This window comes from Elaeis guineensis, chromosome 14, assembly GCF_000442705.2.
Source record: "Elaeis guineensis isolate ETL-2024a chromosome 14, EG11, whole genome shotgun sequence".
NCBI lineage: Eukaryota > Viridiplantae > Streptophyta > Magnoliopsida > Arecales > Arecaceae > Elaeis > Elaeis guineensis.
Window position 1 is genome coordinate 33,913,907 of NC_026006.2, and position 70,690 is coordinate 33,984,596.

Below are 70,690 nucleotides of genomic sequence, written 5' to 3' on the forward strand. Positions count from 1 at the left end.
TGCCATACCAGCACGTCCGACTGCTGAACAGAGAGCATCTCTGAAAAAGTGGACGGATGACAATAACAAAGCTAGGTACTACATGTTGGGTGCCATGTCTGATGACTTGCAGTGCCAGCGTGAGAATATTATGACTACCCACCAAATATTGGCTTACCTACAAGAGTTGTTTGGTGAATAAAGTTGCACAGCTAAGTATCAAGTCTACCAAAGACTTTTTAAGACTAAAATGCGTGATGGGCAGCCAGTCCAAGATCATTGTTTGTCAATGATCAAGGACCTTGAGGAGCTTAAGAAGCTCGGTGTGATCTTAGATAGGGATTTTCAGATTGATATGATCCTTCAATCCTTATCTGATGCATATGGTCAGTTCATCATGAACTTTCATATGCATAAGATGCAGTGTACCTTGGCTGAGTTAATGAACATGGTTACGGCTGAGCTTTCTTTGAAAGGTTCAAAAGGCTCAGTCCTTACTGTGGAACGGACTTCTTCCAAGAGAAAGTCTTTTGAAAAGAAGAAGAAGTTTGCGAAGAAGCAGAAGGTGGATGGGAAGAAGAAGAAGACGGAACCAAAGAAGAAGGCTGTTGAAAAGGAAAAATGTTTCCATTATGATTCAGATGGTCATTGGAAGCAAAACTATCCTTAGTACCTGGCCACCCTGAAGAACAAGAAGGATGGTCCTTCTGGAGGTATGCTCATTATAGAATCTAATCTTACAATTTCCTCTGCATCCAGTTGGGTACTTGACTCTAGTTCTAGTGCTCATTTGTGCACTTCTATGCAGGGTCTTGAGGAGAACAGAAAGGTGAGGGATGAGGATATGATCCTATGCATTGAGAATGGAGCAAGAGTTACTACTGTGGCCGTGGAAACCTACCCTCTGCGATTACTGTTAGGATTAAATTTAGTTCTTAGAGATTGTTATTATGTGCCTGCAGCAAGCAGAAATTTGATTTTTATTTCATGTTTTGCACAAGAAGGCTATGTGATTAGCTTTCATAAGAACCATTGTAACATATTTATGAAAATAATAAAGTTACAAATAATTTTCTTATTAATGATCTCTATCAGCTACATATTGATGTACCTGTATTTCATATCGAGCAAAATGTGAATGCCATGGGAATTAAAATGCCTAGAGATAGTCTAAATGATAGGTATCTATGGCACCTAAGGCTAGGTCATATAGCGGAAGACAGGGTTAACAAATTGAAAAAAAATAGGCTATTGAGTCCGTTGACTTTTGAGTCATATCCAGTTTGTGAATCATACCTTCAAGGCAAAATGACCAAGCTCCTTTTTACAAGACATGGGGAAAGGGCCACAGACCTACTTGCCCTAGTACATATAGATGTATGCGGCCCATTTGATGTGCTGGTTAGAGGCAACTATGTCTACTTCATTACCTTCACTGATGATATGTCTAGGTATGGGTATGTGTTTCTAATGAAACACAAGTCTGAAGTCTTTGAAAAATTCAAAGAATTTAGACATGAGGTAGAAAAACAAACAGGAAAGCCCATTAAGGTTCTTCGATCAGATCGAGGAGGCAAATACCTTAGTCGAAAGTTTCTAGACTATCTTAAGGATAATGGCATAGTCTCTCAATGGACTCAACTTGGAACGCCACAACTCAACGGAGTTTCAGAATGGAGGAACCGGACTCTATTAGATATGGTCCATTCTATGATGAGCTTCACGAACCTCCCTGAGTTTCTTTGGGGATATTGTCTCATAACAACAATATATGTATTGAATAGGGTTCCCTCTAAAACCATTCCTACCACACCGTATGAGATATGGCATGGTAAGAAGCCAAGTCTGAGTCATCTCAGAATTTGGGGTTGTCCGGCTCATATCAAGAGACAGCAGGCGGACAAGTTAGAGTTCAGATCTTTTAGAGCTCGGTTCATAGGATATCCTAAAGAGTCATTAGGATACTATTTCTATATTCTGAAAGATCACAATGTGATTGTGAATCGACATCCTATTTTTTTTGAAAAATAGTTTATTCAAGATGGTGGCATCGGAAGAATAATTAAGCTCAAAGAGAATGTCTCCCAAGAGCAACGAGGTAAAGAACCTGAGGAACCCAATCAATTAGAACCAGTCCTAATACAACCTCTTCCACCTCGTAGATCGACTAGGATTTCTCATCCTCCTGAAAGGTACTTAGGTACTATACAAGAGAAAGTAGAAAAAATATTCCTCATGGAAAATGGGGCTCATGGTGATGACCCCAAGACCTATGACGAGGCGATATCAGATATCGACTCCGAAAAATGGTTAGAGGCAATGAGATCAAAAATTGACTCGATGCACTCAAACCAAGTCTGGACCTTGGTAGATCCATCTGAAGGTATTGTACCTATTAGGTGTAAATGAATCTTTAAGAGAAAGATAGGTGCAGATAGGAATATGGAGACATTCAAGGTTAGGCTCGTAGCGAAAGGTTATAGTCAGCGCGAAGGCATTGACTATCAGGATACTTTTTCGCCCGTAGCCATGCTAAAATCCATCTGCACATTGCTTGCTGTTGCAGCCTATTTACATTATGAAATATGACGTGAAAATGGCATTCTTAAATGGATATCTTGAGGAAGATATCTATATGAAACAGTCTCTTGGTTTCACATCTAGTGATGATGATCACAAGATCTACAAGCTGCAAAAGTTCATTTATGGACTTAAGCAAGCATCTCAGAGCTGGAATACTCATTTCAATGATGTTATCAAAATGTTTGGTTTCATCAAGAACAAAGAGGAACCATGCATGTTCAAGAAGGTCAGTGGGAGCGTAGTTGTCTTCCTCGTACTGTATATAGATGACATCCTCTTGATTGGGAATGATATTTTCATGTTGACCTCAGTCAAAATATGGTTGTCTAAAGAGTTCTCTATGAAAGATGTAAAAGAGGCATCCTTTATACTTGGTATTAAGGTCTATAGAGATAGACCAAATAGGATGTTGGGACTCTCACAGAAGATGTACATAGAGGAGGTGCTAAAAAAGTTTAGCATGAAAAACTCTAAAAGAGGTTTAGTACCTTTTAGACCTGGCATTCATCTCTCCAAGAAGATGTGCCCTAGCACACCTGAGGAGATTGAATGCATGAGCAAGATCCCTTATGCTTCCGTAATAGGGAGCTTCATGTATGCCATGCTATGTACACGACTTGATATAGCCCATGCTGTGAGTGTCACAAGTAGATATCAGTCGAATTTAGGTGAAGAGCACTGGACTTCTATGAAATGTATCCTTAAGTACTTGAGAAGGACTAAGGATATGTTTCTAGTCTTTGGGAATGGAGAACTCCAGGTTCAGAGATTTACAGACTCAGACTTTATGTTTGATATAGATGATCGAAAGTCGATATCTGAAAGTCTGTTCATTTGTAATAGTCGTGCAGTTAGCTGGAAGAGTTTCAAGCATACGGTGATTGCTGATTCTATCATGGAGGTAGAGTATATTGCTATATTGGAAGCTGTGAAGGAGGTATTCTGGTACAAAAAGTTTTCCACAAAGCTTGGAGTGATGTCATCAGATGTCATCCCTCTTTACTGCGACAATAATGGCACCATAGCCCTAGCTAAGGAGCCAAGGTCTCACCAGAAGTCCAAGCATATCGAACGGCGATTTCATCTGATCCGTGATTATCTCAAAAAAGGTTATGTCGAGGTTAAGAGAGTCAACTCCACAGACAATGTGGCAGACCCACTGACAAAGCCATTAAGCTAGTAGAAGATCGAAGCCCACCTTGAGAAGATGGGACTTAGATATGTAGCCAATTGGCATTAGGTCAAGTGAGAGTTTGTTAGATGTGTGCTCTAGATGTCAGATTGGCTGACACATTCCTATACAAATCTAAGGGCAAATTTATAATTTTGACTATAAATCAATAAAAAAATTATTCTACTATCACATTGTGTACATTATGTCTGTGATACATCCTTTGAGTTAGTAGGAATGTTAATTCATATTTTCAAGAGTTGAAAATTTAAGGCATGAATTTACATAACTAACTCATAAACAGCTTCTGACCATAGGATCATCACGAGGATGGTGATCGATCCGAAAGGTTGGTGTATGATCGCTTCTTTAGGATAGATGTGTCTTGAGTCTACAATGTGGAGACACCAGAGTGAGAGTACAGGTATTCATTGAGAATGAGAGTACTGAGCGTGACCACCTCGAGCAGTCATAAGAAAATCTACCTTCTCATCGATGACTAGCTCGATGCTGCAGCTGTGTGTCTAGTTCTTTGACCTGAGGTCGACAATTCACCTTGAGTGTCTTATAGTTTGACTACACCATAACTCGATCTCCTAGCCATTTGAAACTCTGAGGTGTATGTTGGCTGTAGCATATTCATTGTTGGAACCAGATCGCACCAAGAAGGGATCTATCAACCTCGATAGATAAGAGGAGTAGTCCTATGAAGATCAAAAGGTTGAGTCCTTAAGCCCATGGCCATGGCAGAGTGAAATAATGGAAAAGAGTTTTTCATTAAGGTTTCACATTGGACTTGGATCAATCGATTGATTTATATGACTGATGTTGGGTTTGACGAGTTCACCTTGACCCTAATTCAGTCAGAACTCATGATAGAAGAACTCAATCACACAGGTAGCTGCACCGAGAGGTTCGTCTTCATTTTTGATGGATTACCACCATATATTGCTAGGTGTCACTGATGGATTTTGGGAGCAATTAGAATGATCTTGATGATCGATCATTCTAATTGTCTGAATCAGAAGAGTTCTGGTCTATTGAAAGGAGTTTCGATGATGTCGATGATGAGATCATGACATGTCTCATTACCATACAAAAATAAACCTAACTGGATCACACAAACAAGAGTTAGAGTTTGGAAGTCATCAATTGAGCTAGCCCAGTTTGATTGATTTGGATTAGATCCAATTAGGTTCAAGAAAATCGTGCTAGCACACGATTGAGCCTAACTTTCTCCTCGTATAATCTTTTCTATCTCGACAGAGCCAAATATGATTTGACTCACTTAGAGAACCTTGAGAAGGTTTCTCACAGCCTAACTGAAGCCAGTCCAGCTCAAAAAAATCTTATCTTAATTCATGAGATGAATTTAAGACAACACCTGCCAATTCCTGTCACCTGCCATTTTCATTTTAGGACATTGGTCAAACATTGACCCATGAACCTTAGACTGAAGGCCACTTGGCAAGAGGTCATTGGAGATTTTTTGTGGAGTGTCCACCTACTAAATTGGGCCTCAAAGTGGGTGCCATATTCAGATTGGGTGTGCACCCCAAGTGGATAAGGATAGAGTCCCATGAGATGAGGACTCTGATCCCTTGATTAACTTGGACTGTGGGGCACAAATCTCACTGTGCTTATCCAGTGTTGGTGCCAACAGTAGGAGGGTTTGTGGGGATTCTTATCTAATATGATCAGATGATATCACTCCATCAATTAGAATTTTCAAAATTAATTAAAATTTTTTGATTGGTCGAATGATGTGGCACTGCATGGCGCAGCAGGGTCTATTTAAACCCTATCTGTGCCTAGGGTTTAGAGACTTTGCTCAATAACCAGAAAAAGCTTGAATAATCTCCACTTTTCCATACCTTTTCTGCTCCTCTCCCTCCCCTCTTCATGTCCAAGAGGTTGGGCATCCATCTGGTGCTTGTCCAAGGCATGGTGGCTTCCTAATTAGAAGGCTGCAGAGATTTATCGAGAAACTGCTGCTCCAGCTTTAGAAGATCTTTTAAAGATCTTTCAGATCAGATCCAGATCTGATTTTTGGAGCAAAGATTTGCAAGGAGAAGACAATCTAGATCCTACTTGAGTGGATACCGATAGAGGCCAGATGACTGCGTGGCTATTTTAGAACCTCGGATATTGCTGTGATCATCTACAGGGTAATCTAGTTACCCTAGAGGTATTTCTCTATTCCTCATATTTTTAGATTTAATTTTAGATTTAATATCAGATAATAGGAATTAGATCTAATAGATCTTAGATCTAAAATATTGTAGGATAATTTTTTGAAATATTCCATCCCAGATCTCATTAGATCTGGAAGATCCTACAAGGAAACAGTCGGTTTTTTCTTCACATACTATGGTGAACTGCACCTAGGAAGGATGAAAGCCATGGGCCATTATCAGCCCTCCAGGTCTGGCCACTGACCATCCCCCAAATCAAACATGCCCTCAAACAATGGAGCAAGACATGCTCCGTTGACTCATCCTCCAGTTTGCAGATTGGGTAGGCAGCTGGAAGGTCCATGCCTCTGCCTCTGAGAAGTGTCTAAGTAGGTAGTTGATCCTAAGCAACCTTCTAGAGGAAAAGTCTAACCTTGGGGTGGACAGCTGCACGTCAGATCCAAGCAACCTCGTTCCTCCCCTCTGGCACTCGCCTGCTCGTCGTAGCAAAGTCCCTTGCAGGAACCTTAGGGCAGCAAGACCGGCTCCACACCCTGAAGTCATGGCTTTGATAGAAAGGAATTAGAATTGCAAGAATTCTATCCATAAGAAAGCCCCTAAAAAGATGGGTGACATCCTGAGTCCTCCAAACCCTACCATCAGTCGTAATCAAGTTGCAGACCTACATGTGGTCATCCACCTCCATGCTGACATAGGTCAGCTAGCGTGAGAGAGGAAGGCTAGAAAGCCACACATCTTGACTCACATCAATCGAAGATTTGTCACCAATCTACCATCTATCCTAGACCATCACCTCAGAAGAGTGGATACAAATCTCCCTCCAGATGAGAAGCAGCCATGATCACTTTGGATCTCAGACCCTTGGCTCCAAGCCCCATACCAAGCCCTTATCTAAAGGAAATCCATCACATGGGTTTTCGATTGCATGCAAAAATTTTAAAAACTAATTACGCAGTGGAAGAGAAATTTTAAAAATTATTTTCAACATCATTCTAGGACAACCATAGAACATAACATTTCATCATTATGCTAGGGCAACCTTATGTTAGAATGATGTTAAAATTGATTATTAATTAGATCTAATCTAATCTAGCATGCATAAAGATCATATCTCAACATAAAATCAGGTATCATCATATGTACAAGATTAAGATCTATGTAGAAATAAAAATCTAACTTTTATCTTTGTACGGATGGATCTTTACCGCAATTCGATAATCCGTGGATGTCTTCAAGATCCGTTGAAGCCGCAATGTGATGATCCATAGATGTCTTCAAGATCCATTGATGTCACATAAGTATCCGACCTCTATAGGTATCCACATGAGGCAGATTTGATCAGGAGATCCTGATCTCATCGGGGTGCTAGCTTTCTTACAGAGATCACTCCTTAGATTATCGAATCTTTTCTCCCTTTTGATTCTCTTCTTAAGGAAACCAAAGAGATCTATAAGAGGAACAAAAAATCAGATTTAATTTGATTTCTTTTTTTTGTTTCTCTTTCCAAGAGAAAAGAAGAAGATCTAGACAAGGAGGAAGATGAGAGGTCAAATCTTTCTTCTTTTCATTTCGTCCAACACTTGGACTGAATCTGAAGGAGAAAAAGATGAAGAAGGTATGCAACTCTTGGACCAAGCGGAAGAAAGGCAAGGCATCTATCTCATGGATGTAGGAAGAGAGAAAGAGAGAGGAAGGATGAGGCATCCATCTCATGGAGAGCCCCTTTTCTTTTCTTCTTAATTTGTGTGCCAACACCAAACCCATGCACGTTCTCTCTTCTTTTCTTTCTCACGCCACACTCCTTTCTCTAGGAAGCACCCTCTCTTGTCTCCTTTTAAATCATAACAACTAGGGTTTGTTAAGAGTCCAAGAGGGCTAGGACTCTAAGAGATAATGTGCCGCCCCCTCTTATTTTTCTTCGTGTGCCCTCCTTTCTCCACACCAAAACCCAAATGGTAATTCCATGAGGCGTGTGATCTGGGAAGAGTCCTTCTATAGGTTAAATTTCTATTTGGTTTGGGTTTGAATAAGTCAAGTACTTATTGATTGAGTCCAAACCCTTTTGGACTTATAAAATCCAATCTGATTAGGTTTCATAATAAATCAACAATTGATTTACTCTAAACCCTTTAGATCAATGAAACCCAATCTAATTCAAACTTAGACCAAATCCAATCAAATCAAATCCAAATTTAATTTGACTAGGACATAATCCTAATTATTTGATCAAATCAAATAATTAGCAATAATTATAAATTAGTCATTCTTTAACTCACTAACTCTTAGCAAGTCCTACATGTAGCTTTTATATATTGATCCAATCATCAATCAAATTGATAACTGAATTTTTTTTTGTGATTCAAAAATATAATTCAATAATCTGATCAATTAGGACCTCTTTTGTATGTGACCTCATAGGTTCTATTCTATCTGATAGTGAGATATATTTTGATCTCCATCAAAATATCATTAAAATTTTTTTCAATAGATTAGAATATTTTCAACTCATCAATTGAGAATTATTGACTTCAAAATAATTTTTTTTAATCTCATAATCCATCAATGACACCTAGCAGTATATAGTGGCAACCCAGCAAAATAGAAAGAATGAATCTCTAGGTGTAGTTACCATGTAATTTAGTTTTTCTATCGTGAGTTCCGACGAGATAGAGATTATGAAAGACTCGTCAAACTCCATCATCTATCATATGTAAGATTTATTCAACTTGAGTTCTCATGTGAAAATTATGAAAACACCTTTCCATCATTTACTCTACCCTGATCAAAGTCTTCTGAACTCAGTCTCATAAATCACAGAAGACTTCTCTTTATCTACCAAGATTGATAGATCCTATCTTGGTGTACACCCTACTTCTACAATGAACTTACTGCAGTCAATATATACCTTAAGATTCTATATGGCTCGAAGATCAAGTTATTATGCAATCAAACTACAGCAATCTTATTATGAAAAGTCGAGGCATCACAGGTCAAAAAATTATTCATACTACTACAGCATTGAAAAAGTCATTGACGAGTGAGTGATATCCATATGCCTTCTCATGTTGGTCATACTTGATATCTTTATTCTATAACAAACACCTATACTCTCACTTTAGTATCTTCACACTATAGACTTGTGACTCATCTACCCAAAGAGAAGTGATCCGTGCACCAATCTAATTGAATCAATTATCATTCCTATGATGATCCATCAGTCAAAAGTAATTTAGAAATTAACCATCAATGATACGTCTCAAATTCTCAACTCTTGAGAATATGTATCATCATCTTATTAATTCTCTGAATGATTCATTGACACATACACTACATAAATAAAAATTAACTATCTTAATTAATTAGGTCAAGTATGAAATTATATCCTAGAAAGAATTAATATGTTAGTCTGATTGGCTTTTAGGGTATACATCTAACAATCTTTTACTTACATTAAAGTCAATCTGCCACAGACCTAAGCCCCATCTTCTCAAGATGTGCTTTGGTGCTTTGCTGGCAAGATGGTTTAGTCTGTGGGTCTGCCATATTTCTGTGGGATCTACTCTGGTTCTTGAAGTCTTACTTCTTGAAATAGTCATGAACAATAAAAAATTATCACTCTTATGTATTAGAAATTTTGATAAGACCTAAGCTTCTTAGCTAGAGCTATGGCACCTATGTTGTCGCAGTACAGTGTTGTGCCATCTAATGATATTACATCCAGTTCTACAACAAATCCTTTTGACTAGAAGACTTCTCTAGTTAGCTCATAAGCAGTGATATACATGGCTTTTATTAAAATTTACAATGATCGATTGTTTGGAACTCTTTCAATTTACCGAATCTTTATTGCATAAGAAAATTCTTTCATAATGTAGACTCTTTATCATCAATATCAAATATAAAGTCTGATACAGTGTATCCTTCTACCCTCAATTTTGATTCTCTAAAGACCATGAACATATCTTAAATACTTCTTAAGTACTAAAAAATATTTTCACAGCTATCCAGTACTCTCAGTCTAAATTTAACCGATATTTGCTCGTGACACTCACAACAATAATTATATTAGTTTATGTACATAACATGGCATACATAAGGCTCCTTATAGCTGAAACATAAGGTATCTAACTCATGTACTATATCTCCACAAATGTGTTGGGACACACGTTTTGGAGATATCAATTTCATGCTTGGTAGAAACTCTTATTGGAGTTTTTATGTTGAACCCTTTCAGTATCTTCTCTATGTGCATCTTCTGTGAAAGGTCTAGCATCCTCTTAAATCTATCTCATAGATCTGTATAGGATACTTTCAAAGGTCTTTCATAAAGAATTTTTTTAGACAACCAAATTTTAATCTGTTGCCTAGATATGAAGCCCAAGAGGGGGGGGTGAATTAGATATTTTTAAAATTTTTGAGATTAAAGCACTCAAGTAATGTGCTAAATGTTGAGTGGAGTGAATTGAATAGCTATGAAAATGAAATCAATCACAAATGATCGGTAAGCAAGTATAAAGCATAAAAAATAAGTAAAGAGATGTAAGTATAATAAATATAAGAGATTTATAGTAGTTCGGTGCCAACCTTATACCTACATCCACTCCTCAGTCTCTACTTGAGAAATCAATCCACTAAAAAGATTTCAAGATACAAAATGTCAGACAACTCTGACCCTTGCTATCCAAGCAAGAACACTTATTTTTTGGATACAAACCAATTCTCAACACTTCAATTTTAGGTTTAGATCAACCTATCTGAGTTTTAGAACCTCCCAAAACTCAAAACCCAAAATAAATAGCAAGAAAAATAATGTATAGGAATTTCAGCACAACTGTCTCTTAAATGAGCATAATAAATGCAATAAAAATAGAATACGTAAGGGAAAGAAGTCTTTACTGAACACTCTCAATGAATTTGCATACTTGAATGCTTCTTTTCTCTCTTTTAAGGATTTTTTAAACTTTCATAGATGTGAGCTTTGGATGCTTGAAAACTTGTTGATTTTCTACCTTAAGAGAGTATTTATAACCTCCATTTAGACTTGAGAGTATCTTAGTATTGACTAATAGCCGTTGGAGAGTATTTAATGCACATTAAATGTACCAAAAATAGACTGAAAATTAGCCGTTACGCATGCTCGTCAGAATGGGACGTCCCATAGGATGCCTCACTGGCAATGGGATGTCCCATGGGATGCCTCATTTGGCCAGACAAAAAATTGATCCTCTATCTTGGTCATAGGATCTCAGGGGTCGTCCCACTACGTGCCACAAGTCAAAATAATGCATGCCAGCTATCCAATGAAAGAGAATAACCTAGATGGATCGTCCCATTTTGTTACAACCTAATTTTTTATATATTTAAGATCTAAAACTTATCAGAATAGTTTCAAATACTCTCAAATGAATTTAAATCAATTCGATACTTTTAAAGGACTTTAAAAACTTCTCTAATTTATAAAAATTTTAACTTTGGCACACTTAATGGAGCTTCTCAAACCCAATATTTTAGACTACATGAAACATCATTAAAATATTTTTCAAAGATAAGAAACTCATTAGTAGTCTCCTTAAATGGTTTATGATCATCAAAATTAATTTTTGGAGCAACAATCTCTTCCTTTTTGATGATGATAAAATATTTGAGTGTTCATAAAAGAAGATCCATAAACTCAAGAGATTGAGTTTGTGAAGCACTTGTAGGAACATGCCAAAGATTAAGCATAGAATATCATGAGATACATATTTTCAGCAAGTTGTAATGTTTTAAATCATTTTACTGAAAATTATTTGTGAAGATATCAGAGTTTTTCAAAAATTATTTCTAATCAGCAAAATCTTCCTCTTTCTTGTATGAGACAGATGAAAATAATTATTTTGACTATTTTGAAAAAGATCTCCTCCTTTCTTATATAAAAAGTGATCAAGTTGTAAAATTTTTCTTATTGGAGTAAAGAAATTTTTTCTTCTCTTTCTTGTTTTTAGTATTAGAGCAATATATGTAAAAAGAATCTTTCTTTCTCTTTTTTTATTTTGATATCAAGGCAAAGTTGAAAATATCAGAGCAGGAATCAAAAGAGAAGGTATTAGAGCATTTTGCAAAATCAAAAATAGATGTATCAGGATATTTTGGTATCAAGGCAAAAATAAAAATATCAGAGTACTCAAGAAAAATGAATGTATCAGAGTATTTTTCAAAAAGTGTCAAAATAGAAGTAAGGATAGATGTATCAGAGTAAAAGATGGGCATATTAGAGCAAAATACTGTACCGTTCAGAATAAAATTTAAAAAAATTGGCAAAAAAATTCAAGATAGACTACTTTCTCAACAAAAATTTAGATAGACTGGATTGCACTACTTTCTCCCCCTTTTTGATATCATCAAAAATGAACTAGAGAGAGTGAGATTTTTAATGGTTGTACATTAGGTATCAGAATAATAGTGCATTCATTTAAATGTAATAGTCATTCATTCATTCAAAAATAGAAGTGGGCCATACAAAGTAATAATGGATAAACTTATTTATTAATTACAACAAAAAAGAGGTTACAAGAGTCATAATATATATCCATGAGCATAAAGCTCTCATACATTCAACTACTAAAACAAAATACAACAACTAAGCAACTTAAAAGTCTAGTACAAAATGATCATATTAGTAAGAATGGGCATTGAGCTCAAGATCATGACAAGTGTAACATAATTAGCCTTGTCCTCAACCGAAGGGTCTAGTTTAAGTGGAAGATGTCGGGGGACGGAATGCAATGGGCTGAGCAAAAGCTGGCTCACTTGATGCAGAGGGCCTGGACTGAAGCTGAATCCTAATAGCATCTAATTGGGACAAGACCCTCCTCACTGAAACTCAGAGCCTATCAAGATCAGAAGAGATGAAGTCCCTGGAGTCTCTGATATCTACTTAGATCAGCTCAAGTGAAGAATTGTTGCCCAGCTATGCAACCAAAGAGGGGGGGTGAATTGGGTTTCTAAAAATTTTAAGCCCAACTGATTACTTATGAAGAACAAAACAAAGACTTTAATTCAATATTAATTACCTAAAGCAGGAATGCAAGAATATAATAAAGAAATAAAGTGAAGCGATAAAGCACACCACAAACGCAAGGATTTATAGTGGTTCGGTGCTAACCTTGCACCTACATCCACTCCCCAAGATCCTACTTGGGAATTTCAATCCACTATACTTTATATTCAACCCGAATACAAAACGTCGAAAACTCCGACACTAGCTATCCCAAGCTAGATCACTTGTTTCCTGGGTACAAGTAAACCCAAAATACTCCGATTTCAGGTTCGGATCAACCTTTCCTTGTTTTGGAAATCCTCCAAAAATAAGAACAATTACTTACAAAAGTAAGATAATTTTGAGCACAGATTAATACAATAACAGCTCCTTTAAATGAGCGAATATAACAATAAAAACTTTACTCAAATGAAGAACCCCTTTTTGGATTTTCTCAAAGTGGATGAATGCTTGAACGAATGCTTGAGAAGAGGTTGATTGTTGATTGAAGATATCTTGAAAGCTTTGGAAGATCTCTAGATCAAGGTTGAACAATAGGCTTGAAAGATCCTCTCTTTGAAAGCTCTTGAATCTCTTTCACAATCTCTCGTGTGGATTTTGGATCCTCTTTTTTTTTTCTCTCAAATTATCTCGTGGATCCTCTCAATAAATTTTATCTCTCTTTTGATCTGCCGATTGATCTTCTTTTTCGTGCAGATTTCGGATCCTCTCTCATTTTTTTTTTATTTTTGATTTCACGTTTGATCTGCTATTTAATCTGTAATTTCTTTCATCATTTTAAGCATTTTACAGCATTAGAAGCAAGAGAAAATAATTTAGGCAGATAAAGAGCTGTTAGAGCAATTTTAGGAAGCATAAAAGGCAATTAAAACGGGCAAAAAACTATCCGTTGAAGATATTTTCCATCGCAGGGGTCGACTCATGAGTCGACTTCTGTTGCATTTACCAGAGAATGCGTTTCTGGAAATTCTTGGCTCAAATCAGCAGGGATCGACTCATGAGTCGACTCATGCCTTGTGGGTCAACTCATGAGTCGACTCACAGGTCGTGCCAAGTCAAAAATCCAGTGTGCCATGGGAATTTTTTGCGTGCCAGTCAGCTCATAGTGCCATGAGTTGACTCATGAGTCGACTCATGCACTTCAAACCTTCATAACTTCAAAAATATAAGTCCAAAAATAATGAAATTTTCACCAATAATTTTCAAATCATTTGTTTTATCAAATGATACTATCAAATCAGGATTTTAGTGAAATTACGATTTTGCCCTTGAAGAGCATAAGGTCTTTTTCATTTTAAAATTATTTGTATCCCTTCAATCTACTTTGTAATCATCAAAATCAATCTAGGAGCAACAATCTCCTCCTTTTTGATGATGACAAAACATTTGAACAAAAATATTTATGTGAATCACTAATTTCAAAAGAATGCATTATAGGTGTATATGCTTGAAAAGAGTATGATTCTTTTGGCATGTAATATAAATGGTCATATACAAAAAATAATTTGTCCATTTGCTTAAGGATTTGAAGATACGCTTATTTGATTATGTGATTTTGATGTTAGAGCGGAAAACTTGTTTTTGTTATCAGATTGAGCTGTATTTTGAAAATTCCATTCTCACTTGATTTTAGTTTAAGCATCAGAGCAAAAAAAATACTTATGTGCTAAAAAAAAATTATGTGTGCCAAAGTATGTTTAAGAGTTGATTTTGAGCTTAAGTGTATTAACTCATTTTGAGCTTAAGATATATCAGAGCAAGAGAAAAGAAATAAATTTTGCAATGTATCAGAGCAAGAAAAATAATTTTTGCAATGTTATCAGAAAAGATTTTACAATGTATCAGAGTAAATGTTATAATATATCAGAAAAAATTTCACACTGTATCAGAGCAAATATCAGAGAAACTTTCACACTGTATCAGATTAAATTTTATCATGTATCAGAGCAAGTTAAAAGAAATTTTAGGGTGTATCAGAGTAAATCAAATTTCTTAAGATGTATCAAGGTAAATTTCAAAAGATATATCAGAGCAAGTTTGAATTTTAAAATATATCAGAGCATATAAAAAATTACTTATTTGCATTGTACTTATGATTTTGCTTTTGATGGATGGCTTTTTGTTTAATTTCTGTCTGATATCAAATTTCTCAAATTTTTGCTTAATTTCTCAAAATACCATTTTTGTTTAATTTCTCAAATTTTATTTAATTTCTCAAATTTTTATTTAATTTCTCCAAATATTTAATTCCTCAAATTTTTGTTTAATTTCTCCAATTTTTGTTTAATATCTCCAATTTTGTTTTGTTTAGTTTCTTCCCCTTTTTGACATCATCAAATATGGTTAACTCTTCCTTTTATTTTTTTATTATTTTTTTTTAAATATTCTTTAATTTCTCCCCTTTTAGAGTTTATCATAGAAGTTTGCTCCCCCTTAATATAGCAATTATCAACAGCAAACAACAACAAGGAGAAGACAATATTTCAACAAGAAGAATATATATAACCATAATATGATCAACATCATTACAAAAGGTAGAAATATAAGCAAAAGATGATTCCATTAAAAACATAATTGTTTCAATACATAGTTCTTTAAAAAATAAAAGTCAACCAGCTAATTGTCAATACATGGCCCCAAGGTATAGATCCTAGAACAAGACACTAACACTTAGGATCTAGAAATGATCAAGATAAGTCAATGATCGGAGTCATCAGAGATAGGGTGAGGAGATGATGGATCAGAAGTGCGTCCTCTACCCCGTCTGCCTCTGCCACGAGTAGGAGAGCGAGATGAACTGGGTGGCTGAGAACGCTGAGATGCTAAGGACTGAACGAAAAGGGTGAGTCTGATAGAATCAAGTACGTTCAGTGCTCTGAAAACAGATTGAAGTAGAGCAGTGAACTGAGTGGTAGCATGCTCACTCGATCCTCGGATCTCTTTCCTTAGTAATTCATATCCACCTTCTAGTGCTCCTCTTAGCCTGCCAGCCTCTGCAGTGAGGTCTGTGACCTCAATAGTAGACTCCTGTGGCTTGGGATGGGCCAATGCAAGGACTTGCCCCTGCAAGTCAAGAACTCTGCCAGTAAGTCTCCAGACTGTATCCTCAAGCTGCTGGATCCTGATGGACTGATCTGATATCATCTGAAACACAGTGGAGATGTGGGGAGTAATGGTCTGATCAGAAGAGGTGGCTCCAGGTGCAAAAGAAGTACTACTCCACTGGCTAAACAGTAAAGAAGCCACACGCTATGAAATATGCTCGATCTGATCGTCAGCCAGTCTGAACTCTGAATGAGGTGCTCTACTCTCTGGCTGATACACTGGTGTGGGCATCCTAGTAAACTCTGAAGGGCCAGCCTCAGTATCAGGAATGAACTGGATATGTGGTGATGCTGCCCTGAGGTCATGGACAGGAGAAGATGGACCTTCTTCTTCTACTCTGCCTTCAGTTCTGTCCTCAGCTCTTATTTCAGTTCTATCCTCAGCTCTTTCTTCGGAGCCCTTGATCCAACCACCATCAGTCTTTGTAATTCCCATTCGGTGCAGGCTGTGTTGGTTGAAAGTATCCACATGTGAGAGCTTGGTAGGTGCCTCCCCCTCACAGCTAACTCCAAACCTCCTAAATACTCTAGTAAGGGCCATACCATAAGGCAAGTGTGCCTTGGATCTGTTCAAAGTTTCTCTCATGGCCTCTATCATAAGTGCAGGGAGGTTCAGGGGGGTCTGAGTGATGACATGAAACATGACACATACATCTCTGCTGGAGAGTAAGTCATGTCTACCACTCCTAGGAAAGAAGAGCTTTGTTACCATCTGATGCAGGACCCTCATCTCAATGGACAAAATCTTTGCTTCCAATTTGTTTAAACTTCCTGAATAGGTTTCTCCTAAAATAATTCTGATCCCCTCTTCTTTAATTGGGAGTTCCATATATGAGTATCCTTCACTAGGCAACTGAAGTATTTCTCCTAATATTCTAGAATCCAAGCAGATATCAATTCCCTTGACTGTTGAAGTCACTGACCCATTTCCATAATGTAGATTCTGGTAGAATTCTCTAACTAGGTCAACATAGGTGACTTCTTTAAGGGAGCAGTAGAGTTCCCATCCTTGATTTTTAATTTTACTTGCAAAAGTAAAACCCTTCTTTCTCAAAGAATCGAAAATCTATATTTTTCTCAGTTTCTACTTTTCTATCAGAAAGAGGATTTACACTGGGGCTTATGGAGGATTGAGAGGGACCTTGAGCAGGTACTGAAACTAGAGTGGGAGCAGTTGAAGACTGAGCATGCCTTTTCTTTCGGACAATTTCTTCAGGCTCACGGATTGATTTTCTTCTTTGAGGAAGCTTCATCTTTGGAGCCATATCCACTATAGTAGCAGGCAAGGAGACTTGAATTCAGTGGAGGAGGGATCACAAGAGAATAAAGAGGGATTTTGGTGGAGAAAAGAAGCGGATTTTGGAAGATTGGTGAAGTGCTAGGGCACGTTCCAACCGCGCCAAGCAATGCGAGAAAGCCTGAAAAGTTCCTTTCTAAGGTGACGATTTTTGGTGGAGAGGAGGAGGGAGAATTGTCTCAAAATTAATCCTTGGATTTGGAGCAAAAAGAGTTGGAGAAGACGGCTTTTGGAAGAAGGATGATGGGAAGATGAGTCGTCTCACAAACAGTAACCCTTATAAAAACAATGAACCCGTTGAAAGTTGGTGGGATTTACAAGTTTGCCATTGAGTCGACTCATGGGGGTCGACTCATGTAGTTCAGAAATTCAGAAAAAATGCAAATAAATTCCAAAAAAATTCAAAATTTTGGGTGAAGGAATTTTGCTTAATGATAAGTTTTTAGAATGATAAATTTGAGCTTTTGGGACCAGGATAGATGTTGGAAATTGGGCTCTAAGAATATTTGATATCAATTAAGAGAAGTTTAGGCATATGGATCTAGAATTCTTAGATTTCTCCTAATTTCACAGAATCTATCCTCACTAAGGGCCTTTGTAAAGATATCAGCTAATTGATTTTCAGTGCAAACATATTCAAGAATTATATTTTTATTTTGAACATGTTCTCTTATGAAATGATGTCTTATTTCAATATGTTTGGATCTTGAGTGTTGTATTGGATTTTTAGATAGATTTATGGCACTTGTATTATCACATCTTATTGGTGTTTTATTAAGTTTGATTCCAAAATCTTCGAGTTGTTGCTTAATCCACAAGATTTGAGCACAACAACTACCGGCTGCAATGTATTCGGCCTCAGCCATAGACAGTGCCACCGAATTTTGTTTCTTGCTAAACCATGAGATTAAGTTAACTCCAAGAAATTGGCAAGTTCCACTTGTGCTTTTTCTATCTAATTTACATCCAGCAAAATCAGCATCTGAATATCCTAATAAATTAATTTGTGAGTCCTTAGAGTACCATAACCCTAGAGTTTGAGTACCATTTAAGTATCTAAAGATTCTTTTAACAGCATTCAAATGAGATTCCTTAGGATTAGATTGATATCTAGCACATAAACAAACACTAAACATGATATCAGGCCTACTTGCAGTTAAATATAGTAATGAACCAATTATACCTCTATAGTATTTTAAGTCTACGCTTTTACCTTCATCATCCTTGTCAAGCTTACATGAGGGACTCATTGGTGTGCCAATTGGTTTGCAGTTCTCCATTCCAAATCTTTTGAGTAGTTCCTTGGTGTACTTGCTTTGGGTGATGGAGATTCTCTCTTTTGATTGTTTGATTTGGAGTCCGAGGAAGAAGATGAGTTCTCCCATCATGCTCATCTTGAACTCCCCCTGCATAAGCTTAGCAAAGTCTTGACAAAGGGATTCATTAGTAGACCCAAAAATTATGTCATCAATATAAATTTGTATAATTAGCATATCATTTTGATTTCTTTTAATAAATAGGGTTGTATCTACATTACCTCTTGAAAAACCATTATTCATTAGAAATTTGCTTAGCCTTTCATACCATGCTCTAGGTGCTTGTTTTAATCCATATAAAGCTTTATTTAATCTAAAGACATGATTAGGAAAAGCATGATTTTCAAATCCGGGTGGTTGTTCTACATATACTTCTTCAGAGATATATCCATTTAAAAATACACTTTTAACATCCATTTGAAATAATTTGAATTTCATAAAGCAAGCATATGCAAGTAGAAGTCTAATAGCTTCTAATCTAGCAATAGGTGCAAAGGTTTCATCAAAATCAATTCTTTCTTCTTGATTATATCCCTTAGCAACCAGTCTTGCTTTATTTCTAATTACATTTTCATGCTCATCTAATTTGTTTCTAAAGACCCATTTTGTGCCAATTATTGAATAATCTTTAGGTCTTGATACTAAGGTCCAAACATTATTTCTTTCAAATTGATTAAGTTCTTCTTGCATAGCATTAATCCAATTATGATCATTTTCAGCTTCTTCAAAAGTTTTAGGTTCAAGATGAGATACAAAAGCACAATGATTAACTGCATCTCTTAGTGAAGAACGGGTTTTTACCCCATGCATAGGGTCACCAATAATTAACTCCTTAGGGTGGTTGTGAACATACCTCCATTCCTTGGGTAGGTCATTTGTACCTTGAGGTTGTTCTTGAATTTCTTCACCTCTTTCATTTTGTTCGTCTTCTTGATCCTTGTCTTTTGGAGTTGCTGAATCTTTCAGAGTGATCTCCTTCATACCTTCTATTAGTAGATCTGCATCATCAACACCCTCATTCTTCCTTGAAGGAAGATCGTTAGATTCATCAAAAATAACATGTATGGACTCCTCAACTACTAAAGTTCTTTTGTTGAAAACTCTAAATGCTTTACTAGTAGAGGAGTAACCTAGAAAGATTGCTTCATCTGATTTTGCATCAAATTTACCAAGTTTTTCTTTGTCATTATTTAATACAAAATATCGGCAACCAAAAATATGAAAATATGTAATATTTGGTTTTCTTCCTTTCCAAAGTTCATAGGGGGTTTTCTTTAAAAATTATCTAATTAAAGCACGATTTAAAATGTAACATGCTGTGTTAATTGCTTCCACCCAAAAATATCTTGGAAGGTTGCTTTCACACAACATGGTACGGGCCATTTCTTCTAAGGTTCTGTTTTTCCTTTCAACTACCCCATTTTGTTGGGGTGTCCTAGGAGCAGAGAAGTTATGGCCAATTCCATTTTCATCACAAAAATTTTCAAAATCTTGATTTTCAAATTCAGTTCCATGATCACTTCTAATATTTTGAATTGAAAAACTTTTTTCATTAGAAACTTTTCGATGAAATTTAGTGAAAATATGAAAAGTTTCATTTTTGTGAGCCAAAAAGAAAACCCAAGTAAAACGAGAGTAATCATCTATAATTACAAAGCCATATCATTTTCCTCCTAGACTGGTGATTCTTGTTGGTCCAAATAAGTCCATATGTAAGAGCTCTAATGGTCTAGAAGTTGAAATAGTGTTTTTGGATTTAAATGATACTCTAGTTTGTTTACCTAATTGGCATGCATCACAAATTCTATCCTTTTCAAAATTCAGTTTTGGCAAACCGAGAACTAAATCTTTCTTAATTAATTTTGAAAGAGAATGCATGCTGATATGTGCAAGTCTACGATGCCACAGCCAACTAGTCTCATTGATTTTAGCATTCAAGGATACTAGGCATTGCATGTCTAATTTGGCTAAGTCATTCAAATCTACCATATAAATATTGCCATGCCTATGTCCTATAAATTTAATGCCATCGTTAATAGGACTAGTCACAATGCAAACAGATGATTCAAAAACTACTTTATACCCTTTATCACAGAATTGACTAATGCTAAGTAAGTTATGCTTTAAACCTTTAACTAATAAAACATTCTTAATGTATTTGGAGGGAGTGATACCAATGTTACCTATCCCGATGATCTTTCCTTTGCCATTATCTCCAAAGGTGACCATCCCTCCATCCTTAGCATCAAGCGTGATGAATTGTGATTCATCACCAGTCATGTGTCTCGAGCATCCACTGTCAAGATACCATTTCCTGTTTCCTTCTTGGGATGCTAGACACACCTGCAAGCAAAGATCAAGTTTCTGTCTTAGGTACCCAAGCTTTCTTGGGTCCTTTCAGGTTAGTCAGAATGGTTCCTTTTGGAACCCATATTTTCTTTGTGTTTGCATATTTGTTAATAAGACATGTGTATGATTTATGTCCTATCCTATCACAGTTGAAACAAGTAATATTTATAGACTTGTTACTTGAATAGTTTACATAAATATCCTTCAGAAATTTTTGTTTCTTCAGGGGTTTATAGCCAAGTCCAGCCTTATCATATATAGCTTTCTGATTATCAAGAATCATATTTAGTTTGTTTGAACTTAAGGTGAACTTATCTACTATAGATTTCAGCTTGTTAATTTCATCCTTTAAGTTTTGATTTTCTTGAATCAAGGTGAATTTTTCAATTGACAGATTTTCAGCTTGTTTTACTAAGGACTGATTTTCCAATTTCAGTTCTTTGTTTTTCTTCCCTAGTTTCTTTAATTCATCAATTGAATCATAGAATGCTTCATGCAATTCTTCAAATATAAATTCACTAGTGGATTCAGAAGTTATCTCATTTTTGTGTGCCATCAGGCACAGGTTGGCTTGTTCTGTTGAGGTTTCCTCGTCGGAGCTTGAATCATCACTCGCACTCCAAGTCGCCATCATTGCCTTCTTTTTGAACTTTTTGGGACCTTTCTTCAGTTGTGGACATTCGGATCTGAAATATCCCGGCTTCTTGCACTCGTAGCATATAAGGGGTTGATCTTTCTCTTTCTCTTTGCTTTGTTCCCCTTTTGTGAATGACTTCTTTCTCATCCCCTGTTTCCTTTTTCTTAGAAACTTCTTGAATCTCCGGGTGATGAGTGCCATCTCTTCATCCAGTTCTTCATCTTCAGTGTCATCCGTTTCATAATCAGACGAAGTTGTGGATTTGAGGGCAATGGTTCTTTTATTTTTGACTTCATCCTCTTGATGTTGCTTCATGCTAAGTTCATGAGTCATCAAGGATCCAAGAAGTTCTTCTAGAGGTAGAGTGTTCAAGTCCTTTGCTTCTTGGATGGCAGTCACCTTGGCTTCCCAAGTTCTTGGCAGTGACCTGAGAATCTTCCTTACAAGTTCACTGTTAGTATAAGATTTGCCAAGACTCTTCAAACCATTAATTATATCAGTAAAACGAGTAAACATAGAAGTTATGGACTCATCATGCTCCATCTTAAACAATTCATATTTATGTACAAGCATGTTTATTTTAGACTCTTTTACTTGATTTGTTCCCTCATGGGTTACTTTTAACCTATCCCATATTTCTTTAGCAGATGCACAAGTAGAAATGCGATTGAATTCACTTGCATCTAGTGCACAATAAAGAACATTCATGGCTTTGGCATTTAATTGTGCCAATTTCTTGTCAACCTCATCCCATTCTTTCTCGGGTTTGGTTGACTCCTCACCATCTATAATCTTGGTGGGTGTGTGAGGACCGTTCACTATGATACTCCACATATCATAATCGAGTGCTTGTATGAAAATCTTCATCCGAGCTTTCCAATAGGTGTAATTAGATCCATTGAAAAGTGGAGGTCGGTTTGTTGATTGCCCCTCGGCTAGAGAAGTACCAACATGGGTTGCCATAGATCTTTGGCTCTTTGATTGTTAGATCAAAGAAGGGCTAGAGCACCGGCTCTGATACCACTTGTTGCCCAGCTATGCAACCCAAGAGGGAGGGTGAATTGGGTTTCTAAAAATTTTAAGCCCAACTGATTACTTATGAAGAACAAAACAAAGACTTTAATTCAATATTAATTATCTAAAGCAGGAATGCAAGAATATAATAAAGAAATAAAGTGAAGCGATAAAGCACACCACAAATGCAAGGATTTATAGTGGTTCGGTGCTAACTTTGCACCTACATCCACTCCCCAAGATCCTACTTGGGAATTTCAATCCACTATACTTTGTATTCAACCCGAATACAAAATGTCGGAAACTCCGACACTAGCTATCCCAAGCTAGATCACTTATTTTCCGGGTACAAGTAAATCCAAAACACTCCGATTTCAGGTTCGGATCAACCTTTCCTTGTTTTGGAAATCCTCCAAAAATAGGAACAATTACTTACAAAAGTAAGATAATTTTGAGCACAGATTAATACAATAACAGCTCCTTTAAATGAGCGAATATAACAATAAAAACTTTACTCAAATGAAGAACCCCTTTTCGAATTTTCTCAAAGTGGATGAACACTTGAACGAATGCTTGAGAAGAGGTTGATTGTTGATTGAAGATCTCTTGAAAGCTTTGGAAGATCTCTAGATCAAGGTTGAACAATAGGCTTGAAAGATCCTCTCTTTGAAAGCTCTTGAATCTCTTTCACAATCTCTTGTGTGGATTTTGGATCCTCTTTTCTTTTTCTCTCAAATTATCTCGTAGATCCTCTCAATGAATTTTATCTCTCTTTTGATCTGCCGATTGATCTTCTTTTTCGTGCAGATTTCGGATCCTCTCTCATTTTTTTTTTTATTTTTGATTTCACGTTTGATCTGCTATTTAATCTGCAATTTCTTTCACCATTTTAAGCATTTTATAGCATTAGAAGCAAGAAAAAATAATTTAGGCAGATAAAGAGCCGTTAGAGCAATTTTAGGAAGCATAAAAGGCAATTAAAATGGGCAAAAAACTATCCGTTGAAGACATTTTCCGTCGCAGGGGTCGACTCATGAGTCGACTCATGCATCAGGAGTCGACTCATGAGTCGACTTCTGTTGCATTTACCAGAGAATGCATTTCTGAAAATTCTTGGCTCAAATCAGCAGGGGTCGACTCATGAGTCGACTCATGCCTTGTGGGTCGACTCATGAGTCGACTCACAGGTCGTGCCAAGTCAAAAATCCAGCGTGCCATGGGAATTTTTTGCGTGCCAGTCAGCTCATAGTGCCATGAGTTGACTCATGAGTCGACTCATGCACTTCAAACCTTCATAACTTCAAAAATATAAGTCCAAAAATAATAAAATTTTTACCAATAGTTTTCAAATCATTTGTTTTATCAAATGATACTATCAAATCAGGATTTTAGTAAAATTATGATTTTGCCCTTGAAGAGCATAAGGTCTTTTTCATTTTAAAATTATTTGTATCCCTTCAATCTGCTTTGTAATCATCAAAATCAATCTAGAAGCAACAAGAATGAAGTTGGCTGTGTGGAGTCTATCTCTTGAGTCAAGTCAGCCAACTGAGGTGAAGAGGTGGTTGATGTGCTTGCTCATGCTGACAGAAAATCTAAAATCAGTCTGATCTCCTTCTCAATATCAAAAATCCTGCCACTAAACTTGAGTAGGGAACTCCACACTCTTCAGTCTAGAACTTAGATCAGATAAAAGCTCCATCAATGAGGATATGTGTGGCACAACTGAAAAGTCTGAGAAAGAGTCAGAAAAAGAACTCGATAGAGGCTGACGATACTGCTGCTGCTGCTGCACCTACTGGAGGATCTGCTCCTGATACTGCTAAAACTGGTGGAGCTGCTGAAAAATCTAATTCTGAAATCGCTGCTGTTGAATAGATAGAATGTCTACTACTCTCTCAGCCAACAGTCCCATCTCATCCTCCCCCAAACTAAAAGATGGCACGGTACGACTCTACAATGGGGGTACACTAACTGAGGGTCCTGCCTCAGGCTTTGATATAGAGTGATCATCAGGGCTCTGCTTGGGCACAGGTGGTGAAGAGCGGCCCTCCCCCTCAGCACGCTCCTCCTCATCCTCCTCTTCCTCGACTGTAGCCCCTCGGTCTTTAGTCCAACGACCATCCACTCTGATAAAACTCATGCATCAAAGGGAGTGGTCGTTGTAGGTATCAGTGTTCAATAACCTACAAACAACCTCCCCTTCAAAGCACACTCCAGACTCCCTAAATATCACAGTAAGAGCCATACCATATGGCAAGAGATCCTTGGATCTGTTCAAGGCCTCCCTCATGACATCGATCATCAAGAAAGGCAGATTTAGGGGAGACTCAGAGACCACATGGTGCATCAAGCAAATATCTCGATCAGTCATCAAATCATATCTTTCCTCTCTGGGGAAGAAAATCCTAGACACCATGTGCTGGAGCAATCTCATCTCCACGCTCAACTCCTTGGCCTCAATTTTCATAGACCCCTCCACATCCTCTCTTCCTAAGATGGTCCTAAGCCCGATTTCTTTTCTTGGAAGCTCATTTAGGCAACTCCCTTCACAAGGCATCTGAAGAAGTCCACCCAGCCTAGGAGCATTAAGTATAATTTGAACACCCTTGATAATTGATTTTAGAACTCCATCAGTGAAAACTAAATTTGAATAAAACTCCTTGACAAGATCAATGTAAATGGGCTCAGACAAATTACAAAAAAAATCTCCATCCTTGCTTAATCAGTTTTTCACCAAGAGAAAATCCATCATTTCTCAAGAAATAAAAATCAACATTCATTCCCATAGCTACTTTCCTTGTAGATAAGGGGATCTTACTTGGGATGATTGGTGGAGAGGCTTGAGCTGGTACTTAAGCAGTCTTCTTCCTTCATTCCTCAGCCTCTAAGGACCTCACTGACTTTCTTTTCTATGGTAATCTCATTTTGGGGGCCACTGTCCCAAAGAGAGTAGTAGAATTGGTCAAGGAGACGGAGAAGGATGAAGGATGGATGGAAATGAAGAGAAGAAGAGGATTTCAGGGTGATTGTCTTAAATTTTGAAAATTAGGGCTTGAGATTTTGATGGAGAGTGAAAGTGAGATGATTTTGATTAAGGATATGCCGAGAGAATGTGTTTACCATAGAATTTGAGGTAGAAAACCAAGATTTTTGGGTGGTTAAGGGGATGGATTTGTGAGACTATGGCGGTGGAGAGCTTGGAGAAGGGTTTAGGTATGGGATGAGAAGAGGAGGAAGAAGCACAGTAATTGAGTGGCCCCACTTAGATTTTAAGAGAGGAATTTAAACAGATCGGCTTACACATAATCCATTCACCCGATCAATTAGGACGTCCCATCCAAGAAAACATCAGGTGATGCAAAAATAATTCAAAAAAGAGGGAAAATCAAGAGAAAAAAATTTGAAAAGGCTTATATCGACTTGAGATGATCATAAAGAGTCTAGATAAATTTTGGTATGATTTTTGATGGAGTATTTTAATGAGAAAAAATTAAAGATTATATCTGAATAACACTGATAATTTTTTAATTGATTTGAAATAATCCCAAAAAAAAAAATAGATGCCTCCCAAAACTAAGATGATAATGTCAAGAGATTTTGGAAAGATTTTGGAAGTGGAATTATAATTGGAGATCAAGCAGAAGAATCTAAGATGCCTAATTTTTTTCAAATTTCATAAAATTTATTTTTATGTAATGCTTTGATGAAAATGTCAGTTAATTGCTTTTCAGTATTTATGTATTCAAGTGCTACATCCTTATTTTGAATATGTTCTCTTATAAAATATTTTCTAATTTTAATATGTTTTGATCTAGAGTGTTGAATTAGATTTTTGATCAAATTAATGGCATTAGTGTTATCACATCTTATAAAAATATTTTTAAGTTTAATTTCAAAATCTATGAGCTATTGCTTAATCCACAGAATTTGAGCACAGCAACTTCTGACTGTAATATACTCGACCTCGACTGTAGACAATGCTATCGAATTTTACTTCTTACTAAATTAAGAGATTAAGTTCACTCCTAACAATTGACAAGTTTCACTAGTACTTTTTTTATCTAGTGTACATCCAGCAAAGTCTGCATCTGAGTAACCTATTAAGTCCATAAAAAATTGCTTTGAGAATCAAAATCTTAGGTTTTGAGTTCTTTTTAAGTATTTGAAAATTTTTTTAACAGTATTTAAATGAGATTTCTTAGGGTTTGACTGATATCTAGTATACATACATATACTAAATATTATATCAGGTCTACTAGCAGTGAGATATAGCAAAGAGCCTATCATGCCTTTATAAAGCTTTGAATCAACATTCTTACCATGTTCATCTTTATCTAATTTATAGGAAGGGGTCATAAGTGTACTTACAATTTTTGAGCTCTCCATTCTAAATTTTTTTAATAATTTTTTTGTATACTTACTTTGGATGATGGAGATCCCTTCCTTCATTTACTTGATCTGGAGTCTAAAGAAGAAAGTGAGTTCTCCCATCATGCTCATCTCGAACTCTCCCTATATGAGCTTGGCAAATTTTTGGCACAAAGCTTCATTAGTAGACCCAAATATAATATCATCAACATATATTTGTATAACTAAAATTTTTTCATCTTTTATTTTGATAAAAAGAGTTGTATCTACTTTTCCTCTGGTAAAATTATTTTCTAGTAAGAACTTACTTAATCTTTCATACCAAGCTCTAGGAGCTTGTTTTTAAGTATACAATATTTTGTTTAACTTAAATACATGATCTAAAAATTTATGATTTTCAAAACCTATGGGTTGCTCTACATATACTTTTTCAGTAATATAACCATTTAGAAAAGTACTTTTAATATCTATTTAAAATAATTTAAAGTTCATGAAATAAGTAAAAGCAAGCAGCATTCTTATGGCTTTTAGTCTAGCAACAGGTGTAAATATTTCATCAAAATTAATTCTTTCTTATTGATTATATCCTTTAGCAACTAATCTTATTTTTTTTCTGATTACATTTCCATCTTCATCTAATTTATTCTTATATACCCATTTTGTTCCTATTATTGGATGATTTTTAAGTCTAGCAACAAGAGTCCATACATTATTTTTTTCAAATTGATTTAGCTCTTCTTACATGGCAATTATCTAGTTATGATCTTTTTTAGATTCATCTATTATTTTAGATTTTAGGTGTGAAACAAAAGCTACATAGTTACATACATCTCTAAGAGAGGATCTAGTTCTTACCCCTTGTGCTGGATCACCAATAATTAATTCTTTGGGGTGATTGTGGACATACCTCCATTCCTTTGGCAGATTATCTATATCTTGAGGTTGTTCTTGAGTGTTCAGATCATTGATGCTTTCATCCTCATATTTTTCTTCTAATTATTTCTTGTTTCTCTTATTTGAGTCATTGATAGTGAGCTTTTTCATTCTATCTTCTCTAATACCTGCATCATCAGCATCCTCTCTCTTCCTTGATGGAAGATCATTAGCTTCATCAAAAACTATATGAATTGACTCTTCCACTACTAGTGTTTCTTTATTAAAAATTCTAAAAGTTTTGCTAGAAGTGGAATAGCCAAGAAAAATAGTTTCATCAAATTTAGCATCTAATTTACCTAAGCTATCTTTGCCATTATTTAAAATAAAACAATGGCAACCAAAAATATGAAAATATTCTATGTTAGGTTTTCTATCTTTTCATAATTCATAAAGTTTTTTCTTTAAAATTGATCTTATTAAATCATGGTTTAAGATGTAACATGCTGTGTTGGTTGCTTCTGCCCAAAAGTACTTTGGGAGCTTGCTTTCACATAGCATGGTATGGGTCATTTCTTCAAGAATCTTATTTTTTGTTTCTACTACATTATTTTATTGTGATGTTCTAGATGCCAAAAAATTATAATCTATACCTTTTTTATCACAAAATTTTTTTATATTTTTATTTTTAAATTCAGTGCCATGGTCACTACGAATTGAAATAATTGATAAATCTTTTTCATTTGAAATCTTTCGACAAAACTTAGAAAATACTAAAAAAACTTCATCTTTAGATATTAAAAATAAAACCCAAGTGAAATACAAAAAATTATCAATAATTATAAAATCATACCTTTTACCTTCTAAACTAGTTGTCCTTGTAGGACCAAATAAATTTATATGTAAAAGTTTTAAAGGTGTAGAAGTTGAAACTATGTTTTTAAATTTAAAGAAAACTCTTATTTATTTACTTAATTGACATGCATCACAAATTTTATCTTTGTCAAAACTTATTTTGGCAAATCAAAAATCAAATCTTTTTTAATGATTTTAGAAAGTGTGTGCATATTAATATGTGCAAGCCTACGGTACCAAAGTTAACTAGTCTCATTGATTTTAGCATTCATGGCCACAAGACATTGCATATTTTGCATGGAAAGATTATCCAAATCAACCATGTACATATTGCCATGCCTATGCCCAATGAATCTAGTGCTATCATCAAAAAGACTAGTTACAATGCACATAGATGATTCAAAAACTACTTTATAATATTTATCACATAATTAACTAATACTTAACAGATTATGCTTGAGACCATCTACAAGTAACATATTTTTAATACAAGTGGAGGGAGTGATACCAATGTTACTGATGTCGATAATTTTTTATTTGCCATTATTTTCAAAGGTGACCATCCCTCTATTTTTTGCTTCCAATGTGATGAATTGAGATTCATCACCGGTCATGTGTCTTGAGCATCCACTATCAAGATGCCACTTTCATTTTGTTGCTTGGGATGCAAGACACACCTGCATACATAAAGTCAAGTTTTAACCTTAGGTACCCAAGCTAACTTAGGTCCTTTGGAGTTAGTCACAATGATTCTTTTTAGAACCCATATTTTCTTAATATTTTTATCAATAAATTTATTTGATAAACATGTATAAGCTTTATGTCCTACCTTTTTATATTTAAAATAAGTAATATTTGGCAATTTGCTCATGGATGCTGTTGGTGCAAAAATCCGCCTGCGTCGGAGAAGCTGGAGTCGAGGGAGTCACGGTCACCGTCGGGACCTGCAAAAGAAGTCTAAACCGGAGGTGGGGTTGCTCCGGCAAGACCCTCTGACGCTCAAGTCAGTTCTCTGCCTCAACAAGAATGGGATGCTCGAACGAAAATTTTAGCAGAGTTTCTAGGTAAGAAATGAGAGCTTAGAGAATAACGTATCTGGGGTCCCCCTTTTATAGGCAGAGGGAGCAACAGACTGATAGCGATGTTTGTAACCATCTGGCAGTGGGCTGCCCATGGTCAGGAGGAGTTTGTTGCGAAGAGTAGTGGAGTGGAATCGTGGCTATCACCGGGACATGCCACGTGGAGTCTGTCGCGGGGAGTGGAGCGGCGTCCGTTGTCGCGACTTGCTAGAGGATGGAGGAATCGCACGGTATCCATCGCAGGAAGTGGAGCAGGATCGTGGCCATTACTGTGGTCTGCCAGGGAGTGATGAAGCCGCATGGAATCCATTGCAGGAAGTGGAGCAGAGTTGTGGCCGTTACTGCAGCCCGCCAGGGAGTGATGGAGCCGTGCGGAACCCATCGCAGGAAGTGGAGCAGAGTCGTGGCCGTTGCTGTGGCCTGCTAGAGGGTCCAGGCCTGTCGGTTGAAGTCTGGCTGGAGTGTCTAGTGGAGAGAGGTGGCTAGTTACCCGTCTGAGAGGAGCTCGGAGTTCGGCTCTCGTAGGAGTCCGGACGAAGTCTTCCTTCAGTCGAAGTCGGGGATGAGGTCCGACTCCCGTGGGAGTCCGGATGGAGTCTTTCCGCAGCTGGAGTCGGAGATGAGATCTTTCTCCTGTAGGAGCCCAGGTGAAGTCTAACTGCAATCAAAGTCAGGGGCGAAGTCTGGCTCCCTTAGGAGTCCGGACGAAGTCTACCTGTAATTGGAGTCGTGGGCGGAGTCCGGCTCCCATAGGAGTTCGGACGTAGTCTGCCTGCAATTGGAGGCATGGATGGAGTCCGGACGAAGTCTGCCTGCAGCCGGAGCCGGGGATGAGGTCCGGCTCCTGTAGGAGTCCGGGCAGAGTCTTCCTGCAGTCGGAGTCGAGGATGAGGTCTGGCTCCCGTAGGAGTCCGGGCAGAGTCTTCCAGCAGCCGGAGTTGGGGATGAGGTCCGGCTCCCGTAGGAGTCCGGGCAGAGTCTTCCCGCAGCCGGAGTTGGGGACGAGGTCCGGCTCCCGTAGGAGTCCGGACGGAGTCTACCTGCAATTGGAGTTAGGGGTGAAGTCCGGCTCCCGTAGGAGTCCAGACGAAGTCTACTAGCAATTGGAGTCGTGGGCGGAGTCCGGCTCCCGTAGGAGTCTGGATGAAGTTTGCTTGCAATTGGAGTCGTGGGTGGAGTCTGGCTCCCGTAGGAGTCCGGACGAAGTCTGCCTGCAGCCAGAGTAGAGGACGAGGTTCGGCTTCCGTAGGAGTCTGGGCAGAGTCTTCCTACAGCCGGAGTTGGAGATGAGGTCCGACTCTCGTAGGAGTCCGGACAGAGTGTACCTGCAATTGGAGTTAGGGGCGAAGTCTGACTCCCGTAGGAGTCCGGGCGGAGTCTACCTGCAATTGGAGTTAGGGGCGAGGTCCGACTCCCGTAGGAGTTCGGATGAAGTCTACCTGCAATTGGAGTCGTGGGCGGAGTCTGGCTCCCGTAGGAGTCCAGACGAAGTCTGCCTGCAATTGGAGTCGTGGGAGGAGTCCGGCTCCAATAGGAGTCCGGACGAAGTCTGCCTGCAGCTGGAGTCGGGGATGAGGTCCGGCTCCCGTAGGAGTCCGGGCAGAGTCTACCTGCATTTGGAGTCGTGGGCGGAGTCCGACTCCCGTAGGAGTCCGGACGAAGTCTGCTTGCAATTGGAGTCGTGGGCAGAGTCTAGCTCCCGTAGGAGTCCGGACGAAGTCTGCCTGCAATTGGAGTCGTGGGCGGAGTCCGGCTCCCGTAGGAGTTCGGGCAGAGTCTTCCTGCAGCCGGAGTTGGGGACGAGGTCCGGCTCCCGTAGGAGTCCGGGCAGAGTCTACCTGCAATTGGAGTTAGGGGCGAAGTCTGGCTTTCATAGGAGTCCGGGCGAAGTCTACCTGCAATTGGAGTTAGGGGCGAGGTCTGGCTTTTGTAGGAGTCCAGACGAAGTCTACCGGCAATTGGAGTCATGGGCGGAGTCTGGCTCCCGTAGGAGTTCAGACGAAGTCTGCCTGCAGCCAGAGTCGGGGATGAGGTCCAGCTCCCATAGGATTCCGAGCAGAGTCTACCTGTAATTGGAGTTGGCGACGAGGTTCAGCTCCCGTAGGAGTCCGGGCAGAGTCTTTCTGTAGTCGGAGTTGGGGATGAGGTCCGGCTCCCGTAGAAGTCCAGACGGAGTCTACCAGCAATTGGAGTTAGGGGCAAAGTCTGGCTCCCGTAGGAGTCCGGGCGAAGTCTACCTGCAATTGGAGTCGTGGGCGGAGTCCGACTCCCGTAGGAGTCCGGACGAAGTCTGCCTGCAATAGGAGTCGTGGGCAGAGTCCGGCTCCCGTAGGAGTCCGGATGAAGTCTGCCTGCAGCCGGAGTCGGGGACGAGGTCCGGCTACCGTAGGAGTTCGGACAGAGTCTTCCTACAGCCAGAGTCGGGGATGAGGTCCGGCTCCCATAAGAGTCCGGGCAGAGTCTTCTCGCAGTCGGAGTTGGGGACGAGGTCCGGCTCCTGTAGGAGTCCGGGCAGAGTCTTCATGCAGCCGGAGTTGGGGACGAGGTCTGGCACCCGTAGGAGTCCGGACGGAGTCTACCTGCAATTGGAGTTAGGGGCGAAGTCCGGCTCCCGTAGGAGTCCGGACGGAGTCTACATGCAATTGGAGTCGTGGGCGAAGTCCGGCTCCCGTAGGAGTCTGGACGAAGTCTGCCTGCAATTGGAGTCATGGGTGGAGTCCGGCTCCCGTAGGAGTCCGGACGAAGTCTGCCTGCAGTCGGAGTTGGGGATGAGGTCAGGCTCCCATAGGAGTTCGGGCAGAGTCTACCTGCAATTGGAGTTAGGGGCGAAGTCCGGCATCCGTAGGAGTCCGGGCGGAGTCTACCTGCAATTGGAGTTAGGGGCGAGGTCCGACTCCCGTAGGAGTCCGGACGAAGTCTACCTACAATTGTAGTCGTGGGCAGAGTCCGACTCCCGTAGGAGTCCGGACGAAGTCTGCCTGCAATTGGAGTCGTGGGCGGAGTCCGGCTCCCGTAGGTGTCCGGATGAAGTCTGCTTGCAGTCGAAGTCGGGGATGATGTCTGGCTTCCGTAGGAGTCCGGACAGAGTCTACTTACAATTAGAGTTGTGGGCGGAGTCCAGCTCCCGTATGTGTCCGGACAAAGTCTGCCTGCAATTGGGGTCGTGGGCGGAGTCCGGCTCCCATAGGAGTCTAGACGAAATCTGCCTGTAGCCAGAGTCGGGGATGAGGTCCAGCTCCCGTAGGAGTCCGGCAGAGTCTTCCTGCAGTCGGAGTTGGGGACGAGGTCCGGCTCTCGTAGGAGTCCGGTCAGACTCTACTTGTAATTTGAGTTAGGGGCGAAGTCCGGCTCTCGTAGGAGTCCGGGCGGAGTCTACCTTCAATTGGAGTTAGGGGCGAGGTCCGGCTTTCGTAGGAGTCCGGACGAAGTCTACCTGCAATTGGAGTCGTGGGTGGAGTCCGGCTCCCGTAGGAGTCTGGACAAAGTCTGCCTGCAATTGGAGTTGTGGGCGGAGTCCGGCTCCCGTAGGAGTCCGGATGAAGTCTGTCTACTGCCGGAGTCGAGAACGAGGTCTGACTCCAGTAGGAGTCCGGGCAGAGTCTACCTGCAATTGGAGTCGTGGGTGGAGTCTGGCTCCCGTAGGAGTCTGGATGAAGTCTACCTGCAATTGGAGTCGTGGGCGAAGTCCAGCTCCCGTAGGAGTCCGGACGATGTCTGCCAGCAGCCGGAGTCGGGGACGAGGTCCAGCTTCCATAGGAGTTCGGGCAGAGTCTTCCTGCAGCCAGAGTTGGGGATGAGGTCCGGCTCCCATAGGAGTCCGGGCAGAGTCTACCTGCAATTGGAGTTAGGGATGAAGTCCGGCTCTCGTAGTAGTCCGGGCAGAGTCTACCTGCAATTGGAGTTAGGGGCGAAGTCCAGCTCCCGTAGGAGTCCGGACGAAGTCTACTTGCAATTGGAGTCGTGGGCGGAGTCCGGCTCCCCTATGAGTCTGGACGAAGTCAGCCTGCAGCTGGAGTCAGGGTCGAGGTCCGGCTTCCGTAGGAGTCCGAGCAGAGTCTACCTGCAATTGGAGTTGGGGACGAGATCCGGCTCCCGTAGGAGTCCGGGCAGAGTCTTCCTGCAGTCGGAGTTGGAGACGAGGTTTGGCTCCCGTAGGAGTCCGGACGGAGTCTACCTGCAATTGGAGTTAGGGGCGAAGTCCAGCACCCATAGGAGTCCGGACGAAGTCTACCTGCAATTGGTGTCGTGGGCGGAGTCCGGCTCCCATAGGAGTTCAGACGAAGTCTGCCTGCAATTGGAGTTGTGGGCGGAGTCTGGCTCCCGTAGGAGTCCGGACGAAGTCTACCTGCAGCCGGAGTCGGGGACGAGGTCCGGCTCCCATAGGAGTCCGGGCAGAGTCTTCCTGCAGCTGAAGTCGAAAACGAGGTCTGGCTCCCACTGGAGTCCGGGCAGAGTCTTCCCGTGGCCAGAGTTGGGGATGAGGTCCGGCTCTCGTAGGAGTCTAGGCAGAGTCTTCCTGCAGCCAGAGTTGGTGACGAGGTCCGGCTCCCGTAGGAGTCCGGGTGGAGTCTACCTGCAATTGGAGTTAGGGGCGAAGTTCGGCTCCTGTAAGAGTCCGGACGAAGTCTACCTTCAGTTGGAGTCGTGGGTGGAGTCCGACTCCCGTAGGAGTCCGGACGAAGTCTACCTGCAATTGGAGTCGTGGGCGGAGTCCGGCTCCCGTAGGAGTCCGGACGAAGTCTGCCTGCAATTGGAGTCGTGGGCGGAGTCTGGCTCTCGTAGGAGTCCGTACGAAGTCTGCCTGCAGCCGGAGTCGGGAATGAGGATCGGCTCCCGAAGGAGTCCGGGCAGAGTCTACCGGCAATTAGAGTGATGGGCGGAGTCTGGCTCCCGAAGGAGTCCGGATGAAGTCTGCCAGCAATTGGGGTCGTGGGCAAAGTCTGACTCCCGTAGGAGTCCGGACGAAGTCTGCCTGCAGCCGGAGTCGGGGATGAGGTCTGACTCCCGTAGGAGTCCGGGCAGAGTCTTCCTGCAGCCAGAGTTGGGGACGAGGTCCGGCTCCCGTAGGAGTCCGGGCAGGGTCTACCTGCAATTAGAGTTAGAGGTGAAGTCCAGCTCCTGTAGGAGTCCGGGTGGAGTCTACCTGCAATTGGAGTTAGGGGAGAGGTCCAGCTCCCGTAGGAGTCCGGATGAAGTCTACCTGCAATTGAAGTCGTGAGCGGAGTCTGGCTCCCGTAGGAGTCCGGACGAAGTCTGGAGTCTGCCTGCAATTGGAGTCGTGGGTGGAGTCCGGCTCCTGTAGGAGTCCGGACGAAGTCTGCTTGCAGCCGGAGTCGGGGACGAGGACCGACTCCCGTAGGAGTCCGGGCAGAGTCTACCTGCAATTGGAGTCGTGGGTGGAGTCCGGCTCCCGTAGGAGTCCGGACGAAGTCTGCCTGCAATTGGAGTCATAGGCGGATCCAGCTCCCGTAGGAGTACGGACGAAGTCTGCTTGCAATTGGAGTCGTGGACGGAGTCTGGCTCCCGTAGGAGTCCGGACGAAGTCTGCCTGCAGCCGGAATCAGGGATGATGTCCAGATCCCGTAGGAGTCTGGGCAGAGTCTTCCTGCAGCCGGAGATGGGGATGAGGTCCGGCTCCCGTAGGAGTCCGGATGGAGTCTACCTGTAATTGGAGTTAGGGGCGAAGTCCGGCTCCCGTAGGAGTCCGGACGAAGTCTACATGATATTGGAGTCGTGGATGGAGTCCAGAAGAAGTCTGCCTGCAATTGGAGTCATGGGCGGAGTCCGACTCCCGTAGGAGTCCGGATGAAGTCTGCCTGCAGTCAGAGTTGGGGACGAGGTCTGGCTCCCATAGGAGTCCGGGCAGAGTCTACCTGCAATTGGAGTTAGGGGCGAAGTCCGGCTCCCGTAGGAGTCCGGGCGGAGTCTACCTGCAATTGGAGTTAGGGGCGAGGTCCGGCTCCCGTAGGAGTTCGGACGAAGTCTACCTGCAATTGTAGTCGTGGGCGAAGTCCGGCTCCCGTAGGAGTCCGGACGAAGTCTGCCTCCAATTGGAGTCGTGGGCGGAGTCCGGCTCCCGTAGGAGTCAGGATGAAGTCTGCCTGCAGCCGGAGTCGGGGATGAGGTCTGGCTTCCGTAGGAGTCCGGGCAGAGTCTACCTGCAATTAGAGTTGTGGGCGGAGTCCGGCTCCCGTATGAGTCTGGACAAAGTCTGCCTGCAATAGGGGTCGTGGGCGGAGTTCGGCTCCCGTAGGAGTCTAGACGAAGTCTACCTACAGCCGGAGTCGGGGACGAGGTCCTGCTCCCGTAGGAGTCCGAGCAGAGTCTTCCTACAGCCGGAGTTGGGGACGAGGTCCGGCTCCCATAGGAGTCCGATCAGAGTCTACCTGCAATTTGAGTTAGCGGCGAAGTCCGGCTCTCGTAGGAGTCCGGGCGGAGTCTTCCTTCAATTGGATTTAGGGGCAAGGTCCGGCTCCCGTAGGAGTCCGGATGAAGTCTACCTGCAATTGGAGTCGTGGGTGGAGTCCGACTCCTGTAGGAGTCCGGACGAAGTCTGCCTGCAATTGGACTCATGGGCAGAGTTCGGCTCCCGTAGGAGTCTGGACGAAGTCTGCCTGCAGCCGGAGTCGGGGATGAGGTACGACTCCCGTAGGAGTCCGGGCAGAGTCTACCTGCAATTGGAGTCGTGGGCGGAGTCCGGCTCCCGTAGGAGTCCGGATGAAGTCTGGCTGCAATTGGAGTCGTGGGCGGAGTCCAGCTCCCGTAGGAGTCTGGATGAAGTCTGCCAGCAGCCAGAGTCGGGGACGAGGTCCGGCTCCCATAGCAGTCCGGGCAGAGTCTTCCTGCAGCCAGAGTTGGGGATGAGGTCTGGCTCCCATAGGAGTCCGGGCAGAGTCTACCTGCAATTGGAGTTAGGGACGAAGTCCGGCTCCTGTAGGAGTCCGGGCAGAGTCTACCTGCAATTGGAGTTAGGGGCGAGGTCCGGCTCCCGTAGGAGTCCGGACGAAGTCTACCTGCAATTGGAGTCGTGGGCGGAGTCCGGCTCCCGTAGGAGTCTGGACGAAGTCAGCCTGCAGCCGGAGTCAGGGACGAGGTCCGGCTCCCGTAGGAGTCCGAACAGAGTCTACCTGCAATTGGAGTTGGGGACGAGGTCCGGCTCCCGTAGGAGTCCGGGCAGTGTCTTCCTGCAGTCAGAGTTGGGGATGAGGTTCGGCTCCCGTAGGAGTCCGGACGGAGTCTACCTGCAACTGGAGTTAGAGGCGAAGTCCGGCTCCCATAGGAGTCCGGACGAAGTCTACCTGCAATTGGAGTCGTGGGCGGATTCCGGCTCGCGTAGGAGTCCGGATGAAGTCTGCCTGCAGCCGGAGTCGGGGATGAGGTCTGGCTTCCGTAGGAGTCCGGGCAGAGTCTACCTGCAATTAGAGTTGTGGGCGGAGTCCGGCTCCCGTATGAGTCCGGACAAAGTCTGCCTGCAATTGGGGTCGTGGGCGGAGTCCGACTCCCGTAGGAGTCTAGACGAAGTCTGCCTACAGTCAGAGTCGGGGACGAGGTCCGGCTCCCGTAGGAGTCCGGGTAGAGTCTTCCTGCAGTCGAAGTTGGGAACAAGGTCCGGCTCCCGTAGGAGTCCGATCAGAGTCTACCCGCAATTTGAGTTAGGGGCGAAGTCCGGCTCCCGTAGGAGTCCGGGCGGAGTCTCCCTTCAATTGGAGTTAGGGGTGAGGTCCGGCTCTCGTAGGAGTCCGGACGGAGTCTACCTGCAATTGGAGTCGTGGGTGGAGTCCGGCTCCTGTAGGAGTCCGGACGAAGTCTGCCTGCAATTGGAGTCGTGGGCGGAGTTCGGCTCCCGTAGGAGTCCGGACGAAGTCTGCCTGCAGTCGGAGTCGGGGATGAGGTCCGGCTCCCGTAGGAGTCCGGGCAGAGTCTACCTGTAATTGGAGTCATGGGTGGAGTCCGGCTCCCGTAGGAGTTCGGATGAAGTCTGCCTGCAATTGGAGTCGTGGGCAGAGTCCAGCTCCCGTAGGAGTCCGGACGAAGTCTGCCAGCAGCCAGAGTCGGGGACGAGGTCCAGCTCCCATAGGAGTCCGGGCAGAGTCTTCCTGCAGCCAGAGTTTTGGATGAGGTCCGGCTCCTGTAGGAGTCCGGGCAGAGTCTACCTGCAATTGGAGTTAGGGACGAAGTCTGGCTCTCGTAGGAGTCCGGGCAGAGTCTACCTGCAATTGGAGTTAGGGGCGAGGTCTGGCTCCCGTAGGAGTCCGGACGAAGTCTACCTGCAATTGGAGTCATGGGCGGAGTCCGGCTCCCGTAGGAGTCTGAACGAAGTCAGTCTGCAGCCAGAGTCGGGGATGAGGTCCGGCTCCCATAGGAGTCCGAGCAGAGTCTACCTGCAATTGGAGTTGGGCACGAGGTCAGGCTCCCGTTGGAGTCCGGGCAGAGTCTTCCTGCAGTCGGAGTTGGGGATGAGGTTCGGCTCCTGTAGGAGTTCGGATGGAGTCTACCTGCAATTGGAGTTAGGGGCGAAGTCCGGCACCCATAGGAGTCCGGACGAAGTCTACCTGCAATTGGCGTCGTAGGCGGAGTCCGGCTCCCGTAGGAGTCCGGACGAAGTCTGCCTGCAATTGGAGTCGTGGGTGGAGTCTGGCTCCCGTAGGAGTCCGGACGAAGTCTACCTGCAGCCAGAGTTGGGGACGAGGTCCGGCTCCTGTAGGAGTCCGGGCAGAGTCTTCCTGCAGCCGGAGTTGGGGATGAGGTCTGGCTCCCATTGGAGTCCGGGCGGAGTCCTTCCGTAGCCAGAGTTGGGGACGAGGTCCAGCTCCCGTGGGAGTCCAGGCAGAGTCTTCCTGCAGCCGGAGTTGGGGACGAGGTCCGGCTCCCGTAGGAGTCCGGGCGGAGTCTACCAGCAATTGGAGTTAGGGGCGAAGTTCGGCTCCCGTAAGAGTCCGGATGAAGTCTACCTGCAGTTGGAGTCGTGGGTGGAATCCGACTCCCGTAGGAGTCCGGACGAAGTCTGCCTGCAATTGGAGTCGTGGGCGGAGTTTGGCTCCCGTAGGAGTCCGGACGAAGTCTGCCTGCAATTGGAGTCGTGGGTGGAGTCCGGCTCCCGTAGGAGTCCGTACGAAGTCTGCCTGCAGCCAGAGTCGGGGATGAGGATCGGCTCCCGAAGGAGTCCGGGCAGAGTCTACCTGCAATTGGAGTCACGGGCAGAGTCCGGCTCCCATAGGAGTCCGGACGAAGTCTGCCAGTAATTGGGGTCGTAGGCGTAGTCTGACTCCCGTAGGAGTCCGAACGAAGTCTGCCTGCAGCCGGAGTCGGGGACAAGGTCTGACTCCCGTAGGAGTCCGGGCAGAGTCTTCCTGCAGCCAGAGTTGGGGACGAGGTCTGGCTCCCATAGAAGTCCGGGCAGAGTCTACCTGCAATTAGAGTTAGGGGCAAAGTCCGGCTCCTGTAGGAGTCCAGACGGAGTCTACCTGCAATTGGAATTAGGGGAGAGGTCCGGCTCCTGTAAAAGTCCGGACGAAGTCTACCTGCAATTGGAGTCATGGGCGGAGTCCGGCTCCCGTAGGAGTCCGGACAAAGTCCGGAGTCTGCCTGCAATTGGAGTCGTGGGCGGAGTCCGGCTCCCGTAGGAGTCCGGACGAAGTCTGCCTGCAGCTGGAGTCGGGGACGAGGTCCGGCTCCCATAGGAGTCCGGGAAGAGCCTACCTGCAATTGGAGTCGTGGGCGGAGTCCGGCTCCCGTAGGAGTCCAGACGAAGTCTGCCTGCAATTGGAGTCATTGGCAGAGTCCGGCTCCCGTAGGTGTCCGGATGAAGTCTACCTGCAATTGGAGTCGTGGGAGGAGTCCGTCTACCGTTGGAGTCCGGACGAAGTTTGCCTGCAATTGGAGTCGTGGGCGGAGTTCGGCTCCCGTAGGAATCCGGACGAAGTCTGCCTGCAGTTGGAGTCGGGGACGAGGTCCGGCTCCCGTAGGAGTTCGGGCAGAGTCTACCTGCAATTGGAGTTGTGGGCGGAGTCCGGCTCCCGTAGGAGTCCAGATGAAGTCTGCCTGCAATTGGAGTCGTGGGCGGAGTCCAGCTCCCGTAGGAGTCCGGACGAAGTCTGCCAGCAGCCGGAGTCGGGGATGAGGTCCAGCTCCCATAGGAGTCCGGGCAGAGTCGTCCTGCAGCCAGAGTTGGGGATGAGGTCCGGCTCCCATAGGAGTCCGGGCAGAGTCTACCTGCAATTGGAGTTAGGGACGAAGTCCAGCTCTCGTAGGAGTCCGGGCAGAGTCTACCTGCAATTGGAGTTAGGGGCGAGGTCCGGCTTCCGTAGGAGTCCGAACGAAGTCTACCTGTAATTGGAGTCGTGGGCGGAGTTCGGCTCCCGTAGGAGTCTGAACGAAGTCAGCCTGCAGCCGGAGTCAGGGATGAGGTCCGGCTCCCATAGGAGTCCGAGCAGAGTCTACCTGCAATTGGAGTTGGGCACGAGGTCAGGCTCCTGTTGGAGTCCGGGCAGAGTCTTCCTGCAGTCGGAGTTGGGGATGAGGTTCGGCTCCCGTAGGAGTTCGGATGGAGTCTACCTGCAATTGGAGTTAGGGGCGAAGTCCGGTACCCATAGGAGTCCGGACGAAGTCTACCTGCAATTGGCGTCGTGGGCGGAGTCCGGCTCCCGTAGGAGTCCGGACGAAGTCTGCCTGCAATTGGAGTCGTGGGTGGAGTCGGGCTCCCGTAGGATTCCGGACGAAGTCTACCTGCAGCCGGAGTTGGGGACGAGGTTCGGCTCCCGTAGGAGTCCGGGCAGAGTCTTCCTGCAGTCAGAGTCGGGGACGAGGTCTGGCTCCCATTGGAGTCCGGGCAGAGACTTCCCGTAGCCAGAGTTGGGGATGAGGTCCGACTCCCGTAGGAGTCCAGGCAGAGTCTTCCTGCAGTCGGAGTTAGGGACGAGGTCCGGCTCCCGTAGGAGTCCGGGTGGAGTCTACCAGCAATTGGAGTTAGGGGCAAAGTTCGGCTCCTGTAAGAGTCCGGACGAAGTCCACCTGCAGTTGGAGTCGTGGGTGGAATCCGACTCCCGTAGGAGTCCGGACGAAGTCTGCCTGCAATTGGAGTCGTGGGCGGAGTCCGGCTCCCGTAGGATTCCAGACGAAGTCTGCCTGCAATTGGAGTCGTGGGTGGAGTCCGGCTCCCGTAGGAGATACGTACGAAGTCTGCCTGCAGCCGGAGTCGGGGACGAGGATCGGCTCCCGAAGGAGTCCGGGCAGAGTCTACCTGCAATTGGAGTCATGGGCGGAGTCCGGCTCCCGTAGGAGTCCGGACGTTGTCTGCCAGCAATTGGGGTCGTAGGCGTAGTCTGACTCCCGTAGGAGTCCGGACGAAGTCTGCCTGCAGCCGGAGTCGGGGATGAGGTCTGACTCCCGTAGGAGTCCGGGCAGAGTCTTCCTGCAACCAGAGTTGGGGACGAGGTCCGGCTCCCATAGGAGTCCGGGCAGAGTCTACCTACAATTGGAGTTAGGGGCAAAGTCCGGCTCCTGTAGGAGTCCGGACGGAGTCTACCTGCAATTGGAGTTAGGGGAGTGGTCCGGCTCCCGTAAAAGTCCGGACGAAGTCTACCTGCAATTGGAGTCGTGGGCGGAGTCCGGCTCCCGTAGGAGTCCGGACAAAGTCCGGAGTCTGCCTGCAATTGGAGTCATGGGCGGAGTCCGGCTTCCGTAGGGGTCCGGACGAAGTCTGCCTGCAGCCGGAGTCGGGGACGAGGTCCGACTCCCGTTGGAGTCCGGGCAGAGCCTACCTGCAATTGGAGTCGTGGGCGGAGTCCGGCTCCCGTAGGAGTCTGGACGAAGTCTGCCTGCAATTGGAGTCATTGGCAGAGTCCGGCTCCCGTAGGAGTCCGGACGAAGTCTGCCTGCACTTGGAGTCGTGGGCGGAGTTCGGCTCTCATAGGAGTCCGGATGAAGTCTGCCTGCAGCCGGAGTCGGGGACGAGGTCTGGATCCCGTAGGAGTCCGAGCAGAGTCTTCCTCCAGCCAGAGTAGGGGACGAGGTCCGGCTCCCGTAGGAGTCCGGACGGAGTCTACCTGCAATTGGAGTTAGGGGCGAAGTCCGGCTCCCGTAGGAGTCCGGACGAAGTCTACATGCAATTGGAGTCATGGGTAGAGTCCAGCTCCCGCAGGAGTCTGGAAGAAGTCTGCCTACAATTGGAGTCATGGGCGGAGTCCGGCTCCCGTAGGAGTCTGGACGAAGTCTGCTTGCAGTCGGAGTCGGGGACCAGGTCCGACTCCCGTAGGAGTCCGGGCAGAGTCTACCTGCAATTGGAGTTGGGGATGAGGTCCAGCTCGCGTAGGAGTCCGGGCAGAGTCTTCCTGCAGCCAGAGTTGGGGACGAGGTCCGGCTCCCGTAGGAGTCCGGACAGAGTCTACCTGCAATTGGAGTCAGGGGCGAAGTCCGGCTCCCGTAGGAGTCCGGACGAAGTCTACCTGCAATTAGAGTCGTGGGAGGAGTCCGGCTCAAGTAGGAGTCCGGACGAAGTCTGCCTGCAATTGGAGTCCTAGGCGGAGTCCGGCTCCCGTAGGAGTCCGGACGAAGTCTGCCTGCAGCCGGAGTCGGGGATGAGGTCCGGCTCCCGTAGGAGTCTGGGCAGAGTCTTCCTGCAGCCAGAGTCGGGGATGCGGTCTGGCTCCCGTAGGAGTCTGGGCAGAGCCTTCCCGCAGCCGGAGTTGGGGATGAGGTCCGACTCCCGTAGGAGTCCGGGCAGAGTCTTCCTGCAGCCGAAGTTGGGGACGTGGTGCGGCTCCCATAGGAGTCCGGACGGAGTCTACCTACGATTGGAGTTAGGGGCGAAGTCCGACTCCCATAGGAGTTCGGGCGGAGTCTACCTGCAATTGGAGTTAGGGGCGAGGTCCGGCTCCCGTCGGAGTCCGGACGAAGTCTACCTGCAATTGGAGTCATGGGCGGAGTCCGGCTCCCGTAGGAGTCCGGACGAAGTCTGCCTGCAGCCGAAGTCGGGGACCAGGTCCGGCTCCTGTAGGAGTCCGGGCGGAGTCTACCAGCAATTGGAGTTGGGGACAAGGTCCGACTCCCGTAGGAGTTCTGGTAGAGTCTACCTGCAGCCAGAGTCGGGGACGAGGTCCGGCTTTCGTAGGAGTCTGGGCACAGTCTTCCCACAGCTGGAGTTGGGGATGAGGTCCGGCTCCCGTAGGAGTCCGGGCAGAGTCTTCCTGTAGCCGGAGTTGGGGCCTAAGTCCGGCTCCCATAGGAGTCCGGACGGAGTCTACCTGCAATTGGAGTTAGGGGCGAAGTTCGGCTCCCGTAGGAGTCCAGACGAAGTCTACCTGCAATTAGAGTCGTGGGCAGAGTCTGGCTCCCGTAGGAGTCCGGACGAAGTCTGCCTGCAGCCGGAGTCAGGGACGAGGTCCGGCTCCCGTAGGAGTCCGGGCAGAGCCTACCCACAATTGGAGTCGTGGACGGAGTCCGGACGAAGTCTACCTGCAATTGGAGTCATTGGCAGAGTCCGACTCCCGTAGGAGTCCGGACGAAGTCTGCCTGCAATTGGAGTCATGGGCGGAGTCCGGCTCCCATAGGAGTCCGGACGAAGTCTGCCTGCAGTCAGAGTCGGGGATGAGGTCCGGATCCCGTAGGACTCTGGGCAGAGTCTTCCTGCAGCTGGAGTGGGGGACGAGGTCCGGCTCCCGTAGGAGTCCGGACGGAGTCTACCTGCAATTGGAGTTAGGGGCGAAGTCCGGCTCCCGTAGGAGTCCGGACGAAGTCTACATGCAATTGGAGTCGTGGGTGGAGTCCAGCTCCCGTAAGAGTCTGGAAGAAGTCTGCCTACAATTGGAGTCATGGGCAGAGTCCGGCTCCCGTAGGAGTCCGGACGAAGTCTGCTTGCAGCCGGAGTCGGGGACCAGGTCTGGCTCCCGTAGGAGTCCGGGCAGAGTCTACCTTCAAATGGAGTTGGGGATGAGGTCCGGCTCCCGTAGGAGTCCGGACAGAGTCTTCCTGCAGCCGGAGTTGGGGACGAGGTCCGGCTCCCGTAGGAGTCCGGACAGAGTCTACCTGCAATTGGAGTTAGGGGCGAAGTCTGGCTCCCATAGGAGTCCGGATGAAGTCTACCTGCAATTAGAGTCATGGGCGGAGTCCGGCTCCCGTAGGAGTCCGGACGAAGTCTGCCTGCAATTGGAGTCCTGGGCGGAGTCCGGCTCCCGTAGGAGTCCGGACGAAGTCCGCCTGCAGCCAGAGTCGGGGACGAGGTCCGGCTCCCGTAGGAGTCTGGGCAGAGTCTTCCTGCAGCCAGAGTCGGGGATGAGGTCCGGCTCCCGTAGGAGTCTGGGCAGAGCCTTCCCGCAGTCGGAGTTGGGGATGAGGTCTGACTCTCGCAGGAGTCCGGGCAGAGTCTTCCTGCAGCCGAAGTTGGGGACGAGGTCCGGCTCCCATAGGAGTCCGGACGGAGTCTACCTACGATTGGAGTTAGGGGCGAAGTCCGGCTCCGATAGGAGTCCGGGCGGAGTCTACCTGCAATTGGAGTTAGGGGCGAGGTCCGGCTCCCGTAGGAGTCCGGATGAAGTCTACCTGCAGTTGGAGTCATGGGCGGAGTCCGGCTCCCGTAGGAGTCCGGACGAAGTCTGCCTGCAGCCAGAGTCGGGGACCAGGTCCGGCTCCCGTAGGAGTCCGGGCAGAGTCTACCTGCAATTGGAGTTGGGGACGAGGTCTGGCTCCCGTAGGAGTCCGGGCAGAGTCTACCTGCAGCCAGAGTCGGGGACGAGGTCCGGCTCCCGTAGGAGTCTGGGCAGAGTCTTCCCACAGCCAGAGTTGGGGATGAGGTCCGGCTCCCGTAGGAGTCCGGGCAGAGTCTTCCTGCAGCCGGTGTTGGAGACTAGGTCCGGCTCCCATAGGAGTCCGGACGGAGTCTACCTGCAATTGGAGTTAGGGGCGAAGTTCGGCTCCCGTAGGAGTCCGGACGAAGTCTACCTGCAATTGGAGTCGTGGGCAGAGTCCGGCTCCCGTAGGAGTCTGGACGAAGTCTGCCTACAATTATAGTCGTGGGTGGAGTCTTGCTCCCGTAGGAGTCCGAACGAAGTCTGCATGCAGCTGGAGTCAGAAATGAGGTTTGGCTCCCATAGGTGTCCAGGCAGAGTCTTCCTGCAGTCGGAGTTGGGGACGAGGTCTGGCTCCCATAGGAGTCCGGGCAGAGTCTACCTGCAATTGGAGTTAGGGGCGAAGTCCGGCTCCCGTTGGAGTCTGGGCGGAGTCTATCTGCAATTGAAGTTAGGGGTGAGGTCCGGCTCCTGTAGGAGTCCGGACGATGTCAACCTGCAATTGGAGTCGTGGGCGGAGTCTGAGTCCCGTAAAAGTCTGGATGAAGTTTTCCTGCAATTGGAGTTGTGGGCGGAGTTCGGCTCCCGTAGGAGTCCGGATGAAGTCTGCCTGCAGCCAGAGTCGGGGACGAGGTCCGGCTCCCGTAGGAGTTCGGGCAGAGTCTACCTGCAATTGGAGTCATGGGTGGAGTCTGGCTCCCGTAGGAGTTCAGACAAAGTCTGCCTGCAATTGGGGTCGTGGGCGGAGTCCAGCTCCTGTAGGAGACAGGATGAAGTCTGCCTGCAGCCAGAGTCGGGGATGAGGTCCGGCTCCCGTAGGAGTCCGGGTAGAGACTTCCTGCAGCCGGAGTTGGGGACGAGGTCCAGCTCCCGTAGGAGTCCGGGCAGAGTCTGCATGCAATTGGAGTTAGGGGCGAAGTCCGGCTCCCGTAGGAGTCCGGGTGGAGTCCACCTGCAATTGGAGTTAGAGGCGAGGTCTAGCTCCCGTAGGAGTCCGGACAAAGTCTACCTGCAATTGGGGTCATGGGAGGAGTTCGGCTCTCGTAGGAGTCCAGACGAAGTCTGCCTGCAGTCAGAGTCGGGGATGAGGTCTGGCTCCCGTAGGAGTACGGGCAGAGTCTTCCTGCAGTTGGAGTTGGGGACGAGGTCTGGCTCCCGTAGGATTCTGGGCAGAGTCTTCCCGCAGCTGGAAATGGGGACGAGGCCCGGCTACCGTAGGAGTCCGGGCAGAGTCTTCCTGCAGTCGGAGTTGTGGACGAGGTCCGGCTCCCGTAGGAGTCCGGACGGAGTCTACCTGCAATTGGTGTTAGGGGCGAAGTCCGGCTCCCGTAGGAGTCCGGACGAAGTCTACCTGCAATTGGAGTCGTGGGCGGAGTCCAGCTCCCATAGGAGTCCGGATGAAGTCTGCCTGCAATTGGAGTCCTGGGCGGAGTCCGGCTCCCGTAGGTGTCCGGATGAAGTCTGCCTGCAGCTGGAGTCGGGGGCGAGGTCCGGCTCTCGTAAGAGTCCGGGCAGAGTCTTCCTACAGTCGGAGTTGGGGACGAGGTCCGGCTCCCGTAGGAGTCTGGGCAGAGTCTACCAGCAATTGAAGTTAGGGGAGAAGTCTGGCTCCCGTAGGAGTCCGGGCGGAGTCTACCTGCAATTGGAGTTAGGGGCGAGGTCCGGCTCCCGTCGGAGTCTGGACGAAGTCTACCTGCAATTGGAGTCGTGGGCGGAGTCCGGCTCCCGTAGGAGTCCGGACGAAGTCTGCCGGCAATTGGAGTCGTGGATGGAGTCCGGCTCCCGTAGGAGTCCGGATGAAGTCTGCCTGCAGTCAGAGTCGGGGATAAGGTCCGGCTTCCGTAGGAGTCCGGGCAGAGTCTACCTGCAATTGGAGTCATGGGCGGAGTCCGGCTCCCGTATGAGTCTGGACATAGTCTGCCTATAATTAGGGTCATGGGCGGAGTCCGGCTCCCATAGGAGTTCAGACGATGTCTGCCTGCAGCCGGAGTCGGGGACGTGGTCCGGCTCCCGTAGGAGTCCGGGCAGAGACTTCCTGCAACAGGAGTTGGGGACGAGGTCCGGCTCCCGTAGTAGCCCAAGCAGAGTCTACCTGCAATTGAAGTTAGGGGTGAAGTCTGGCTCCCATAGGAGTCCGGACGAAGTCTACCTGCAATTGAAGTTAGGGGCGAGGTCCGGCTCCCGTAGGAGTCCAGACGAAGTCTACCTGCAATTGGAGTCATGGGTGGAGTCCGGCTCCCGTCGGAGTCCGGACGAAGTTTGCCGGCAATTGGAGTCATGGGCGGAGTCCGGCTCCCATAGGAGTCTGGACGAAGTCTGCCTGCAGTCGGAGTCAGGGACGAGGTCCGGCTCCCATAGGAGTCTGGGCAGAGTCTACCTGCAATTGGAGTCATGGGCGGAGTCCGGCTCCCGTAGGAGTCCGGACGAAGTCTGCCTGCAATTGGAGTCGTGGGCGGAGTCCAGCTTCTGTAGGAGTCCGGACGAAGTCTGCCTGCAGCCGGAGTCGGGGACGAGGTCCGGCTCCCATAGGAGTCCGGGCCGAGTCTTCCTGCAGTCGGAGTTGGGGATGAGGTCCGGCTCCCATAGGAGTCCGGGCAGAGTCTACCTGCAATTGTAGTTTGGGGCGAAGTCCGACCCCCATAGGAGTCCGGGCGGAGTCTACCTGCAATTAGAGTTCGGGGTGAGGTTTGGCTCCCGTAGGAGTCCGGACGAAGTCTACCTTCAATTGGAGTCGTGGACGGAGTCGGGCTCCCGTAGGAGTCCGGAAGAGGTCAGCCTGCAGCCGGAGTCGGGGACGAGGTCCGACTCCCGTAGGAGTTTGGGCAGAGTCTACCTTCAATTAGAGTTGGGGACGAGGTCCATCTCCCGTTGGAGTTCGGGCAGAGTCTTCCTGCTACCAGAGTTGGGGACGAGGTCCGGCTCCCGTAGGAGTCCGGGCGGAGTCTACCTGCAATTGGAGTTAGGGGCGAAGTCCGGCTCCCGTAGGAGTCCGGACGATGTCTACCAGCAATTGGAGTCATGGGCGGAGTGCGGCTCCCGTAGGAGTTCGGATGAAGTCTGCTTGCAATAGGAGTCGTGGGCGGAGTCTGGCTCCCGTAGGAGTCCGGACGAAGTCTGCCTGCAGCCGATGTCAGGGACGAGGTCCGGCACTCGTAGGAGTCTGGGCAGAGTCTTCCTGCAGCCGGAGTCGGGGACGTGGTCCGACTCCCATAGCAGTTCGGGCAGAGTCTTTTCGCAGCCAGAGTTGGGGACGAGGTCCGGCTCCCGTAGGAGTCAAGGCAGAGTCTTCCTACAGCCAGAAATGGGGATGAGGTCCGGCTCCCATAGGAGTCTGGGTGGAGTCTACCTGCAATTGGAGTTAGGGGCGAAGTTCGGCTCCCGTAGGAGTCCGGACGAAGTCTACCTGCAATTGGAGTCGTGGGCGTTGTCTGACTCCCGTAGGAGTCTGGACGAAGTTTGCTTGCAATTGGAGTTGTGGGCGGAGTTCAGCTCCTGTAGGAGTTCGGACGAAGTCTACCTACAGCCGGAGTCGGGGATGAGGTCCGACTCCCATAGGAGTCCGGGCAGAGTCTTCCTGCAGCCGGAGTTGGGGATGAGGTCCGGCTCCCGTAGGAGTCCGACCAGAGTCTACCTGCAATTGGAGTTAGGGGCGAAGTCCGGCTCTCGTAGGAGTCCGGGCGGAGTCTACCTACAATTGGAGTTAGGGGCGAGGTTCGGTTCCCGTAGGAGTCCGGACAAAGTCTACCTGCAATTGGAGTCATGGGCGGAGTCCGTCTCCCGTACGAGTCCGGACGAAGTCTGCCTGCAATTGGAGTCATGGGCGTAGTCCGGCTCTCGTAGGAGTCTGTACGAAGTCTGCCTGCAGCCGGAGTCGGGGATGAGGTCCGGCTCTCGAAGGAGTCTGGGCAGAGTCTACCTGCAATTGGAGTCGTGGGAGGAGTCCGGCTCTCGTAGGAGTCCAAACGAAGTCTGCCTGCAATTGGTGTCGTGGGTAGAGTCCGACTCCCGTAGTAGTCTGGACGAAGTCAGCCTGCAGCCGGAGTCAGGGATGAGGTCCGACTCCCATAGGAGTTTGGGCAGAGTCTTCCTGTAGCCAGAGTTGGGGACGAGGTCCGGCTCCCATAGGAGTCCGGGCAGAGTCTACCTGCAATTGGAGTTAGGGGTGAAGTCCGGCTCCTGCAGGAGTCCGGGCGGAGTCTACCTGCAATTGAAGTTAGGGGAGAGGTCCGGCTCCCGTAGGAGTCCGGACGAAGTCTACCTGCAATTGGATTCATAGGCTGAGTCCGGCTCCCGTAGGAGTCCGGACGAAGTCTGCCTGCAATTGGAGTCGTGGGCGGAGTCCGGCTCCCGTAGGAGTCCGAACAAAGTCGGTCTGTAGCCGGAGTCGAGGACGAGGTCTGGCTCCCGTAGGAGTCCGAACAGAGTCTACCTGCAATTGGAGTCGTGGGCGGAGTTCGGCTCCCATAGGAGTCCGGACGAAGTCGGCCTGCAATTGGAGTCGTGGGCGGAGTCCGGCTCCCGTAGGAGTCTGGATGAAGTCTGCCTGCAATTGGTGTCATGGGAGGAGTCCGGCTCCCGTAGGAGTCCGGACGAAGTCTGCCTGCAGCCAGAGTCGGGGATGAGGTCCGGATCCCGTAGGAGTCCGGGCAGAGTCTTCCTGCAGCCAGAGTTGGGGATGAGGTCTGGCTCCTGTAGGAGTCCGGGCAAAGTCTACCTGCCATTGGATTTAGGGGCGAAGTCTGGCTCCCGTAGGAGTCCGGGCAGAGTCTACCTGCATTTGGAGTCAGGGGTGAGGTCCGGCTCCCGTAGGAGTCCGGACGAAGTCTACCTGCAATTGGAGTCGTGGGCAGAGTCCGGTTCCCATAGGAGTCTGGACGAAGTCTGCCTGCAGCCGGAGTCGGGGATGAGGCCCAGCTCCCATAGGATTTTGGGCAGAGTCTACCTGCAATTGGAGTTGGGGATGAGGTCCAGCTCCCGTAGGAGTCCGGGCAGAGTCTTCCTGCAGCCGGAGTTGGGGATGAGGTCCGGCTCCCGTAGGAGTCCGGACGGAGTCTACCTGCACTTGGAGTTAGGGGCGAAGTCTGGCTCCCATAGGAGTCTGGACGAAGTCTACCTACAATTGGAGTCGTGGGCGGAGTCCGGCTCTAGTAGGAGTCTGGATGAAGTCTGCCTGCAATTGGAGTCATGGGCGGAGTCCGACTCTCGTAGGGGTCCGGACGAAGTCTGCCTGCAGCCAGAGTCGGGGATGAGGTCCGGCTCTCGTAGGAGTCCAGGCAGAGTCTTCCTGCAGCCAGAGTCAGGGACGAGGTCCGGCTCCCATAGGAGTCCAGGCAGAGTCTTCCTGCAGCCAGAGTTGGGGATGAGGTCTGACTCCCATAGGAGTCCGAGCAGAGTCTTCCTGCAGCCAGAGTTGGGGACGAGGTCGGCTCCCGTAGGTGTCCGGATGGAGTCTACCTGCAATTGGAGTTAGGTGTGAAGTTTGGCTCCTGCAGGAGTCCGGATGAAGTCTACCTGCAATTGGAGTCGTGGGTGGAGTCTGACTCCCGTAGGAGTCCGGATGAAGTCTGCCTGCAATTGGAGTCGTGGGTGGAGTCCGGCTCCCGTAGGAGTCCGGACGAAGTCTGCCTGCAGCCAGAGTCGGAGAGGAGGTCCGGCTCCCGTAGGAGTCAGGGCAGAGTCTTCCTGCAGTCGGAGTTGGGGATGAGGTCCGGCTCCTGTAGGAGTCCGGGCAGAGTCTACCTGCAATTAGAGTTATGGGCGAAGTATGGCTCCCGTAGGAGTCCGGGCGGAGTCTACTTGCAATTAGAGTTAGGGGCGAGGTCCGGCTTTCGTAGGAGTCCGGACGAAGTCTACCAGCAATTGGAGTCGTGGGCGGAGTCCGGCTCCCGTAGGAGTCCGGATGAAGTCTGCCTGCAATTGGAGTCGTGGGCGGAGTCCGGCTCCCGTAGTAGTCCGGATGAAGTCTGCCTGCAGCCGGAGTCGGGGACGAGGTCCGGCTCCCGTAGGAATCCGGGTCGAGTCTACCTGCAATTGGAGTCGTGGGCGGAGTCCAGCTCCCGTAGGAGTCCGGATGAAGTCTGCCTGCAATTGGGGTCATGGGCGGTGTCCGGCTCCTGTAGGAGTCCGGACGATGTCTGCCGGCAGTCGGAGTCGGGGACGAGGTCCGGCTCCCGTAGGAGTCTGGGCAGAGTCTTCCTGCAGCCGGAGTTGGGGATGAGGTCCGGCTCCCGTAGGAGTCCGGGCAAAGTCTACTTGCAATTGGAGTTAGGGGCGAAGTCCGGCTCCCGTAGGAGTCCGGGCGGAGTCCACCTGCAATTGGAGTTAGGGGCGAGGTCCGGCTCCAGTAGGAGACCGGACGAAGTCTACCTGCAATTGGAGTCGTGGGCGGAGTCCGGCTCCCGTAGGAGTCCGGATGAAGTTTGCCTGCAATTGGAGTCGTGTGCGGAGTCCGGCTCCCGTAGGAGTCCGGACGAAGTCTTCCTGCAGTCGGAGTCGGGGATGCGGTCCAGCTCCCGTAGGAGTCCGGGCAGAGTCTAACTGCAATTGGAGTCGTGGGCGGAGTCCGGCTCCCGTAGGAGTCCGGACGAAGTCAGCCTGCAGTCGGAGTCGGGGATGAGGTCCAGCTCCCGTAGGAGTCCGGCAGAGTCTTCCTGCAGCCAGAGTCGAGGACGAGTCCGGCTCCCGTAGGAGTCTGGGCAGAGTCTTCCCACAGTCGGAGTTGGGGATGAGGTCCGGCTCCCGTAGGAGTCCGGGCAGAGTCTTCCTGCAGCCGGAGTTGGGGATGAGGTCCGGCTCCTATAGGAGTCCGGACGGAGTCTTCCTGCAATTGGAGTTAGGGGCGAATTCCGGCTCCCGTAGGAGATCGGACGAAGTCTACCTGCAATTGGAGTCGTGGGCAGAGTCCGACTCCCGTAGGAGTCCAGACGAAGTCTGCCTGCAATTGGAGTCATGGGCGGAGTCTGGCTCCCGTAGGGGTCCGAACGAAGTCTGCCTGCAGCTGGAGTCGGGGTGAGGTCCGGCTCCCGTAGGAGTCCGGGCAGAGTCTTCCTGTAGTCGGAGTTGGGGACGAGGTCTGGCTCCCATAGAAGTCCGGGCAGAGTCTACCTGCAATTGGAGTTAGGGGCAAAGTCCGGCTCCTGTAGGAGTCCGGACGGAGTCTACCTGCAATTGGAATTAGGGGAGAGGTCCGGCTCCCGTAAAAGTCCGAACGAAGTCTTCCTGCAATTGGAGTCGTGGGCGGAGTCTGGCTCCCGTAGGAGTCCGGACAAAGTCTGGAGTCTGCCTGCAATTGGAGTCGTGGGTGGAGTCTGGCTCCCGTAGGAGTCCGGACGAAGTCTGCCAGCAGCTGGAGTCGGGGACGAGGTCCGGCTCCCGTAGGAGTGCGGGAAGAGCCTACCTGCAATTGGAGTCGTGGGTGGAGTCCGGCTCCCGTAGGAGTCCGGACGAAGTCTGCCTGCAATTGGAGTCATTGGCAGAGTCCGGCTCCCGTAGGAGTCCGAACGAAGTCTGCCTGCAATTGGAGTCGTGGGCGGAGTCTGGCTCCCGTAGGAGTCCGGACGAAGTCTGCTTGCAATTGGAGTCGTGGGCGGAGTTCGGCTCCCATAGGAATCCGGACGAAGTCTGCCTGCAGTTGGAGTCGGGGACGAGGTCCGACTCCCGTAGGAGTTCGGGCAGAGTCTACCTGCAATTGGAGTCCTGGGCGGAGTCCGGCTCCCGTAGGAGTCCAGATGAAGTCTGCCTGCAATTGGAGTCATGGGCGGAGTCCAGCTCCCGTAGGAGTCCGGACGAAGTCTGCCAGCAGCCGGAGTCGGGGACGAGATCCAGCTCCCATAGGAGTCCGGGCAGAGTGGTCCTGCAGCCAGAGTTGGGGATGAGGTCCGGCTCCCGTAGGAGTCCGGGCAGAGTCTACCTGCAATTGGAGTTAGGGACGAAGTCCAGCTCTCGTAGGAGTCCGGGCAGAGTCTACCTGCAATTGGAGTTAGGGGCGAGGTCCGTCTCCCGTAGGAGTCCAGACGAAGTCTACCTGCAATTGGAGTCGTGGGCGGAGTTCGGCTCCCGTAGGAGTCTGAACGAAGTCAGCCTGCAGCCAGAGTCAGGGATGAGGTCCGGCTCCCATAGGAGTCCGAGCAGAGTCTACCTGCAATTGGAGTTGGGCACGAGGTCAGGCTCCTGTTGGAGTCCTGGCAGAGTCTTCCTGCAGTCAGAGTTGGGGATGAGGTTCGGCTCCCGTAGGAGTTCGGATGGAGTCTACCTGCAATTGGAGTTAGGGGCGAAGTCCGGCACCCATAGGAGTCCGGACGAAGTCTACCTGCAATTAGCGTCGTGGGCGGAGTCCGGCTCCTGTAGGAGTCCGGACGAAGTCTGCCTGCAATTGGAGTCGTGGGTGGAGTCTGGCTCCCGTAGGAGTCCGGACAAAGTCTACCTGCAGCTGGAGTTGGGGACGAGGTTCGGCTCCCGTAGGAGTCCGGGCAGAGTCTTCCTACAGTCAGAGTCGGGGACGAGGTCTGGCTCCCATTGGAGTCCGGGCAGAGTCTTCCCGTAGCCAGAGTTGGGAATGAGGTCCGACTCCCGTAGGAGTCCAGGCAGAGTCTTCCTGCAGCCGGAGTTGGGGACGAGGTCCGGCTCCCGTAGGAGTCCGGGTGGAGTCTACCAGCAATTGGAGTTAGGGGCGAAGTTCGGCTCCCGTAAGAGTCCGGACGAAGTCTACCTGCAGTTGGAGTCGTGGGTGGAATCCGACTCCCGTAGGAGTCCGGACGAAGTCTGCCTGCAATTGGAGTCGCGGGCGGAGTCCGGCTCCCGTAGGATTCCAGACGAAGTATGCCTGCAATTGGAGTCGTGGGTGGAGTCTGGCTCCCGTAGGAGTCCGTACGAAGTCTGCCTGCAGTCAGAGTCGGGGACGAGGATCGGCTCCCGAAGGAGTCCGGGCAGAGTCTACCTGCAATTGGAGTCATGGGCGGAGTCCGGCTCCCGTAGGAGTCCGGACGTTGTCTGCCAGCAATTGGGGTCGTAGGCGTAGTCTGACTCCCGTAGGAGTCCGGACGAAGTCTGCCTGCAGCCGGAGTCGGGGATGAGATCTGACTCCCGTAGGAGTTCGGGCAGAGTCTTCCTGCAACCAGAGTTGGGGACGAGGTCCGGCTCCCATAGGAGTCTGGGCAGAGTCTACCTACAATTGGAGTTAGGGGCAAAGTTCGGCTCCTGTAGGAGTCCGGACGGAGTCTACCTGCAATTGGAGTTAGGGGAGTGGTCTGGCTCCCGTAAAAGTCCGGACGAAGTCTACCTGCAATTGGAGTCGTGGGCGGAGTCTGGCTCCTATAGGAGTCCGGACAAAGTCCGGAGTCTGCCTGCAATTGGAGTCATGGGTGGAGTCCGGCTTCCGTAGGGGTCCGGACGAAGTCTGCCTGCAGTCGGAGTCGGGGACGAAGTCCGGCTCCCGTAGTAGTCCGGGCAGAGCCTACCTGCAATTGGAGTTGTGGGCGAAGTCCGGCTCCCGTAGGAGTCTGGACGAAGTCTGCCTGCAATTGGAGTCATTGGCAGAGTCCGGCTCCCGTAGGAGTCCGGACGAAGTCTGCCTGCAATTGGAGTCGTGGGCGGAGTCCGGCTCTCGTAGGAGTCCGGATGAAGTCTGCCTGCAGCCGGAGTCGGGGTCGAGGTCTGGATCCCGTAGGAGTCCGGGCAGAGTCTTCCTCCCGCCAGAGTTGGGGACGAAGTCCGGCTCCCGTAGGAGTCCGGACGGAGTCTACCTGCAATTGGAGTTAGGGGCGAAGTCCGGCTCCCGTAGGAGTCCGGACGAAGTCTACATGCAATTGGAGTCGTGGGTGGAGTCCAGCTCCCGCAGGAGTCCGGAAGAAGTCTGCCTACAATTGGAGTCATGGGCGGAGTCCGGTTCCCGTAGGAGTCTGGACGAAGTCTGCTTGCAGCCGGAGTCGGGGACCAGGTCCGACTCTCGTAGGAGTCCGGGCAGAGTCTACCTGCAATTGGAGTTGGGGATGAGGTCCAGCTCCCATAGGAGTCTGGGCAGAGTCTTCCTGCAGCCGGAGTTGGGGACGAGGTCCGGCTCCCGTAGGAGTCCGGACAGAGTCTACCTGCAATTGGAGTCAGGGGCGAAGTCCGGCTCCCGTAGGAGTCCGAACGAAGTCTACCTGCAATTAGAGTCGTGGGAGGAGTCCGGCTCAAGTAGGAGTCCGGACGAAGTCTGCCTGCAATTGGAGTCCTAGGCGGAGTCCGGCTCCCGTACGAGTCCGGACGAAGTCTGCCTGCAGCCGGAGTCGGGGATGAGGTCCGGCTCCCGTAGGAGTCTAGGCAGAGTCTTCCTGCAGCCAGAGTCGGGGATGCGGTCTGGCTCCCGTAGGAGTCTGGGCAGAGCCTTCCCGCAGCCGGAGTTGGGGATGAGGTCCGACTCCCGTAGGAGTCCGGGCAGAGTCTTCCTGCAGCCGAAGTTAGGGACGTGGTCCGGCTCCCATAGGAGTCCAGACGGAGTCTACCTACGATTGGAGTTAGGGGCGAAGTCCGACTCCCATAGGAGTCCGGGCGGAGTCTACCTGCAATTGGAGTTAGGGGTGAGGTCCGGCTCCCGTCGGAGTCCGGACGAAGTCTACCTGCAATTGGAGTCATGGGCGGAGTTCTGCTCCCGTAGGAGTCCGGACGAAGTCTGCCTGCAGCCGGAGTCGGGGACCAGGTCCGGCTCCCGTAGGAGTCCGGGCGGAGTCTACCAGCAATTGGAGTTGGGGACGAGGTCCGACTCCCGTAGGAGTTCTGGCAGAGTCTACCTGCAGCTAGAGTCGGGGACGAGGTCTGGCTCCCGTAGGAGTCTGGGCAGAGTCTTCCCGCAGCCGGAGTTGGGGATGAGGTCCGGCTCCCGTAGGAGTTCAGGCAGAGTCTTCCTGCAGCCGGAGTTGGGGACTAAGTCCGGCTCCCATAGGAGTCTGGACGGAGTCTACCTGCAATTGGAGTTAGGGGCGAAGTTCGGCTCCCGTAGGAGTCCGGACGAAGTCAACCTGCAATTGGAGTCGTGAGCAGAGTCTGGCTCCCGTAGGAGTCCGGATGAAGTCTGCCTGCAGCCGGAGTCGGGGACGAGGTCTGGCTCCCGTAGGAGTCTGGGCAGAGCCTACCTGCAATTGGAGTCATGGACAGAGTCCGGACGAAGTCTGCCTGCAATTGGAGTTATTGGCAGAGTCCGACTCCCGTAGGAGTCCGGACGAAGTCTGCCTGCAATTGGAGTCATGGGCGGAGTCCGGCTCCCATAGGAGTCCGGACGAAGTCTGCCTGCAGTCAGAGTCGGGGATGAGGTCCGGATCCTGTAGGACTCCGGGCAGAGTTTTCCTGCAGCCGGAGTGGGGGACGAGGTCCGGCTCCCGTAGGAGTCCGGACGGAGTCTACCTGCAATTGGAGTTAGGGGCGAAGTCCGGCTCCCGTAGGAGTCCGGACGAAGTCTGCATGCAATTGGAGTCGTGGGTGGAGTCCAGCTCCCGTAAGAGTCTGGAAGAAGTCTGCCTACAATTGGAGTCATGGGCGGAGTCCGGCTCCCGTAGGAGTCCGGACGAAGTCTGCTTGCAGTCGGAGTCGGGGACCAGGTCTGGCTAACGTAGGAGTCCGGGCAGAGTCTACCTTCAATTGGAGTTGGGGATGAGGTCCGGCTCCCGTAGGAGTCCGGACAGAGTCTTCCTGCAGCCGGAGTTGGGGACGAGGTCCGGCTCCCGTAGGAGTCCGGACAGAGTCTACCTGCAATTGGAGTTAGGGGCGAAGTCTGGCTCCCGTAGGAGTCCGGATGAAGTCTACCTGCAATTAGAGTCATGGGCGGAGTCCGGCTCCCGTAGGAGTCTGGACAAAGTCTGCCTGCAATTGGAGTCTTGGGCGGAGTCCGGCTCCCTTAGGAGTCCGGACGAAGTCCGCCTGCAGCCGGAGTCGGGGACGAGGTCCGGCTCCCGTAGGAGTCTGGGCAGAGTCTTCCTGCAGCCAGAGTCGGGGATGAGGTCCGGCTCCCGTAGGAGTCTGGGCAGAGCCTTCCCGCAGTCGGAGTTGGGGATGAGGTCCGACTCTCGCAGGAGTCCGGGCAGAGTCTTCCTGCAGCCGAAATTGGGGACGAGGTCCGGCTCCCATAGGAGTCCGGATGGAGTCTACCTACGATTGGAGTTAGGGGCGAAGTCTGGCTCCGATAGGAGTCTGGGCGGAGTCTACCTGCAATTGGAGTTAGGGGCGAGGTCCGGCTCCCGTAGGAGTCCGGATGAAGTCTACCTGCAATTGGAGTCATGGGCGGAGTCCGGCTCTCGTAGGAGTTCGGACGAAGTCTGCCTGCAGCCGGAGTCGGGGACCAGGTCTGGCTCCCGTAGGAGTCCGGGCAGACTCTACCCGCAATTGGAGTTTGGGACGAGGTCTGGCTCCCGTAGGAGTCCGGGCAGAGTCTACCTGCAGCCACAGTCGGGGACGAGGTCCGGCTCCCATAGGAGTCTGGGCAGAGTCTTCCCGCAGCCGGAGTTGGGGATGAGGTCCGGCTCCCGTAGGAGTCCGGGCAGAGTCTTCCTGCAATTGGAGTCGTGGGCAGAGTCCGGCTCCCGTAGGAGTCTGGACGAAGTCTGCCTGCAATTGTAGTCGTGGGTGGAGTCTTGCTCCCGTTGGAGTCCGAACGAAGTCTGCATGCAGCTGGAGTCAGAAACGAGGTCTGGCTCCCATAGGTGTCCAGGCAGAGTCTTCCTGCAGTCGGAGTTGGGGACGAGGTCTTGCTCCCATAGGAGTCCGGGCAGAGTCTACCTGCAATTGGAGTTAGGGGCGAAGTCCGGCTCCCGTTGGAGTCTGGGTGGAGTCTATCTGCAATTGGAGTTAGGGGTGAGGTCCGACTCCTGTAGGAGTCCGGACGATGTCAACCTGCAATTGGAGTCGTGGGCGGAGTCTGACTCCCGTAGGAGTCTGGATGAAGTTTTCCTGCAATTGGAGTTGTGGGCGGAGTTCGGCTCCCGTAGGAGTCCGGACGAAGTCTGCCTGCAGCCGGAGTCGGGGACGAGGTCCGGCTCCCGTAGGAGTTCGGGCAGAGTCTACCTGCAATTGGAGTCATGGGTGGAGTCTGGCTCCCGTAGGAGTTCAGACAAAGTCTGCCTGCAATTGGGGTCGTGGGTGGAGTCCAGCTCCTGTAGGAGACTGGACGAAGTCTGCCTGCAGCCAGAGTCGGGGATGAGGTCCGGCTCCCGTTGGAGTCCGGGTAGAGACTTCCTACAGCCGGAGTTGGGGATGAGGTCCGGCTCCCGTAGGAGTCCGGGCAGAGTCTGCATGCAATTGGAGTTAGGGGCGAAGTCCGGCTCCCGTAGGAGTCCGGGTGGAGTCCACCTGCAATTGGAGTTAGAGGCGAGGTCCGGCTCCCGTAGGAGTCCGGACGAAGTCTACCTGCAATTGGGGTCATGGGAGGAGTCCGGCTCTCGTAGGAGTCCAGACGAAGTCTGCCTGCAGTCAGAGTCGGGGATGAGGTCTGGCTCCCGTAGGAGTACGGGCAGAGTCTTCCTGCAGTTGGAGTTGGGGACGAGGTCTGGCTCCCGTAGGATTCTGGGCAGAGTCTTCCCGCAGCTGGAAATGGGGACGAGGCCCGGCTACCGTAGGAGTCCGGGCAGAGTCTTCCTGCAGTCGAAGTTGTGGTCGAGGTCCGGCTCCCGTAGGAGTCCGGACGGAGTCTACCTGCAATTGGTGTTAGGGGCGAAGTCCGGCTCCCGTAGGAGTCCGGACGAAATCTACCTGCAATTGGAGTCGTGGGCGGAGTCCAGCTCCCATAGGAGTCCGGATGAAGTCTGCCTGCAATTGGAGTCCTGGGCGGAGTCCGGCTCCCGTAGGTGTCCGGATGAAGTCTGCCTGCAGCTGGAGTCGGGGGCGAGGTCCGGCTCTCGTAGGAGTCCGGGCAGAGTCTTCCTACAGTCGGTGTTGGGGATGAGGTCCGGCTCCCGTAGGAGTCCGGGCAGAGTCTACCAGCAATTGAAGTTAGGGGAGAAGTCTGGCTCCCGTAGGAGTCCGGGCGGAGTCTACCTGCAATTGGAGTTAGGGGCGAGGTCCTGCTCCCGTCGGAGTCTGGACGAAGTCTACCTGCAATTGGAGTCGTGGGCGGAGTCTGGCTCCCGTAGGAGTCCGGACGAAGTCTGCCGGCAATTGGAGTCGTGGATGGAGTCCGACTCCCGTAGGAGTCCGGATGAAGTCTGCCTGCAGTCGGAGTCGGGGATAAGGTCCGGCTTCCGTAGGAATCCGAGCAGAGTCTACCTGCAATTGGAGTCATGGGCGGAGTCCGGCTCCCGTATGAGTCTGGACATAGTCTGCCTGCAATTAGGGTCACGGGCGGAGTCCGGCTCCCATAGGAGTCCAGACGATGTCTACCTGCAGCCGGAGTCGGGGATGAGGTCCGGCTCCCGTAGGAGTCCGGGCAGAGACTTCCTGCAACAGGAGTTGGGGACGAGGTCCGGCTCCCGTAGTAGCCCGGACAGAGTCTACCTGCAATTGAAGTTAGGGGTGAAGTCTGGCTCCCGTAGGAGTCCGGACGAAGTCTACCTGCAATTGGAGTTAGGGGCGAGGTTCGGCTCCCGTAGGAGTCCGGACGAAGTCTACCTGCAATTGGAGTCATGGGTGGAGTCCGGCTCCCGTCGGAGTCCGGACGAAGTCTGCAGGCAATTGGAGTCATGGGCGGAGTCCGGCTCCTGTAGGAGTCTGGACGAAGTCTGCCTGCAGTCGGAGTCAGGGACGAGGTCCGGCTCCCATAGGAGTCCGGGCAGAGTCTACCTGCAATTGGAGTCATGAGCGGAGTCCGACTCCCGTAGGAGTCCGGACGAAGTCTGCCTGCAATTGGAGTCGTGGGCGGAGTCCAGCTCCTGTAGGAGTCCGGATGAAGTCTGCCTGCAGCCGGAGTCGGGGACGAGGTCCGGCTCCCATAGGAGTCCGGGCCGAGTCTTCCTGCAGTCGGAGTTGGGGATGAGGTCCGGCTCCCGTAGGAGTCCGGGCAGAGTCTACCTGCAATTGTAGTTAGGGGCGAAGTCCGACCCCCATAGGAGTCCGGGCGGAGTCTACCTGCAATTAGAGTTAGGGGCGAGGTCTGGCTCCCGTAGGAGTCCGGACGAAGTCTACCTGCAATTGGAGTCGTGGACGGAGTCTGGCTCCCGTAGGAGTCCGGAAGAGGTCAGCCTGCAGCCGGAGTCGGGGATGAGGTCCGGCTCCCGTAGGAGTTTGGGCGGAGTCTACCTTCAATTAGAGTTGGGGACGAGGTCCGTCTCCCGTAGGAGTTCGGGCAGAGTCTTCCTGCTACCAGAGTTGGGGACGAGGTCCGGCTCCCGTAGGAGTCCGGGCGGAGTCTACCTGCAATTGGAGTTAGGGGCGAAGTCCGGCTCCCGTAGGAGTCCGGACGATGTCCACCAGCAATTGGAGTCGTGGGCGGAGTGCGGCTCCCGTAGGAGTCCGGATGAAGTCTGCTTGCAATTGGAGTCGTGGGCGGAGTCTGGCTCCGATAGGAGTCCGGACGAAGTCTGCCTGCAGCCGGTGTCAGGGACGAGGTCCGGCTCCCGTAGGAGTCTGGGCAGAGTCTTCCTGCAACCGGAGTCGGGGATGTGGTCCGACTCCCATAGCAGTTCGGGTAGAGTCTTTTCGCAGCCAGAGTTGGGGACGAGGTCCGGCTCCCGTAGGAGTCAAGGCAGAGTCTTCCTACAGCCAGAAATGGGGATGAGGTCCGGCTCCCATAGGAGTCTGGGTGGAGTCTACCTGCAATTGGAGTTAGGGGCGAAGTTCGGCTCCCGTAGGAGTCCGGATGAAGTCTACCTGCAATTGGAGTCGTGGGCGGTGTCTGACTCCCGTAGGAGTCTGGACGAAGTTTGCTTGCAATTGGAGTCGTGGGCGGAGTCCGGCTCCTGTAGGAGTTCGGACGAAGTCTACCTACAGCCGGTGTCGGGGATGAGGTCCGACTCCCATAGGAGTCCGGGCAGAGTCTTCCTGCAGCCGGAGTTGGGGATGAGGTCCGGCTCCCGTAGGAGTCCGGCCAGAGTCTACCTGCAATTGGAGTTAGGGGCGAAGTCCGGCTCTCGTAGGAGTCCGGGCGGAGTCTACCTACAATTGGAGTTAGGGGCGAGGTTCGGTTCCCGTAGGAGTCCGGACGAAGTCTACCTGCAATTGGAGTCATGGGCGGAGTCCGGCTCCCGTAGGAGTCCGGACGAAGTCTGCCTGCAATTGGAGTCGTGGGCGGAGTCCGGCTCTCGTAGGAGTCTGTACGAAGTCTGCCTGCAGCCGGAGTCGGGGATGAGGTCCGGCTCCCGAAGGAGTCTGGGCAGAGTCTACCTGTAATTGGTGTCGTGGGTGGAGTCCGGCTCTCGTAAGAGTCCAAACGAAGTCTACCTGCAATTGGTGTCGTGGGTAGAGTCCGACTCCCGTAGTAGTCTGGACGAAGTCTGCCTGCAGCCGGAGTCAGGGACGAGGTCCGACTCCCATAGGAGTTCGGGCAGAGTCTTCCTGTAGCCAGAGTTGGGGATGAGGTCTGGCTCCCATAGGAGTCCGGGCAGAGTCTACCTGCAATTGGAGTTAGGGGCGAAGTCCGGCTCCTGCAGGAGTCCGGGCGGAGTCTACCTGCAATTGAAGTTAGGGGAGAGGTCCGGCTCCCGTAGGAGTCCGGACGAAGTCTACCTGCAATTGGATTCATGGGCTGAGTCCGGCTCCCGTAGGAGTCCGGACGAAGTTTGCCTGCAATTGGAGTCGTGGGCGGAGTCCGGCTCCCGTAGGAGTCCGAACGAAGTCGGTCTGTAGCCGGAGTCAAGGATGAGGTCTGGCTCCCGTAGGAGTCCGAACAGAGTCTACCTGCAATTGGAGTCGTGGGCGGAGCTCGGCTCCCATAGGAGTCCGGACGAAGTCTGCCTGCAATTGGAGTCGTGGGCGGAGTCCGGCTCCCGTAGGAGTCTGGATGAAGTCTGCCTGCAATTGGTGTCATGGGAGGAGTCCGGCTCCCGTAGGAGTCCGGACGAAGTCTGCCTGCAGCCAGAGTCGGGGACGAGGTCCGGATCCCGTAGGAGTTCGGGCAGAGTCTTCCTGCAGCCAGAGTTGGGGATGAGGTCTGGCTCCTGTAGGAGTCCGGGCAAAGTCTACCTGCAATTGGATTTAGGGGCGAAGTCTGGCTCCCGTAGGAGTCCGGGCAGAGTCTACCTGCATTTGGAGTCAGGGGTGAGGTCCGGCTCCCGTAGGAGTCCGGACGAAGTCTACCTGCAATTGGAGTCATGGGCAGAGTCCGGTTCCCATAGGAGTCCGGACGAAGTCTGCCTACAGCCGAAGTCGGGGATGAGGCCCAGCTCCCATAGGATTTCGGGCAGAGTCTACCTGCAATTGGAGTTGGGGATGAGGTCCGGCTCCCGTAGGAGTCCGGGCAGAGTCTTCCTGCAGCCGGAGTTGGGGATGAGGTCCGGCTCCCGTAGGAGTCCGGACGGTGTCTACCTGCACTTGGAGTTAGGGGCGAAGTCTGGCTCCCATAGGAGTCCGGATGAAGTCTACCTACAATTGGAGTCATGGGCGGAGTCTGGCTCTAGTAGGAGTCTGGATGAAGTCTGCCTGCAATTGGAGTCATGGGCAGAGTCCGACTCTCGTAGGGGTCCGGATGAAGTCTGCCTGCAGCCGTAGTCGGGGATGAGGTCCGGCTCTCGTAGGAGTCCAGGCAGAGTCTTCCTGCAGCCAGAGTCAGGGGCGAGGTCCGGCTCCCGTAGGAGTCCAGGCAGAGTCTTCCCGCAGCCAGAGTTGGGGATGAGGTCTGACTCCCATAGGAGTCCGAGCAGAGTCTTCCTGCAGCCAGAGTTGGGGACGAGGTCGGCTCCCGTAGGTGTCCGGATGGAGTCTACCTGCAATTGGAGTTAGGTGCGAAGTCCGGCTCCTGCAGGAGTCCGGATGAAGTCTACCTGCAATTGGAGTCGTGGGTGGAGTCTGACTCCCGTAGGAGTCCGGATGAAGTCTGCCTGCAATTGGAGTCGTGGGCGGAGTCCGGCTCCCGTAGGAGTCCGGACGAAGTCTGCCTGCAGCCAGAGTCGGAGAGGAGGTCCGGCTCCCGTAGGAGTCAGGGCAGAGTCTTCCTGCAGTCGGAGTTGGGGATGAGGTCCGGCTCCTGTAGGAGTCCGGGCAGAGTCTACCTGCAATTAGAGTTATGGGCAAAGTCTGGCTCCCGTAGGAGTCCGGGCGGAGTCTACTTGCAATTGGAGTTAGGGGCGAGGTCCGGCTTTCGTAGGAGTCCGGACGAAGTCTACCAGCAATTGGAGTCGTGGGCGGAGTCCGGCTCCCGTAGGAGTCCGGATGAAGTCTGCCTGCAATTGGAGTCGTGGGCGGAGTCCGGCTCCCGTAGTAGTTCAGATGAAGTCTGTCTGCAGCCGGAGTCGGGGATGAGGTCTGGCTCCCGTAGGAATCCGGGTCGAGTCTACCTGCAATTGGAGTCGTGGGCGGAGTCCAGCTCCCGTAGGAGTCCGGATGAAGTCTGCCTGCAATTGGGGTCATGGGCGGTGTTCGGCTCCCGTAGGAGTCCGGACGATGTCTGCCGGCAGTCAGAGTCGGGGACGAGGTCCGGCTCCCGTAGGAGTCTGGGCAGAGTTTTCCTGCAGCCGGAGTTGGGGATGAGGTCCGGCTCCTGTAGGAGTCCGGGCAAAGTCTACCTGCAATTGGAGTTAGGGGTGAAGTCCGGCTCCCGTAGGAGTCCGGGTGGAGTCCACCTGCAATTGGAGTTAGGGGCGAGGTCTGGCTGCAGTAGGAGACCGGACGAAGTCTACCTGCAATTGGAGTCGTGGGTGGAGTCCGGCTCCCGTAGGAGTTCGAATGAAGTTTGCCTGCAATTGGAGTCGTGTGCGGAGTCCGGCTCCCGTAGGAGTCCGGACGAAGTCTACCTGCAGTCGGAGTCGGGGATGCGGTCCAGCTCCCGTAGGAGTCCGGGCAGAGTCTAACTGCAATTAGAGTCGTGGGCGGAGTCCGGCTCCCGTAGGAGTCCGGACGAAGTCAGCCTGCAGTCGGAGTCGGGGATGAGGTCCAGCTCCCGTAGGAGTCCGGCAGAGTCTTCCTGCAGCCAGAGTCGGGGACGAGGTCCGGCTCCCGTAGGAGTCTGGGCAGAGTCTTCCCGCAGCCGGAGTTGGGGATGAGGTCCGGCTCCCGTAGGAGTCCGGGCAGAGTCTTCCTGCAGCCGGAGTTGGGGATGAGGTCCGGCTCCCATAGGAGTCCGGACGGAGTCTACCTGCAATTGGAGTTAGGGGCGAAGTCCGGCCTCCTAGTTGGGGATGAGGTCCGGCTCCCATCGGAGTCCGGACGGAGTCTACCTGCAATTGGAGTTAGGGGCGAAGTCCGGCTCCCGTAGGAGGCCGGACGAAGTCTACCTGCAATTGGAGTCGTGGGCAGAGTCCGACTCCCGTAGGAGTCCGGACGAAGTCTGCCTGCAATTGGAGTCATGGGCGGAGTCTGGCTCCCGTAGGGGTCCGAATGAAGTCTGCCTGCAGCTGGAGTCGGGGTGAGGTCTGGCTCCCGTAGGAGTCCGGGCAGAGTCTTCCTGCAGTCGGAGTTGGGGATGAGGTCCGGCTCCCGTAGGAGTCCGGGCAGAGTCTACCTGCAATTGGAGTTAGGGGTGAAGTTCGGCTCCCGTTGGAGTCCGGGCGGAGTCTATCTGCAATTGGAGTTAGGGGCGAGGTCCGGCTCTCGTATGAGTCTGGATGAAGTCAACCTGCAATTGGAGTCGTGGGCGGAGTCCGACTCCCGTAGGAGTCCGAACGAAGTCTGCCTGCAATTGAAGTTGTGGGTGGAGTCCGGCTCCCGTAGGAGTCCGGACGAAGTCTGCCTGCAGCCGGAGTCGGGGATGAGGTCCGGCTTCCGTAGTAGTTCGAGCAGAGTCTACCTGCAATTGGAGTCATGGGTGGAGTCTAGCTCCCGTAGGAGTCCGGACAAAGTCTGCCTGCAATTGGGGTCGTGGGTGGAGTCCAGCTCCCATAGGAGTCCGGACGAAGTCTGCCTGCAGCCAGAGTCGGAGACGAGGTCCGGCTCCCGTAGGAGTCCGGGCAGAGACTTCCTGCAGTCGGAGTTGGGGATGAGGTCCGGCTCCCGTAGGAGTCCGGGCAGAGTCTGCCTGCAATTGAAGTTAGGGGCAAAGTCCAGCTCCCGTAGGAGTCCGGGCGGAGTCCACCTGCAATTGGAGTTAGGGGCGAGGTCCGGCTCTCGTAGGAGTCCGGACGAAGTCTACCTGCAATTGGGGTCGTGGGAGGAATCCGGCTCCCGCAGGAGTCCGGAAGAAGTCTGCCTGCAGCCAGAGTCGGGGACAAGGTCCGGCTCCCGTAGGAGTACGGGCAGAGTCTTCTTGCAGTCGGAGTCGGGGATGAGGTCTGGCTCCCGTAGGATTCTGGGCAGAGTCTTACCGCAGCTGGACATGGGGACGAGGTCCGGCTCCCGTTGGAGTCCGGGCAGAGTCTTCCTGCAGCTGGAGTTGGGGACGAGGTCTGGCTTCCGTAGGAGTCCGGACGGAGTCTACATACAATTGGAGTTAGGGGCGAAGTCCGGCTCCCATAGGAGTCCGGACGAAGTCTACCTGCAATTAGAGTCGTGGGTGGAGTCCAGCTCCCGTAGGAGTCCGGACGAAGTCTGCCTGCAATTGGAGTCCTGGGCGGAGTCCGGACGAAGTCTGCCTGCAGCCGGAGTCGGGGGTGAGGTCCAACTCTCGTAGGAGTCCAGGCAGAGTCTTCCTGCAGTCAGAGATGGGGATGAGGTCTGGCTCCCGTAGGAGTTCGGTCAGAGTCTACCTGCAGTTGAAGTTGGGGGAGAAGTCTGGCTCCCGTAGGAGTTCGGGCGGAGTCTACCTGCAATAGGAGTTAGGGGCGAGGTCCGGTTCCCGTAGGAGTCCGGACGAAGTCTACCTGCAATTGGAGTCGTGGGCGGAGTCCGGCTCTCGTAGGAGTCCGGACGAAGTCTGCCTGCAATTGGAGTCGTGGGCGGAGTCCGGCTATCGTAGGAGTCCGGACGAAGTCTGCCTGCAGCCGGAGTCGGGGATGAGGTCTGGCTTCCGTAGGAGTCCGGGCAGAGTCTTCCTGCAATTAGAGTCGTGGGCTGAGTCCGGCTCCCGTATGAGTCTGGACAAAGTCTGCCTGCAATTGGGGTCGTGGGCGGAGTTCGGCTCCCATAGGAGTCCAGACGATGTCTGCCCGCAGCAGGAGTCGGGGATGAGGTTCGGCTCCCATAGGAGTCCGGGCAGAGTCTTCCTGCAGCCGGAGTTGGGGATGAGGTCTGGCTCCCATAGGAGTCCGGGCAGAGTCTACCTGCAATTGGAGTTAGGGGCAATGTCCGGCTCCCGTTGGAGTCTGGGCAGAGTCTACCTGCAATTGGAGTTAGGGGCGAGGTCCGGCTCCCGTAGGTGTCCGGACGAAGTCTACCTGCAATTGGAGTCGTGGGTGGAGTCTGGCTCCTGTAGGAGTCCGGACGAAGTCTTCCGGCAATTGGAGTCATTGGCGGAGTCCGGCTCCCGTAGGAGTCCGGACAAAGTCTGCCTGCAGTCGGAGTCGGGGATGAGGTCCGGCTCCCATAGGAGTCCGGGCAGAGTCAACCTGCAATTGGAGTCGTGGGCGGAGTCCGGCTCCCGTAGGAGTCCGGGCGAAGTCTGCCTGCAATTGGAGTCGTGGGCAGAGTCCAGCTCCCGTAGGAGTCCGGACGAATTCTACCTGCAGCCGGAGTCGGGGACGAGGTCCGGCTCCCGTAGGAGTCTGGGCCGAGTCTTCCTGCAGCCGGAGTGGGGATGAGGTCCGGCTCCCGTAGGAGTTCGGACAGTGTCTACCTGCAATTGGAGTTAGGGGCGAAGTCCGGCTCCCGTAGGAGTCCGGGCGGAGTCTACCTGCAATTAGAATTAGGGGCAAGGTCCGGCTCCCGTAGGAGTCCGGACGAAGTCTACCTGCAATTGGAGTCGTGGGCGGAGTCTGGCTCCCGTAGGAGTCCGGAAGAGGTCAGCCTGCAGCCGGAGTCGGGGACGAGGTCTGGCTCCCGTAGGAGTCTGGGCTGAGTCTACCTTCAATTGGAGTTGGGGAAGAGGTCCGTCTCCCGTAGGAGTCCGGGCAGAGTATTCCTGCAACCGGAGTTGGGGACGAGGTCCAGCTCCCGTAGGAGTCCGGGTGGAGTCTACCTGCAATTGGAGTTAGGGGCGAAGTCCGGCTCCCGTAGGAGTCCGGACGAAGTCTACCAGCAATTGGAGTCGTGGGCGGAGTGCGGCACCCGTTGGAGTCCGGACGAAGTCTGCTTGCAATTGGAGTCGTGGGCGGAGTCCGGCTCCCGTAGGAGTCCAGACGAAGTCTGCCTGCACCCGGAGTCAGGGACGAGGTGCGGCTCCCGTAGAAGTCCGGGCTGAGTCTTCCTGTAGTCGGAGTCGGAGACGTGGTCCGGCTCCCATAGGAGTCCGGGCAGAGTCCTCCCGCAGCCAGAGTTGGGGACGAGGTCCGGCTCCCGTAGGAGTCCAGGCAGAGTCTTCCTGCAGCCAGAGTTGGGGACGAGGTCCGGCTCCCGTAGGAGTCCGGGCGGTGTCTACCTGCAATTGGAGTTAGGGGCGAAGTCCGGCTCTTGTAGGAGTCCGGACGAAGTCTACCTGCAATTGGAGTCATGGGCGGAGTTCGACTCCCGTAGGAGTCCGGACGAAGTCTGCTTGCAATTGGAGTCGTGGGTGGAGTCCGGCTCTCATAGGAGTTCGGACGAAGTCTGCCTGCAGCCGGAGTCGGGGACGAGGTCCGACTCCCATAGGAGTCCGGGCAGAGTCTTCCTGCAGTCGGATTTGGGGATGAGGTCCGGCTCCCGTAGGAGTTCGGGTAGAGTCTACCAGCAATTGGAGTTAGGGGCGAAGTCCGGCTCTCGTAGGAGTCCGGACAGAGTCTACCTGCAATTGGAGTCATGGGCGGAGTCCGGCTCCCGTAGGAGTCCGGACAAAGTCTACCTGCAATTGGAGTCGTGGGTGGAGTCTGGCTCCCGTAGGAGTCCGGACGAAGTCTGCCTGCAATTGGAGTCGTGGGCGGAGTCCGGCTCCCATAGGAGTCCGTACGAAGTCTGCCTGCAGCCAAAGTCGGGGATGAGGTCCGGCTCCCGAAGGAGTTTGGGCAGAGTCTACCTGCAATTGTAGTCGTGGGCGGAGTCCGACTCCCGTAGGAGTCTGGACGAAGTCTGCCTGCAATTGGGGTCGTGGGCGGTGTCCGAGTCCCGTAGTAGTTTGGACGAAGTCTGCCTGCAGCCAGAGTCGGGGATGAAGTCCGACTCCCATAGGAGTCCGGGAAGAGTCTTCCTGTAGCCAGAGTTGGGGACGAGGTTCGACTCCCGTAGGAGTCCGGGCAGAGTCTACCTACAATTGGAGTTAGGGGCGAAGTCTAGCTCCTATAGGAGTCCGGGCGGAGTCTACCTGCAATTGGAGTTAGGGGAGAGGTCCGGCTCCCGTAGGAGTCCGGATGAAGTCTACCTGCAATTGGAGTCGTGGGTGGAGTCCGGCTCCCGTAGGAGTCCAGATGAAGTCTGCCTGCAATTGGAGTCGTGGGCGAAGTCCGGCTCCCGTAGGAGTCCGAACGAAGTCTGTCTGCAGCCGGAGTCGAGGATGAGGTCCGACTCCCGTAGGAGTCCAGACAGAGTCTACCTGCAATTGGAGTCATGGGCGGAGTCCGGCTCCCATAGGAGTTCGGATGAAGTCTGCCTGCAATTGGAGTCGTGGGCGGAGTCCGGCTCCCGTAAGAGTCTGGATAAAGTTTGCCTGCAATTGGAGTCGTGGGCGGAGTCCGGCTCCTGTAGGAGTCCAGACGAAGTCTGCCTGCAGCCAGAGTTGGGGACGAGGTCCGAATCCCGTAAGAGTCTGGGCAGAGTCTTCCTGCAGTCGAAGTTGGGGACGAGGTCTGGCTCCTGTAGGAGTCCGGGCAGAGTCTACCTGCAATTGGAGTTAGGGACGAAGTCCGGCTCCCGTAGGAGTCCGAGCGGTGTCTACCTGCATTTGGAGTCAAGGGTGAGGCCTGGCTCCCATAGGAGTCCGGACGAAGTCTACCTGCAATTGGAGTTGTGGACGGAGTCCGGCTCCCATAGGGGTCCGGACGAAGTCTGCCTGCAGCCGGAGTCGTGGATGAGGCGCGGCACCCGTAGGATTTCGGGCCGAGTCTACCTGCAATTGGAGTTGGTGATGAGGTCCGGCTCCCGTAGGAGTCCGGGCAGATTCATCCTGCAGCTGGAGTTGGGGACGAGGTCCGGCTCCCGTAGGAGTCCGGACGGAGTCTACCTGCACTTGGAGTTAGGGGCGAAGTCTGGCTCCTGTAGGAGTTCGGATGAAGTCTACCTGCAATTGGAGTCGTGGGCGGATTCCGGCTCCAGTAGGAGTCCGGACGAAGTCTACCTGCAATTGGAGTCGTGGGCGGAGTCCGGCTCCCGTAGGAGTCCGGACAAAGTTTGCCTGCAGCCGGAGTCGGGGATGAGGTCCGACTCTCGTAGGAGTCCAGGCAGAGTCTTCCTAGAGCCAGAGTCAGGGATGAGGTCCGGCTCCCGTAGGAGTCCAGGTAGAGTCTTCCCACAGTAAGAGTTGGGGATGAGGTCCAGCTCCCGTAGGAGTCCGGGCAGAGTCTTCCTGCAGCCGGAGTTGGGGATGTGGTCTGGCTCCCGTAGGAATCCGGACGGAGTCTACCTGCAATTGGAGTTAGGGGCGAAGTCTGGCTCCCGTAGGAGTCCGGACGAAATCTACCTGCAATTGGAGTCATGGGTGGAGTCCGGCTCCCGTAGGAGTCCGGACGAAGTCTGCCTGCAATTGGAGTCGTGGGCAGAGTCCGGCTTCCGTAGGAGTCTGGACGAAGTCTGCTTGCAGCCAGAGTCGCGGAGGAGGTCCGGCTCCTGTAGGAGTTCGGGCAGAGTCTTCCTGCAGTTGGAGTTGGGGATGAGGTCCGGCTCCCGTAGGAGTCCGGGCAGAGTCTACCTGCAATTGGAGTTAGGGGCGAAGTCTGGCTCCCGTAGGAGTCTGGGCAGAGTCTACCTGCAATTGGAGTTAGGGGCGAGGTCCGGCTTCCATAGGAGTCTGGACGAAGTCTACCTGCAATTGGAGTCATGGGCAGAGTCCGACTCTCGTAGGAGTCCGGATGAAGTCTGCCTGCAATTGGAGTCGTGGGCGGAGTCCGGCTCCCGTAGGAGTCCGGACGAAGTCTGCCTGCAGTCGGAGTCGGGGACGAGGTCCGACTCCCGTAGGAGTCCGGGCAGAGTCTACCTGCAATTGGAGTCGTGGAAGGAGTCCGGCTCCAGTAGGAGTCCGGAAGAAGTCTGCCTGCAATTGTGGTCATGGGCGGTGTCCGGCTCCCGTAGGAGTCCGGACGAAGTCTACCTGCAGTCGGAGTCGGGGATGAGGTCCGGCTCCCGTAGGAGTCCGGGCAGAGTCTTCCTACAGCCGGAGTTGGGGATGAGGTCCGGCTCCCGTAGGAGTCCGGGCAAAGTCTACTTGCAATTGGAGTTAGGGGCGAAGTCTGGCTCCCGTAGGAGTCTGGGCAGAGTCCACCTGCAATTGGAGTTAGGGGTGAGGTCCAGCTCTCGTAGGAGACCGGATGAAGTCTACCTGCAATTGGAGTCGTGGGTGGAGTCCGGCTCCCGTAGGAGTCTGGATGAAGTCTGCCTGCAATTGGAGTCGTGGGCGGAGTCCGGCTCCCGTAGTAGTCCGGACGAAGTCTACCTGCAGCCGGAGTCAGGGACGAGGTCCAACTCCCGTAGGAGTCTGGGCAGAGTCTACCTGCAATTGGAGTCATGGGCGGAGTCCGGCTCCCATAGGAGTCCGGACGAAGTCTGCCTGCAATTGGGGTCGTGGGCGGAGTCCGGCTCCCGTAGGAGTCTGGACGAAGTCTGCCTACAGCCGTAGTCGGGGATGAGGTCTGGCTCCCGTAGGAGTCCGGACAGAGTCTAGAAGATGATCGATCATCGTGGAAATTTGGGTGGAGTCCGTCTGTCGTGAAGAATCCGATCAACGCTGGTGGGGGCTTATCCGCCAGCAAAACTTGGGAGTGTTGCGGCGGCTCGACCGCCCTGGAGGATTGAAGAGACGTCATCGGAGGTCGGAAGTCGGTTGGATCCCCGGGGGGTCACTCCTGTCATGA